The sequence below is a fragment of the Teleopsis dalmanni genome, chromosome X (genome assembly GCF_002237135.1).
Source record: "Teleopsis dalmanni isolate 2A chromosome X, ASM223713v2, whole genome shotgun sequence".
NCBI classification, from domain to species: Eukaryota; Metazoa; Arthropoda; class Insecta; order Diptera; family Diopsidae; genus Teleopsis; species Teleopsis dalmanni.
Window position 1 is genome coordinate 33,277,977 of NC_051848.1, and position 72,089 is coordinate 33,350,065.

Genomic DNA, 72,089 nt, shown 5'->3' on the forward strand with positions numbered 1-72,089 from the left:
TAAATGTTCTCATGCGTCGATATCCTTTTTAACTGAGTCATGTTGCAAGTCCATAGTTTTCCTTTTTCAGAAAGTTCTGTAAACAAAAAGAGACGTCCATTCCAAAAAGAAGAAATAGTTATACCGAAGGGTGCGAGGTATATTTAATCATTTGAATTCCTATAAGGAAAACATTCAGCAGTCAGCCGAGCACCTCAATGGAGTCATTAGTGCGCTTCGAAAAACTAGTAAAGCACATCGCTCTCCTCGCAGATAGGGCATCTTTCAATATAGCCATGTCGATCGTTTAATTTTATTTCAACTTCTCGTAATAATATTTCAATTTGACTAGTTTATGTGTGGCATGAATGCTGGGACTTTTTACTGATTTGAAAATCATAATTTAGAATGTTTAGTGATATATTTAGTAAGTCTGCATAGGTGTGACCAATTTCTATATAGTTGAATAGGTCTTAATTATTATTCACTGTATGGTATTGAGTTTTTTCAGGATACTAGTAAGATGCGTCGATGATTGTGATTGTTAAAACCTTGCAGCCATTCAGCGCTATTGGGGATTATATTTCACCTTCACATCCTATATAATATTGGGATTAAGACTTTCTAAATGGTTCTAATTTATCTTTATACTTTAATAAAAATTCTATAGATTAACTTGACTTTTTTTGAGACTGTTTTGACTTACTGCCTGAGTTTTCTTATTCAGAATTAAGTGAGTGCGTGCTATTTTACCACTTTTGCTGGGGATTCATACACGAGCTGCGACATTTATGTGTTATATATGTTTATAGGTTGGAACAACAATATTTATGATTATAGTAAGCCATTGACAATTGCAAAGTATCATAGAATATAAGTGTGGATTCGCTATATCGACACCACTGACAGTTTAAGTGCCACCTTCTTTGTCTCGTATATAATATGGGATCTATGTAGTTTCTTTTCCGGTCTTTCTTCTTTGTTTATTTAACTCATCTTTTATCTTAATTTTAATTTAATTTATTTTTACCCTATTTTATCTACATTTCTATAACTATTATTTAGAATTTTATTTTGATTTTGTTTGGATTTTTCATTTAGATTGATTATACTAATTAGAATACGTAATTTTTATATAAAAACACTCTGATGAATTTGGGTAGTCCCCAACGAAACGCGTAAGTGATAACTAATAGAGGATAGAACACTAATCTACAGAATCCTTCCTTCAAATATCTATTGATATTTTAGTTATTTCCATAACTAATTGCTTCCCCTATACCACTATTACTTATTTATTGATTACGTATTCTCTATTTTTAGTTATTTATCTATTTACGTATTTATCTAGGATTTCTAATCAATTTATTCATTTACTTATTAATTTAATATTTTTGATTGATAATTATGTATTAACTATTCTATTATAATCGAATCACTAACTTTAATTATGCCATCAATATAGAAGATAGAATAGGGTTAAGTATAGCTTTAAATTCGATTTTAATCGATTGTTTTGTTAGACATATTGTGCATACACCGGTGATTAGGCATCACTATGTCCGGTGTATTGCTATCTAGCGATATACTGTAGGCATGGCTTTGTAACCAATATTTGGTTATAAAGGCATGACAGTGACAAATCTCCAGCCGGAAATTGAGAGCCTGTAGGTTTGAGCACAAAAATGAATTCAAGAATTTACTTTTGAAACCACAAAATAGGTAAATATAAAAAAATCTATTGTAACTTTATCATTTTAGGCTTACTTTCAGTACATAATTTATTGGTTAATCTCAGGCAATATATATAGCACTCGAGATTAATTTATAACACTTAGATATTATATCAGAGTAATATTATCACTCTGAAATCATCAGCTGTTTTATGTCGTTTGACAATTCAAATGTATTTGGCATTTTAAATATTTTAGATATTGTATTTTTTACTTAAATTAAAATTTAAAATTAAATTAAGATATATAACAAAATAAGGTAAAAGTGAATAATTTAGTAAAATAAGCGGCACTGACTTATCAGCATATGTATAGGTGTCGAATAATGTTGGAATAACCTTAAATATGTTCGATTGTGCCACATAACTCGAGCAAAAAATGAAGGATCGAGAGTAAATCTATATATGTTCAGTAACGTTCATTAAAACTTGACAAAGATAAAGCAATTTCGTTTGTTAATTCTTTGTTTTTGAAAGAGCTTCAAATAAGAGCTTAGTCTTAATTGTGGCAAGTCTATTAACCAGGCTAATCACGCCATAGAATTAGAATAAAATTAAATACTCGTATCAACAATAGCTTTGCGAATACGAAACTAACAAATATTCAAAGTAACAAAGGTTAATGAATAGATGAGTCACCCCAAACATTTTGCCAAAGCAATAAAGTGCAACGTAAGAGCACTATATATTTAATTCATTGTGATTTTGTTATATAAGTACTGATGGGTCTATGTTATTGGTTGATTTAGTTTAATATAAATACTGTTTATTATTTTAAGAGTTCGCTACATCTTTTGGGAACTGAAACAAAGATTTCTTATTGATATATACTGTTAATAATTGCTTTGATATTTGTATATCTGGATATACTATATTAAGAACTTCTTCTTCATAATGTTTTTAGTCAAATTTTTTAATTATATTCAAAAATATATTCTTGTCTAGTATAAACATAATAAAATTATTTGTTTTTCTCATTTGATATATATACACTCTGGACCTGAATATCGCGTCACATTTATCTGAAATAGAAAATAGTTATCTAGATAACAACACAAATTCAATAAGTAAAAGGCATAAAGGAAGAAGTAATTTAAATTAAATGTCAACTTCCTACATTGGTTCTTTACACTTGCCATACAAGTACCATAAGTATAATTACGAATTTTGGTAAAAAATGTATCATAAACCTTATTTAATGATACTAACATATTAGAGATCTGTAAAATGAATGCTTTCGTTAACGAGTATCCTTCTTGATCATGTTGCATTGCTAGTGCCTACTATTCACTTTTTATTTAAACAAGCACTTATATCCACCTATCTTATCCCATCTATTAACTACACGGGATATGTTGCCGGCTTAAAAGAGCTATCACTATACTATATAACAAGTTTTATTGTATAAATATTCAAATATGTATATCAAACCATTATAATATTAAATTAATGATTTTTAAATAAATGTTAAACAGTTTCAATTCATAATTTATTTTCATGCATTTTATTGTTTTTCTAAAATTTAATATTTTTAACATAAGATTTCTTTTAGATTTGTTCACTATTTTCTGTTTCATTTGTTATTATAAATAAATTTGTTTTAAATAATACATGTATATATTTAGAGTTAACTCTTTTGAATTGTTGCATGTCTATAATAAATTATGCGTAACTTTTATCAACTAACCAAGTAATTTTTTCCTTTATTTTTTGTCTTGTGCTTGGAATTAATATATATGTATATATACTGTATGTATATATAAATTGAAGAATTTCAACGTTATATTCTGCTACAACTAATACAATATATATGAGTATATAACAAAATTACATTCTTTTCCCCCAAACTAGTTTTCAATAAAGTATTGTAAAAAGGATAAAATAGTGCAGCGAAAACAAAGTGCGCCAATAAATAAAAAAATTATATAAATAATTAAACACAATATAAGAACTCTTATATATATAAAGTTAAACCAAAAAAATATATATAACTTTATAAATATGAAAGTAAATAAAAAAAATATATATATAACTTTATAAACATGAAAGTAAACAAAAAAAAAATATATATATATATATAACTTTATAAATATTAAATTAAATAAAAATATATATATAAACTCATACAACCAAGATATATTTTATAAATACAAAGTCTTTGTTTTAATTTAAGTACATGTTTCATTAATTTTGGCAAGGAACAATTTTTGTTTTTTTTTAAAACAATTTAAGTTGAACAAGTGCATTAAAATAATTAATGTGTAATTTCAAATTTAATTTAAATTTGTATAGGAAATTAAAAGCCATACAATTTGATACAAATTTCATAGCATAAAAATAAAATAAATTAAATTATGTTAATTATCAATTTCATATGAGTTTTTTAGCACAATAATAAATTTTAATAAAGTTCAGCTAACTAAATTTTTAAAATAAACCTAACTAATCATCCAAATAAATAAATGTATAATTTAATAAATATTAATAAAATTAAATATATAATATTGCATCATGAAATAATTTAATACATTAAAGGCAGTAATAGAACCACAAAAGCAAATTGAAATAAAATTCATAATTTTTTTTTTTACAAAATAAAACTATCAATCAGCCAAAAACATTAAAACAATGTATGAAGTATAAATTAAAAAAAAAGAAAATCACAACTTCAATTTGCTCTAAACACTTTTAAATGTATTTAGACAAATTTAATAAAGACCTAATCCATAGGCGCTTTTAACACTTAAGAAAATTTCAGGCAAATATGATAAATAGACTTAGATTTTTTGAACTTGAACGCCCCCATAATCGCTAACAAGTACCCTCAGATGTATAGTTTAAATTATTTGAATCACAATTTGCACAGGCAGAAGACTAGTGGTATAAAGGCACCAATAGCTATAAAAATAGGCAGCATCAGGGATGTATCATCCATACTATATGGATCTGGGTGCCGTGGACCGCTAGTTTTTCGCACTTTCCAAAGTTCGTTTAACATTTCTTCATCATCATCCAGATCTCCTTCAGTCGGTACCGGTGGTGCAGTTTCTTGATTTTTCCGCTCTGCACCAGCTTCCGATAATCTGCCACTATCAGCTGATATACGATCATTAAATGCAGCCATCTCACCATCAATTGGTTGTGCCTCTTCAATAACTGGTGTCAATCGTGGTATATGATCTACATCTCCTTTCAGCAAGACGAAAGCATTGATTTTGGGATTATCATAGTTACTCTTGATAAAATCTAAACGCACAATATTGTTGCGTACATCGGACACTTCGTCCTTATAGTAAAGATGACTGCCTTTAATTGTGAAATAAGCATACTCCTCATGTGCAGTTCCACGACCAACTTGATGAAATATATCCAGTTCGTTAACAACAGTATGCCGCTTATTTAGCACAACATCGAATATCTTGCAAAATCAAAAATAAATCAGCTTCAGAGATAATTATACAAATATATTTTAACACACACTAACCTTCATATTTGGTTCATTAAAATAAACTTCACAAAATTTCATTATCAGCGCGTAATCGCCATCACCATCTAAAGGCATTTCATAGCCAAATGTAGCTGTGTGATAACGTTCTGTGCGATAAAGTACCTCATCTTGCTCTGGCACACGTCCAATAATTAACAAATGATTGCCATAATCTGAACCAGTGCCTACTTTATCATGTAAGGGATCCGCCTCATAATGTATACCATTCTTATCTGTGTGCTCATAACCGCCAGCGTTCACCGCATACACCACCTTCAGTTGTTGCGCCCTTACGTTTGTGGGCAGCAACAGGGCCAACACTAATATACACAAACATATGTACACTTTGATTCTATTTATTAAAAGTCGAAGCCGTGTGTCCATTTTTCCATAAAAATTATTCGTTACCTTTTTTCTTTTAACTTTTGTAACTGTTTTTCACTTTCGAAAAAAAAGGGAGTAAAGTGATCTAGATTTCTTATATTAATTTATAGTTATTATATTTCACATACGAAAGCAACATGCAGTAGTATTATTAACTATCAGATTTGTGAACTTCACGTATGCGGCTTCTTTCAATAATAATGATATATATGTGAAAAAACGTGTACTTATTTTCCTACTATTTTACGTTGCACAAAATCAATTCGGCAAATGAACAGCTGTTCGGCGCTGAGCTGTAAAACATATTAATGCTGCCAGTTCGTATTTTCGAAATAGTGATGCCAGCAAATGTTGTGTCATACAAAGAAAAACAAAGTGTACGAAATTTTATATTCCTCAACTATACAAGTAAGCAGATAATACCTTTCAATACAACGTAAAAAATGTATTTTTTTTTACATTTACTGCACATTTCATATTGATCTTAATACATTCGCACTGTCTCATTTAGGAACGTTCACATTATAATGAACTCATTTACGCAGCTTATAGAACTTTTATATGAAATAAATAAACTTCACGTTATAATAGGTGCTTTTGGCAGCTTTTAAGTGTGGTAAATAGCAACAAATTTCTGTCCTATAGTTGCGCAAAAGAAATGACTACTTTCTCTGTCTAAGCACCCAGATGTGTTAGCAAGTATAGAAAAAAATATTACCAACGTGAACGATCATTAGAAATTTCAATGAATATGGCAGATTGTAAACAAAAATTCAAATAAAATTAAAAATATGCAAAATTTTGGAAAATAAATATTTTAAATATGTATATACAATAGTTTTTAGAATTTTATGAACAAAGTGTAATTGAAAAGTGGTTTAAAACTTTTTACTTATTATTTTTACTTATTGCTTTAAAATTATTATTTATTTAAATTTTAAATTTAAGCTGTATTATTTATTTTTATACAAAATGTAATTTGTAATTTGACAGATTCCAACTGTGATGCCAAAAACTCGCTTAACGCCTATAATAAATTACTTGTTTTTTGTCATACTTAAAAGCTGCTGAAAGCACCGAATATATCACACAACATAAAAATTATATACATAATTGATATATTTAATGATTTATACACATTTTATATATCAATTACATATTCGATTAATAAAAACAAAGATTATATTAAATACTTAAACTTTCCAGTATGTTTATATATAGCTGAACTGTTTGTTCACATTTTACATATAAAACATAAGACATATATTTCCAATTTTGGTAATTTCTCTTGTGGAAAACTTATTTTTTAAAGTTGGATTCGATATTTTTCGCCTCAAATGAGCTGATTTATTGATAATGAGCTCATTTATATGAAAACTATTTATATGGTAATGAGAATTCATTAGCGGCGTTAATGAGTAAAACCGCCTATATGAGACAGTGTGATTTTGCTATTACTATGATAACTCTAACTCATACTGCACCTTTTGGGGGTGTAGTACGAAGATTTTTTATTACTTATTAATCATTTGTTTGTATTTAAATAATAGGTCTGTTCCACGAACTACTCGTAGTACTTTGAGTAGCACTGTGTATACACAACTGCGGTTCACCAGCAAATTTTCGAGTAAATGAGAGCATCTGAGAGAGCGTAACATTCCTGTCAAGCAACCACAGTGGTGATGGATAGTCTGGTGGGTAATATAAACTTTACCTCAGTCTAAAGGCCACCGAATATACAACCCTACCAAGGACAGCTTGAAGCGCAATTTAATAACAATTCGCTGACTGCTCTAGCCGGTGACTTGAATGCGCCTCACAGAAACTGGGGCGACAGTGGCACAAATAGTGCAGGCAGGGTGATTGCCCAATTTGCCATTGACCACTTACTGCAGCTACACATGTCTCACGAATTAACACACTATAGTAGAGGAGTTCGCCACATTATAGACCTTTTATGCATACCTTGTTTTATAAACATCATGTAAATAATATACATATTTTATCAATTAAAATATGATAAATACATTCATAAGTTGCCTCAAATTTTAATTAATTAACTGAAAATTAATTTTTGCAAATATTATTAGTTTTGCTTGCTTTTGTTAATAAAGTTGTTATATGAAATTTTTCATCAAATAATGATGAAAAATTTCTAACTGTCAAAATTGGCAGTTGGCAGCACTTTTTTGCCAACGAATTGGCGCTGCATTTTCATAAAGCCCGGGCAGTTAGTTTTATGAAAAATTTATAAATGTAATAAGATTTTAATTTTTATTTAAAAAAAAAAAAATTTAAGAAAAAAAGCAGCTAATAAACTCTTGTAGTTATAACTTATTTATATGGAAAACTCTACAAACTTCTGAGTTTGTAGGTAGATTAACAAAACTTAATTTATTACTATATATTAATATTTTTATTTACTTATTATTTTCTTATAAAGAAATGTATGACAAAACAACATTAAATAATAAGTCTATTTCAAAATTTTTTATTATTATAATAGTGGTTACAATCAAAATACTCAAGCGTGGAACGTTACAGCGTACGACTTGAACAATGGATCGCTGTCAATTATAGCGCAAATCTTGTTTGGGTCAGAAGTTAGTAATTGTACAATATGTAAATGTTTTGAATAAAAATGTTTTTATACTTTTTTCAAAAGTCCTATTAAATATGCAAAGCACCTCAATGGTAACAGCGATGAGGTAAAATACATATCTAGATTTTTTAAAATTTAAATTTTTTTAATAATTTAAATTTTTTAAGATTAATGTATGCAAGTGGGTGGAAAGACTTGAGAAAGATTGGAAACGCAGTCTATCTACCAAGCTAAGCACTACTGCATGAAGACAATAATGTAGGCGCAGTGCCGGTGTGTGACCACAAAACAAGATGAAGTGGAAATTATCTACAACGCAACAGCTTATTGGATGCATTAAGAGTGGTGAAATCAAGAAAAAGGAATGCGAATACCAGGAACGCTACTCTTTATTATACTGGGAGAAGTGTAACTCATCAGCTTAACATAAAGCTGATGTGGAACTCTTAGCATAAACACGTCTATGCGTGTACAAAATGCAGCTTTACTCCCCATGACGTCGCCCATCTGTTCTCCTGTCCTATAACACACACAAACTTTCGTCCAATTGACCTTTGGATCCACCCCATTGAAGTGACCGGGTTTCACCGTCTGGACCCGAGTTAATGTTCAATTAAATTTCATTTACGCAATCTACATCTTATACTCATTCCCTCCTACACCACCCCCAACCACTACCCATAAACTTCCCCACCCATGTAATCATCTTATATATTATCTTTCATGTTATCTGCTTACAGGTCCCAGCGGGTTACAACTACATGGTCACTTTATCGCATAAATTATTATTATTAATCTTTAAACAATTATTAATCTATTTCATAAAAACGCAGTCAATTGCATCATACCAAACACAAATTTCATATAAAACTTAACTTTAAACAAATATACAGCACACCCATTTTTGGACCTTCCTCAAATTTTAAAAAGAGCAAGCATTTCACTTTTTAAAAAATTCAAATCAGCAACAAACAAAAATTGTCTATTTTTAGCCAAACAACTTTGCCCTTTGATTAACAAGGCAACAACTAGAGCAATATTTTAGTGTTAATCTTTATGTACTATATATGCAGGTATATAAACGTTGATATTATATATACAATTATATAAGATGTTTTAACAATTCTCTCTTATCTATGACATAAAGAATAGTTAACACGAAATACATTGTTTTTTTTAAAGAAGTCAACATTTATTTTCTATAACTTTAGATTTATGCATAATTAAATCAATTAATTCATAGATTCCTTCTTGTTTGAACAATTTTAAAATTAATAAATAAATTACATCTATAAACAACTGTGCATACAATTAATTATTTAATGCAGCTACGTATTTGTTTTAGTTTTTTACAAACTAAATGAATTACTGTAAATTTTTTTAAACAATATATATTACCAGGAAACAACTATAAATTTAAGCTTCTTTTAACCAACGGCAGTATTTAACTATTAATTTATAATTTTAATATTTGTTCAATGATGTGTTTTTTGGTTTTTTTTTGTATTTTCTATTGCCCTCGGTTAGGTCAATCAATCGCAATGTGTTTATGATCTGGAGTTGATGATGTGTACGAATTCAGGCTTCAATGAAGCGCCACCAACCAAGAAACCATCGATATCGGGCTGTTGTGCAAGTTCTCTGCAATTTGCAGCAGTAACTGAACCACCGTATTGGATACGTAACTCATCAGCTACTTCCTGGGATACATTCTCAACCAACCATTGGCGTAGAAAAGCGTGAACTTCTTGAGCCTAAAATATTGATACATAAAAACGGAGCTTTTTTTATGTATATCTACATTTTGCATTTAAGCAATAAAACTTACCTGTGCTGGGCTGGCAGTTTTACCAGTGCCAATAGCCCAGACTGGTTCATAGGCGACAACAACATTTGTCCAGTCCTTGATGTGTCTGGCCAAGAAGCACATTTGACGTGCAACGACTTCATTGGTTTTACCAGATTCACGCTCTTCGAGTGTTTCTCCAATGCAAGCAGCTACCTTAAGACCCTCAGCTAAAGCGTGAGCGCATTTTTCACCAATCAAATCATCACATTCTTTGAAGATTTGACGACGCTCTGAATGTCCCAAAATGACCCATTCAGCGCCAACGTCTTTTAGCATAGCCGGTGAGATTTCACCAGTATAAGCACCTTTGGGAACTTTGTAAGCATTTTGTCCAGCAATAGCAATTTTTTCTGGGAATAAATCACGTGCATACATTAAATATGGTGCTGGGCAGCCAATATAAACCTCAGTGTTGGGATCCAATTGCTCTTTGCTTAAGGTCTTGCAGATTTCAGCAATAACTGCACGATCGCCATTCATTTTCCAGTTACCACCAACACAGAATTTACGCACCATCTTGATATTTGCTGTATTGCACTTCGATTGGGTTGAGTAATAAACAACAGCCTACAAAACAATAATTAATAAATCCCTAAATTTCAGTTGAAGAAAACAAATTATCGTACCTCTTGCCTTGCTGGTGTACGATTGATTAACCTTAAATTGACCTTCGAAAGAACAGAAACTGTCACTTCTCTTAGAAAAACTGTTGCCATATACAAAAATTAGTGTTGCAAAATGCAAACACTTCTCGCTCCAATATATGATATAAAAATAAATCAATATAAACCAAACAAAAAAATTTCAGTTTTAAATAAGTTATATAATTGTCAAGTGTTGCTTTTTTTCTTTCATATTTTTTTTTTATAAAATAAATTAGAAATCAGTTTATTATTTTTATTTAATATATATTTTTAAACGGGCAAATTTTGTCAATTGTTTAAATAATTCGCATTTTTGTATTAATTTATTTCAATATTGTCACCAAAATTTGAAAATTTATAAAATTGTTTTATTAACAATAGTTAGTTTTAATGGGTTCAAGCTTTATATTGTGGTTTTCACTGCTTTCCACACATTGAAAAAAATAAAAAAATATGCTTTAAATAAATTTGTGTGCTTGCAGATATTTAAACACCATATTTTTCCAATGCAGCTGAATCAATTTTTATTAATCAAATTTAGACTTGATCGTTTCCATTGGCATAAGTTGATTTATGCATGTGAAAGAGATTTTATGTGTCGTTTTAGGAGGGCTTTTGTTTGCTTTCATTTCAATTGTTAGCAGATAATATTTAGTTTTATATTGTTAGCAGTAATTAATTAATTAAATTTAATTTTTAATTGAATTAAATTAATTAATAAAAAACAAACATTTAAAAAAAATTCTTTTGTTTAAAAAGAAAAGAAAGAAAAAAAGATGAACTTTTGTTTATTTGATTTATAGATTTAGTCTTACGCAAGGCTAAAAGTTTTTTATGGTGTTTCCAAGGTTGATCAGGTCTTTCGATTATCAGCTAAGATTTTGTTTGTGTTTTTCGTTTAAAAAGTTTTTTTATTTAAAATAAAATACATAAAAATAAAAATTATTAATTAATTAATTTATTGAATTTTGTAGAATAAGAACAAATATTTGTTACTTCACTTTTAATACGCTGCAAAGGTATAATATACGTATATATTTTTTATATCTTTAAATTCTTATATTTATTTTACATTAATTTATTCATCTATTTATTTTTTTATTTATATATATTTAAGCTATAATTTCAAAATTAATTAATTGTTTTTTGACACTGCTGTTGTTAATGTTGCTAGCTGGCCTATAGTAGCTTAAATGTATGCAAAACAACACTGCTTTCTCTATCTAAGCAAGTAGTTGTGTAATTTATTTTGATTTTCATTTTTATAATAATTATTTATTTATGCAAAATGTAATATGCAAGATTTGCTATTTGCCAAAACATAATATTTGACAAATTGCAATAGCCATGGCAATGTCTTGCTTAGCGCCTATAGGTCAGCATGCCGTTTTTTGCCATATTTCCGAGCCACCTAAACACCTAATAATAAATGAACATATATCGTGGCAGTTTTGCATCAAATTCGTAGCGATTAGCAGCTGCTATTGATTTCACTATGAAAGAAATAAAACAAAACAGCTTTTTAACACGAATTATAAATAATAAAACTTTTTTTGAAAGACTTTTGTGCCAGAATAGCTAAAATCTTACAATCGGTTTTACGGTTGATCTTTAAAATATCTTATGCAAAACTTTTAACGATCTTTACCAGAATTGCCTTGTTTTTCTTATCAAAATTGGAAGCACGAACGCTTTTTGTATAGTTAATCAACTTCATTAGCGACTTAAATCAATGAAACTGCTTTAATGAACGCAAAGGGAACATACTGTAATACGGCGTTTACATTATGAGATTAAAAGTAGCTCAAAGCAATGATCGAAATTAAAGTACTAATCTTGTACTTTACTTCCCAATAAAAAAGTTAATCTCCTTTTGGTTGAGATTAATTTTTAATTTCCTTAGAGATGGTGATTATTTTTCTGTGCAACTCTGCAAATGTATCGTAGATTTTTTTACGATCTTATATAAATTAGGTGAGATATGTTAAAATTTATTCAAAACAAACTTGAAAGTTTAGAAAAGTTTGTACAAAATTGTAATAAAATCCTTTATTTGCAGAAATTTATCAAACATGAAACAAAACACAACAAGAGAAACTTCAAAATTAATCTCCAATGTGTAATGTAGTTTAAAAATGCAGATTAACGTAATCTCGTTCTTTTAATCTCACAATGTAAACTGACTACAATCTGTTAAAGTTTATTTACGTTTTACAGCACTGAAAAAATTGTGATATATGAAAGAAATTTTTAAAAAACTTATGGGCGGTTCATAAACATAAATAAAAGCGTAACGTAATTAATTTCCAAATAAATTTTTATATAAACGATTCTCTAAAAAGTACATTATAATATATGCATGAAGATTTTATCTATTATTCAATTTTTTTTTTCTTGAAATGCGACAATGTCCACACAATTTTTAATCTTCTCATATTAAGGTGGGTGGTGTCACTTGTTTTTGCACTAATAAGCTTTCAAACATGTGTGGCATTTATATTCCGCTCTAATAATATATCTTGATTCTGTGAAATGAAAATAATAATATTGCAAATATGATAATTATATTATTTATTGAAAGTATTTATATTATAAATATGATATTTGTTTATATTTATCTGTTTTAAATGAACACTTTTCCTTTTACTACTTTTTATTATATTTTACTAGTAATGTTTTACTGTTGGGTTGGTCATGATTGAAGGTCAAAAAGGTTAAACAGATAATCATTGTCTTTCAAGAACTCCAAATTATTCTTAACTTCTTTACTATTTTCTTTCCCTTGAATACAATTACAGTATCAAAAATTATAAACATTTAATTTAATATTAATGAAATATTTACTTGTTTCGATTAAGCATGTTGACATCAGCTATATATTCTAAAAAAATGCATTGAAAAAAGTTATGATATTATTCAATAAATTATTAAAACAATAATATAAATATTTTGTTTGTTAAATTTATCATTATTTGATTTATTAAGAAAAATATCTTTTTTCTTCATATCATTGAACTTGTTGAAAGGCATTGATTGACAAAATGTTAGTTACACTGTCCGTCTGTCCCGCTTAAAGCTGGTAACAATCATAAATCATAGCAGAAGTGCTAGTCTGATATATAAACTATAATATATGTATATTTATGATTTCTGCTAATTTACTTTATTATGGTTGGGTGTCAATTATACCCAACCCCAAATTATATTCATTGAAATATTCAAAATTAGATTATTTTTCAATAGTTTTATAAAATAATTAAAGTTATCCAAAAACAAATTTTTTTAACTGGTTTAATTTGGCATGCAGTAAATACGAATTATATTCTTTCTTCTAAATTAGTTTTTTCATAAATAATGCAAATTTCGCTGCAAACCTGAATTTGGGACCCGTGTATATAGCATTTTATACACTGGTTCTCAAATCATTATAAATAGAATATAACATGCATATAACATTTACAACGAACATAATTATAAATAAAATTCTTAATGGTATATCGTCCTTTCATTTTCATAATGAGCTCTTTCATAATTCATGAAATGGATTTAAAATCTCGTTAGAATTTATGTGACCAGTAAAAACTTAACATTTTCATTTTTCGATGTAAGCAAAACTTTCACCCACATCTGTAATAATCATATTTTTACAATAATATGATTAATTAATTCAATTATTCTCAGCTGGTTTATAATTTCGTTCTAATATAAACACAGCAAGTGAATTTGTTTAAAACTTTCACAGCCAATTAACAAAACTTCAGAAAAATGTGCGAACCTAGAAGTCAAATACGGCTTTGGGTCAGTTGGTTAAGATGCGCTGAGTCTGAGCTTCAAATTTGGCAGGACACCAGTTTAATCCTTGATACTTGTAATCTCAAAAAAAAATTATTTGTAAGTAACTAAATATAAGAGATAATTCAAAGACCACTGATAATGGGTATTTGGCAATACTCGAAATAACTGTATGGTCAGCCAAAAATTCAATTAACTAAAATAATATAAAATGAATTTTGGTTGTTGTAGTTCACTAGTGTTCGAAAAAAAACCTCTTTTTAATAATATAACCAAATAATTGTTTAGTTTAAAAAAATAGTTGATATCACAAACGTATGAATAAAATCGTTAGTGTAAACACCAAAATATTGATGCCAGTGCAAATTTTTGATTCAAATCGTTCAAATATATATATAGCGCTAATAAATGGCAACATTCTAAAACTTAAAAAAAAAAACAACAGAGATTTCAGTAATTTTATTTAGAAGTGCAAAAATATAATTTTATGCAGAAGTGTTTAAAGATCCGGTTTTAGTATTACCAGCATCTGAATGGGATTACAATGATGCTTCTAATATACAGGTCGCCACTACCTGAAATGTGCCTTAATAGTATATTACGAGGATCATTGTAAGCTCGTTCAGATGTTGGTAATACTAAAACTGGATCTTTAAACACTGCCAATTAAACAGTGAGCAATGTATGAAACTGCTCAATATAATCTAATCTCGCAATTTAGTAACTTACTGTTATTGTACAGAAAAAAAAAGTGTTAAGCTCTATAGTTTTGATGTAAAAAGTCTTAATGGAAAAATATTATTTAACCTAGATTTGAATAATTTCTATCGCTTAGGGCCTTTGTCCCATTGCACTGGCCCTTTACGCCGCTACTGTGCAGGCATTTTTGAAATATATAAATGTTTATATTAATATATAAATCTTTCTTTTACGATCTTATTATTGGTTTTTTTTGTGTTTTTCACCACACAAAGTTTCTAATAACACGTATCTTAAAACAAATTTTAGTTGTATTTCTTTATTAAGCCAATATAACGAACATAATTAAGTTTTTCAATATGATATATTATAGTAATGTACTGACCGACAACTGAGAAAGCCTGGTATATATTATATATACATACATATCACCTGGATACTCAAAGCAAGAAGTAGCATGATACAGCTAAATGGAAACAGATTTGATATATATACGAGTAGATCTGCGCTCTGTAGTATGTGTAATTTAGATGAGACTGAAGATATTGTGCATTTTCTTGGTCGTTGTCCTATTCTACAAGAGTTCCGATTGGCTTTCTTTGGTAAAGCTATTCTATCTTATGAAGGCATTATAAATGTTTTAAACGGTTCGGAGGTAGAATGGGTAAGAGTAGCAGAATATGTAAAAAATTGTATAACATATCGGTATTATTTAATATCACAATATAATAATTAATATATAGTTTGTGGCTCTTCTATCATTTATAATGTGTTTATACTAGTTTATTGTTATACTCACTATTTCACAACTACTTTTAATACTACTATTACAATATAAGTCGACGGACGACATCGTGTCACAGTCGCTATTTTAATTATATTTATTTTTATATTTATTTATATATTAATTTAAGAAACATCATATTGTAAAAATGAAATTTAAAATGAAAATAAATATACATACATACATACATACATATTCTTACAATAATTTATATTAAATATTTAAATTACAAAATTTTGGTCTTGGTAAATAAACTTGACAAATGAAACCTTGGAGATTTAAGTATTTTGCATAGATGTAATTATTGTAGAGATATGGTGTTTAAAATAAATACAGACAGTTTCTTACCCATAAAAAACGTAAAACAACCATATATGTAAATTCACGTCATAATCGGTGAAGTAGTGTTAACGCATATCTACATATATAATAGAATATATATTACATATACACATAATATACAAAATATCTTTAAATATGGTATTTTACTGTAGGTAAATGTAAATATTCCGCTAAATAAAAACTTTTTGTCACAATGCATTTTGTCTTTTTCACCACGCAGTTTAAAATTTCAATGCGAACAAAATAAAAAATGTCTCTATGGTGAATATGTATTAGGAACGTGCTCAAAATTTTCAATCAATTTGTTGCACGAAAAAATTTAATATAATTCTTAAAGATGAAAGTTATAACTTAAGTTAAATATATATATAAGTTATCCACCATGATTTTTGACAAACTGTTGGAACATTTGTTAGATCGTATTTCTGAAAGAAACATTTTATTTCAAATAGACTAATAGTTATGATAAATATTACATGCAAAAGTTTATTATATTTCAATTATGATTTTGTAAAATATTATTAATAAAGATAATATTTGTAATTAGTTACAATTTCATGTGCTGCCAGTGGCCTAAATTGACAATTTTTGATGAAAATTTGTATCACACCATTGAAATACATATTCACCACAATTGCCATTTAACACATTAATCTGCGTTCATTGCAGCCAGCCAAGATAATTGAACGTATAAGCTAAATATATGGCAGAATGTTGTGTTTTCGTAAATATATATTTATGCAATAATTTTAGATAATTTATGTTTAATTATTTTTAAAATAAAATACAATATTACAATATTTTTTATTGCACATTTATTTATTTATTATAAACTTTTTTTGTTTTGATATTATAATTAAATATACAATACTTTCACTTTGTATTAACAATTAATTTAGATCTCAATATATACATATATAATAATTTCATTTTATTGCTTTTTTACATTATAATTTTTTATATACCTCATGTTAGTTTTAAATTAAAATTTGTTTATTACATTGAATAACGATAAAAAATATTAAAGTACTTAAAATCTCATTTGCTCTTCTCTCTCTCCTCTGATTACTCGAATAAAGCTTGAAAATTTCCTCCAATTATTTCTAAAAGGTGGTTTTAGTGGGTTTTAATCACATACTGTGACTTCCGATGGTTTCCACCTACTGCGAAAAAAAAAATCAGCTGATTGCTTGCGAGCATAACTAATGGAACCTTTAAACTCTTCACAATTTTTCCATATTATGCTGACTAAATAGTACCTAATATATTATAGGTAATTATAATTAAAATATATTAATATGATATGATCACAACTTATATAATACATTAATAAATTAATACAGTGATAACGCAATATACATATTATATCTCCTACTCTGATTAGATGTAGTTTATTTATACTTTGGTGAAATTCACCATTTCATCGCACATGTGTTGACATTATTCAGTGGCAACTGTTTATCCAACGTTGCAGTAAGTCTCAATATTATTAATGCAACTATTAATACGAAGGCATCGCAATATAATATTATATATCTTACTATTAATATTTTTTGCTACAATTTTATGTCCTGAAAATTATATGCACATTATGATATTTTTGAGAAATTCACCACGCCATTGGACATGTGTTGACGTTCTGTCAATGGCAACTACAAAATATTTAGTTTATACACAAACCATTTTGACGTTTCCAAGTCACACGTGCGAATGATAATAAAGAAATGACATTTAGGCAAGTTAAACGCGGTGCGTTGCAGGCTTTAAATTATTCCTGCGGTTATATATGATTTTGTTAATCTAAGACAATTTTGTTCCTAAAAATTGATGCAAAGAAATTAAAAAAAAAGCACTTCAAAAGTGCTTATGTAAAAAAGGTGTTACGAAGTATTGTTAATTTAAAAAAAAACAAAAGACTAAGAAGCTCTGTCTGCTATTTGAGAAGGTCAACAGCACGAGCACATTTTATAGTTTGCTAAGTTAACATTATAATCTAGTAGTATGGAGAAGGACTACCTAAAGTTTCGAAGACTAGCTGGCTGCAATGAGCTCTCGCACCCACCACTATATTCTCCAAATGGAGAGTAAGTAGAATTACACATCAAATTCTTTTCATCTATTTATTTACTCTTGTTTTTGCAGTGCACTTTTCACCTTAAGCCACAATCTCGTACAGGTGTTCTCTTCAACGACAGGGCAGTTATTGCGTCAACTTGAAGGTGCAAATGATAAATTAATATCTATGGAAATTGGCTTAAAACAGAATGATATGCTTGTTGCTTGCTCAGAGTCGGGCGAGTTATTGCGTTGGGAGTGGCAAAGTGGCGACCTTATGAAGCGATTAGAAATTAAATTGCCTAACATAAAAGTGTTGACATGTAACCAGTTAAATTTTTATGGCAATGCGGACACGGCCTCACTATTTATTACATATAAAAGTGATACAACACAATTTGTGCAGTGGATGCTAATAGACACAAATAAAGGAAATCAACGTCGTGTACGCTGTTCACTTGTGCTAAAGTAATTTGTTATAATAAGTAAATTAAGTGAAAAATTTTGTAATTACAATATCATTACATTTTTATATTAGAAAACAAACCCCTCTTGTTAGTGTGGATACCGAAAATCACAATTACATAGCTTTGGTGCAAGGATTTTATGTATATTTTATTGACTACAAAACATGGCAATGGAGCAGGTGAGTAGTTGGAATGAGCAATGAAATGTTATATTAAATATTACGATTCTAGATTAAAAAATGCTCACGAAGTACCGGTAACTGTTGTACGTGTGCATCCCAAAGAACACATGATCGCAACAGGTGATAACCTAGGCAAAATATTTTTATGGCGTGAGTTTATGAATCAGCAAACCGTGAAAACAGTATGTGTTAAACAAAATAACAACAACAAAGAAAAAATCGCTAACTCTTAATTTTTTTATTAGTCACTTTACCATTGGCATCATACAAGTGTCACAAGCATTGCATTTTCAGCATCTGGTACGAGTTTTTATAGCAGTGGTTTGGAATCTGTGCTGGTCAAGTGGAACATAGCGAAACCAGATATTCGTCAGTTTATACCTCGGATAGGTGCATACATAAGACATATTGTTGTTTGTAGCAACAATAGTCAAGTGGCAGTATGTACAGCTGACAACGCAGTGCGTATTATGGGCGCCGATGAAAAGTTAATATGTACACTCCACGATTTTACCTACATACCAGATGACAAAACGGGTAAGGATAGGTTCCCAGTAGGCTTGCGCTTAAATCCACGTTCAAATACACTCGCTCTCAATGGACGCATTGGACATTTGCAGTTCTATTCAGTGTACACAAAAAGTTTGCTATACAATGTAAGCTACTCAGTTTGTTGCATATGTCCTTTAATACATTAATGCTTTTTTCACTTACAGTTGGATGTAGTTATGCAAAATCAGTTATCTACGGAGGCTAATAAAATACTGTACAATATAAGTGTGGAGCAGGCGGCTTTCAATATTGATTGGATGGTGACGGGAGAAGTGTTTAATGATAATGAACACTTTCCCGAGTTGCGTTTAAAATTTTGGCGTTTTAAGGATGAAATACAGAAGTATATCTTTCTTTAAAATTTATAAGCCAATGCATTCCTTACTAATATTTAAACCTATTTCAGTTACTCACTTAACACTGTTATTGAATTAGCACATGATGTTGGATTGTCAGCGATAGAATTCTCAAGTGATTATAGCGTAGATAATCTGCTTTGTGCCACAGCAGGCAAAGATCATAAAGTTAAACTTTGGGCACTTGGCACATCGGATGATATACATAAAACGGACAAATACTGGTATAACTTAGCACAATTTAGTTACAAAGATTTGCCAATAGCATCCTTATCATTTTCACAAGATGGTTCACTGCTTGCTGCTGGCTTTGGTGATACGCTTTGTATATATAATATGGCTACATTAAAGCTAAAAGTAGCGCTAAGTGGCACTGTAGGCGCAGATGGAGCTATACACAAAGCACAAATAGTTGTACCGAAGGTAAAGACTACATTTGATGATGAAATGTACGAAAAGCGCGCAAAAGTCATGCAATTTTTTGTGAATCTTCTGGAAGATAATGAGAAAAGTGCATTAAATAATTTACAAGAATTGCTTAATACATCTGATACAAGCTCTACAGTGCAGCAGCAACCAGTAACATCTTTGTCAGCTGTTTCTCAGGAAGATAAAAAAGAGCTGTTTCGTGAAATATTGGACATACAAGAATTAAATTTTTATCAAAAGGTTTTGCTATTTCAAAAACTGGGCATCACCTGTAAGCCACGTGAAGGAATGGAAACAAGATTAGCTAGCTATCTACGGAAAACAGTGTGTAATGAATTTATCAATGTGAAAATAAAGGATTTGCATAAAAAAGTGGCACAACTTAGCAGACGAGAACGGTTTAGAGCGAAATATCGTCTGCATTTGTACACAAGACGGAAACGAAATTATGATGAGGAAATAGCTCAGAATCTGGTTCCTATACTTAGTGTGCTCAATATTCAGGATATTACCAAATCATCTAAGGAGAGTAAAAACACGTCTCGTCAAGAAGACATAACTCAACAACAAAAAGAGAGAAAAGAAGCATATGATCGGACGACGCATAGAATACTGCCAATACCACAGGTACCTGCAGTTATTAAAAAAGTCCAATTCGCAACTAATCAGTTTGCACATATGGTAAGTTAAAGAATTTATTAAAGTAATAGTTATTTGTTTTTCTTATTTTTTGGTATGACACTATTGAAGATTATTTTAAGATGATTTAGGGTGCGGTGTTTACTTGCCGTGTAAGTTGTTTAAGCATATCAAGTTGGATTTTGTTTCGCAAAATCAGTTCAAACAATTTGTAGATAAAAAATATCTAATTTCTAATTTTCAAGATAACTCAAGTTTGAGTTCCCGGGTATTCTAATATAGTATTCTAATGAGCGGGTAGATGAGCTTGCTAGATTGGGTGCCTCTTCTACGGATACCGCTATTTCAATCCCTGCCCCTGGCAGTTACAGTCGGAGGTTGATTTAATACCATTTCTTACGACAGACTAATAGTGAGTGGTCCTTTACTGCCTCAACAGTCTGGTCAAGGGATACTTGGCCAATTTATTCCAAATGCAGAACATCTGATTTGATATACAGAAACAAATCAGAGGTATCTAGGTTAATATTTACCTTTGCAGGGCATTGGACCATAGGACGGTATGGAGCTAGACTCGGCATACCCTGTGGTATCTCCTGCAACGCATGTCAACCAATTTTCGAAGAAAGGGCACTAGAATACCTGTTGTGTCTATCTCCAGGTCTGGCCAGAACTATGCTTAGGTTTTTGGAGGCCACCTTCTTTAACACACTCAGCGATATCGTCAGTATAAGAATTTTCGAGATATCGCCAGACTCTTGCCTTTATAAATGCTTCTGGCTGGATTTAGTTCGATCTTCTTCTACCCTCTTTTACGACGAATTGTATATTCAAAATTTTTCAGCTAATTGAGGAGGATTCGTTCCTTCCTCCACTTATATATATATATATATATATATATCCACAATGGATTATTTTATTACCAAATTTTTCACATTAAACCATATTTTCGAACATGGCTAATTTGACAGCCTTCCTTTCCTTCCCTATCATAAGCCACATCTCTTAGCAACCTGTTGCTGGTTTTCGGCCTTTGCAGTAGTTCTCTTTAGACGCGTACGCAGCGTCTCATCCACAATGGATTATTTTGTTACCAAGTTTTTTACACTATTTCTATTCCACAAAAATCTGAAGCTTGTATACTTGTATACAATTCATAACAGAGGTCTTAAGTAAGATATTAAGTAAGATATTTTTAAAAAAATCAGATAGTGTTACTTTTTGCTATGATCAAACAAAATCAAATCTTGTATTTTATTTCTTTTATTTTTCATGATTTTTAGATACTCGCCTGCACAGAGAATCGTGTGTTGATCTGGAATTTACTTACACTACGCATTGAAAGTGTTATGAATCTGTCCATGAAACACTTTTCATTCGATCCTCTTAATAGTTTAGTAGCTGTAATTAATATACATAATGAATGTAAGTGTAGCTAAATTTATATTATAAAAAGCTATATGCATAATAATAAATATAAAATATTGTTTTTCTCTATTTTAGTGTTTGTGTTTCAACCTCATGTGACGTGGCCCTTGTATCATCGTGCTAGTATGCCTGAAATGCACGGTACCGTTTGGTTACCACGTCGTTACGTTATACCAAGTTCATTAAACATTAACTGGCAGTCTCAGTCTATATTATTCTTTTTAACTGAAAAGCAGGTTGGTAATGTTATTATTATATTATTCCTATTTAATTTATTAATTTTGTATTTCGTGTACATTAGGAAATTATTTATCTAAGCGCTGATGAAGATTTAGATGCAGGTGCACCAAAACCTGTTATATTTGAGAAAACATCAACACCTTTGGGCGTGCAATATACAACTTTTGGAACATATGCCACTAAGCAAATTATTAATAAAAAACCTGTTAGACAACGCATTGGACCTCTTGTGCAAAGCAATGCTGGAAAGGAAGCTATAAAAGCGGTAAGTTGATTATATTGTGTATTTAAATTTGTACTGTATATATAATTATATATAATTTATAATATTTAGTGTTTCAAGGAAACATTAAACTTTTAGTTCGATTTACTTTTTTTAATGCAAAGCCCAGTTGCTCGGTCCGTGTTCTGTATCAAATATAAAAAAAAGTCGTAGGTGCTTGGACAATACCGGCAAATAACGCTAATATGATATAGCTAATATATGTGCGGCCCGTGTCTAATAATACGTCTCGGACCAATTTGAGTCATTTCTGAACTTGTTTGTTCAGAAATCTCAGGTTTGATATCAGAACCATTCATATTTCCTTACGCTTTAAGATTTCAAAGCATTGTTTTTGTGAGAATTTCAAACATCTTATGATGTCTACAGCTGCCTATAGCTCTTTTCGAGTTTGTGACTGAATACAAACATAAAGATATATAAGTTTTAAGAGAACCTCCATAGAGGCTGTTAGACATGTCATTATAAACCGTGTCTTTCAACCATCCTTACAAATAATAAAAATTTAAAGAGATTAGTTGAAATTTAACTAGTCAAGTTTGGGCGTCGGAGATAAAAGATTTTGGAATGTAGACTCGACTTATCTCTCAATACTTTCAATAATTTTTCTTTATATGAATTTACTTTATACAAACCATTGGCTTCTAAATAAATAATTATTTTATTTATTAAGTATTGATAATTTATTTATTTTAAACTTTCTCAGTGCTGTTGTTTTATGTATATGTATATATGGATATTTGTATATTTGTATAATCATATAAAAACAATTGAAAAAAATGTTATACACATATATGAATTTAGTGAACTTTAAACAGAAATTATTTTCCTAATAATAATTTTAACTCAAAATTATGGAAGTACAATTGCATTACCAAATTTTTTTTCTAAATTATTAAAAAGAATAAATTATTAAATTAAAAATAAAAATTAAATTAAATTTAAGGTTAATAAAATATTTTGCATATTACAAATACAAATTAAATGAAATTTTAAACAAATAATATAAAAAAAAATAATGCATTTTAATAAATGTATAATAAAATACAATATATTATATTGTATTATTATATATTATTACATATAATATATCGTAATATATTACATTATGTTATTATTATATTCTCTAATATATTATATTAAATAGATTAATATAAAAAAAGCGTATATGTGTTTAAAATAGCAAAAAAATTTTTACAGCACTAAATGTTGTTAAAATTATTTATTTATTTTATTGGATTTTTATTTTCTTCTATAAGGCATTTAATAAAAAATTTGACTAATATATATACATATGTTAATATTTTGTTAATTAAAAAATAAATTAACCTATTCAAAAATATAGAAATAAAATTTAATTACTTAAATAATAACTTATAAAAAAATGAGTGAAAAACCCTAAAGGTCTACGTCCCGGAGCTACTCGTCAATTTCGACGATCAAGTGCCGTTTAACTCCCTTCAAGGGGATTTCATGAGCAGGGTTACAATAATAACAACATATAAAAATATAATGCAAATACAAATCTAATTAAAAGAACTATAAAAAAGTCCTTACCTTTAAAGAACATTCAAAAATTAAATTTAATAAAAAATTAAATTAATTTATTTGTATTTGTAATAAATATAAATTCATACAAAATAAAATATAATTTTTAATAAATCAATAAATTTATTAAAAAATGAACTCATTATAATATATATGTACCTATATATTAAAAATATATAATATTTATTTAAAATATAAAGTTGACAAAAACGACATAACATACATAATATTCTTATTATATTATATATGAGAACGTAAAAAAATAATAAGTAACTTAATTTTATTTAAATATTTATTATTTTCAAATTAATATAAAATTGAGTATCAAATGTAAATTTTTAAAAAATTTGAAATTTTTTTTTTTACTGCTTTGGATGCATTCTTTTGTATATAGAGTATAAAGAAATATAGCTTAACTTAACTCAAAACAATATATAAAATATATAAAAAAAATTTAAGTCCCATCAGTTATCCAATTTGTTTAAATATTGATTAAGAAATATTTTCTTTATTTTATAAAATAATTATAAGCCTTAAATATTTGCAACTCGACTTAGCCGATTTTCTTCTGCATTAGTTTAATTTCCTTTTAGATCTTGAAGGAATTATTCTGTTCTCATTGTTCTTGTATATACATTCTCATTGCTGTCTTATTTATGTATGATATCCATTTTCACATCACCCATACGAGGGGCTGTTGGAACATGTACATGTCGACAACGTCTCATCATTAGAAGATCATGTTTGAAGTAGCGCAGACAATGCCATTGTGGAATTTTGGGCATTAAAAGTTGTTGCTAAAAATAGAATAATAAAAAAAAAATTTAATTTTATTAATATAAAAAACGTTATTTACATCAGATATTTTTTATTTTATTTATTATAGATAAGTTTTCAATATATATATTTCTAATATTTTCTAGTATTTCAATATACATTGTAGTGTTTTCTTTAACTTCTTTAAAAAAAAATAATTATGTATATATATATATATATATATTATTTTTTATATATATTATTTTATATATATGTTATTTTATATATATTATCCCTCCTATTATCTGAACTTGACAAATTTGTCAAGTATTGACAATTAATCAAGATTTTATATCATGCCTTATTTTTTAGCATTTTATTATGCTTATAAATAATTCAATACTATTGTTATATTCTTACAATATTTTAATAAATAATTATAAATATACACAAAATTATAATATATTATTATATTACTAGTATATTATTCTGATATAACTTACTTAACTTATTTTATTGTTATTCTTTTATTTTATCTTTATATTATATTTAATTTTTGTATATAAATTTAATATTTTAAATTTATGTGATTTAATAACTTATAATATATATATAATTATATATATTTCTATATTTTTTACTATTGTTTTTATTTTTTATTTATCGCTTTATTATTTTGGTATTGATGCTATTTTCTTTAAACATGAAGTTTGTATTTAAATTATTTATTATAATATATTACTTATTATATTTTTTATAATATAATATTATTATATATATAACATAATATTATTATATTATTATTTATTTTATTAATTATATATTTTAATTTATTAATTTTAATTATTAATTTATTTTAATTTAATTATTTAATTATATACTTTATTTTACATAATTGTTATAATTATAATTATTATTTTTGTTGATATTTTATATTTAATTTACTTAATTTGGTTATAATTTTAAATAATTCAACTTTATTTTGTAGAATAAAATTTGATTATAATAAAAAAAGCATAATATAGTAAATTTCAATGAGTTGGTTTGAAAATAATTTAGACAAATAATAATTTTCTAAATAAGTTGTAATTTTTATTAATAATTTTTTTGTTATAAGAATTAATAATAATTAAAATTTAAATAATATTACTAAAAATCACTAATTGTCATTGTTGGTTCTTTAAAAATTATTATATTTAAATTGAATGAGTTTTGAGTTTTGTTTTTATTTTATTTTATTTTTTATTTTATTTTATTATTTTATTTTTGTATTTTATTTTTTATTTTATTATTTTATATTCATTATATTTTTTTATTTTTGTTAATTTTATTTTATTTTTTTATTTTCATTATATTTTTTTTATTTTTGTTAATTTTATTTTATTTTAATTTTAATTTTATTATTTTTATATTATTTTTTTTTTATTTTTTTTTTTACTTTTTTTATTTTTTATTTTTGTTTATTTTATTTTACTTTTTTATATATTTTTTATTTTTATTATGTTTTATTTGTTTTTATTTTTGTATTTTTTATATAAATTATTTCAATTTTTAATATTTTTATTTTGTTTTGGTTCTGGTGTTATTATTTTTTTTTTTTTAATACTAGTTTTATTTTTAATTTGCTTAATTAGTATGTTATTATTTGCGGTTTTTGTTTACTTCATATTAATTATTAATTATATTTAACTTACTTTACTTTTTGTTTTCTTTGAGTTAAAGTTTTTCCATTTTATCTATGGTAAATATTTATATATTAAGTATATATAGTAACATAATGCTTTATATATATATTTTTTTAAAATTTAATTTATTTTTCATAATTAATAATTTATTTTTCATTTAAATAATGTGTAACTTGAGAACTACAGATTATTTAAGACAATAACTATTAAGCTGTCTGTCTGTAGTAACATAATGCTATATTAAAGTTAATAAAAAAAATATTGAAGTTTTACTTCTGATAACATGTCATTACTCATATACTATTTTTTTTTTGGGTCTTACATCTCCAACATCTATATGAGATGCTTGTAAGAATTAATGAAGATATATCTTTTACTAAATTTTCTTGTTAATATTTGTAAGTTAATATTATACACAATTCTCTACAAGTTATGGATTAATTTACTTTAACAATAATTTCTTTTAACCCTTAAGAGAATATATTCTGCTGTGCAACCCTAGAAATGAAAGCAGCTAAACGTTAACGTGACGTGACATATATCATTTAAAGCTTCATTGGCTGATTCCCTCGTAAAATTCGATTTGAAAAAAATAAATTAAATCTGCGTAATTTACCATGCGTGCGCCTAATTTTGAACACTCTGGACTCAATTACTACTGACAAAATAACCCAGTGGGGATTTCTATTTAAATAATTAAATTTTCTTTTGTATTCGCAACTTGACCTGAACTCTCGACTCGAAGTCTACACACTTAAAGATACTTTTTTGTCAATCAATTGTGGTTTCTTTTCTGTCTTCACTTAGTAACTAAGCCACTTCGCCTCTGCCGGTTCCGTTCACTAGTGAGCTAATTTCTGTCCGCACATGTGATTCTTTATATTTATTTTTGTCAACAATTGAAATATTATTATTATTTTTTCTTCTTCAAGGGTCACCTAAAAGTCTGACTTTCCCGTTTTGTTGTTATTTTTAGTGCAATTCAATAGCATTTAAAATTGTATCTTCTATTGTTGGTGCTCAACGTGCAAGTGAAAACTTAATAATGCTAATTTTTTCTAAATTAAAAAAATAAATCAAATAGATTGATGAAGAGATTCCAAGCCCTGATAAGCAGGTCAGGAAAGTCTTTATACTAGACAAAGTTGTTTATGCCTGGTTGAAAAGGTTTTGTTTTTAATTCATTTTCAAAATTTATTATTAATTAATGTTTTTGTTTTTGGTTTTTTATTATTATTTTCTTATGTATTTTATTTTTTTATTTTGCATTATTTTTGTTTGTTAATTTTGAAACAATTAAATTTTCTCAGTTGATAGGAAGGAGTGAGAAACCCTGCTTTATGAGCTATTAATTTTATTATTTATTTCCTTATTACAATATTTAAGTAGATAAGGTAAAATGTGTGGGAAAATAAGATGCAATATTATAATAATAATTTATAATATATTTATAATATATAATAATTTAAGTAAAAAAGAAAAGTTAAAATTTTTTGTTAATAAAACTTTAGAAATGTTAGATTCAAGTAATTATGCGAACATCTTAAGTTAGTCCAAAATAAGCTTTTGGGGTAGTAACTTTGTATATGTATATATATGTACATTATTATACATATATAATATTAAAATATTATAGTTTAATATATTAAGCAATTGTTTATTCTATATAGAAAAATCAAAAAATAATTAATATAATATTAATTATAAATTTTAGATAGCAGTACTTTAGTACTTTATCATAATAAAAGTACTATCTCAGAAAAGGCTATAGAGCAATTAAGGGCATAATAATGACTTTTATATACATATATTATATACTATTCTGTATATTATATACTATTATTTATATTATTTATTTATATTAATTATTTATTTATATTAATTATTTATTTGTATTAATCATTTATTTATATTAATTATTTATTTATATTAATTATTTATTTATATTAATTATTTATTTATATTAATTATTTACTCATATTAATTATTTATTTTTATTTATTATTTATTTATATTAAATAATTTATTTATATTATCTATTTGTTTATATTAATTATTTATTTATATTAATTATTTGTTTATATTAATTATTTATTTATATTAATTATTTATTTATATTAATTTTTTATTTTTATTAATTTTTTATTTATATTAATTATTTATTTATATTAATTATTTATTTATGTTAATTATTTATTAATATTAATTATTTATGTATATTAATATTTTATTCATATTATTTATTTATTTATATTAACTATTTATTTATACTACTTATTTATTTATATTAATTATTTACTTATATTAATTATTTATTTATATTTATTATTTATTTATATTAAATAATTTATTTATATTAACTATTTATTTATATTAATTATTTATTTATATGAACTATTGGTTTATACTAATTATTTATTTATATCAATAATTTATTTATACTAGGTATTTATTTATATTAATTATTTACTCATATTAATTATTTATTTATATTTATTATTTATTTATATTAAATAATTTATTTATATTTAATAATTTATTTATATTAACTATTTATTTATGTTAATTATTTATTTATGTTAATTATTTATTTATATTACTTATTTATTTATATGAACTATTGGTTTATACTAATTATTTATTTATATCAATAATTTATTTATATTAATTATTTATTTATATTAATTATTTATTTATATTAATAACTTATTTATATTAGGTATTTATTTATATTAATTATTTATTTATATAATATAAATTATTTATTAATATTAATTATTTGTTTATATTTATTTATGTATTTCTTTTAGCTTTTTATTTATATTAATTAGTTATTATATATATTATATATAAAAATATTATATATTTTTTGGTTTTCCTACAAGATTGTAGTTGGCTACAACATATCCTGTAAAATGCAACTTAAATTTTATGAAAGGTTCGTATTGTTCTTAAACCTATGACTTTCATAGGTTAAGTTATGTTTACGAGTGGATCTGCGGCAGATTCTACGTATACCGCTTATAGGTTTGTTGCGTTACTTTATGGTTCTTATTTAAAGATGTTCTCCCACATCTAACACAATTACTTAGAAGACCGAATTGCATCCCTTAGGTCACTGTAATAATCTAAACTATATATTTATTACTTATTTGTCCCTATATTCTACATTTATAAAGAAACATGTGAAAAAGTCATTACTATTAATTTATAGAGTTATTATTTTTTGTTTAGTGTTCATAATGTTATTTATTTAAAAACTAACATAATTTAATTTGGTGGTAAATGTAAACTATAGTTGACTTTTATTCAAGGTCTTTTTGAGTATAGATAGAAGAAACTCTCTTATTTAATTAAACTTTTATTAATAAAAGAAATTATTGACTATTGATTTATTAAAAAATAATATTTTTAAGAGATTGCATATCTGTTTTTCAAGAAACGAGAACATGATAACATATGGAAGATGAAATTGAAAGTTAAGATAGATGCGATTGCTTGTCAGAGTTTTTTTCAAAGATTTGTTTGTTAATCTAGTTGTGATTTTAACCACTGTTAAATAAATATATACATTTTCTAATAAATTAAACACATCTCTAACTAATCAGATTAATCAAATCTAACCTATGGCGTTACTTTATGTCGATTGATGCACTAATGGAAAATGAGTGTAAGTAAGGTTTGACTATAAAGACCTATTCTCACGTCCTTATTACTTTAGGGAGTGGAAGGCAAGAGAAACTGAGTTTATTGAACTCATTGCTTCTATTGCTTAGTTTAACTTAATTTCAAGAAAAAAATATTAAAGGTATTCTGCACCAATGCAAGATCAGTGTAAGTCAGGTTTGACTATAAAGACCTATTCTCACGGCCTTGTTATTTTAGGGGCTGGAAGGCAAGAGAAACTGAGTTTATTGAACTCATTGCTTCTATTGCTTACTTTAACTTCATTTTAAGGAAAAAATATTAAAGGTATTATGTGCTTACCTCATTCACTTTTGGCACTGGTCCACATTGGCCGAGTTGCAGCACAGTTGAGAGCATCAAAATGACGGTGAAGCAAATATAAAAAACTTTTGGCAACATTTCTTGGACGTTTGGAAAGGAACTCCCAAGTGTTCGTTTTTTTCTTATTTTTACTGTTTTGCACGGTCTACTTCTGTTTTGTTTTTTTTTTCAATCTGAAACAGATTTGTTTAGGTTTTTATTGAGTTCAGAACGTATGAAAAGGACTTTGCTTATGGGGGAAAGGATTTTTGTTTTTACTTTCAAAGCCTATAAAGCAATCCTTTTATTTTTTGTGTGTTTATATATGAATACAGCAGTAATCCTTATAAATCCTTTTTGTTATTATTTCTGTTTTAGCAAATTTTTTTTTTTTTCACTCTATTTAACAATATTTAATTTATTTTTTGCTCTCGCTTTCGGTTTATTATTTTTTAAATATTTACAAATAATTTTTTTAATCAATTTTGGCACAATTTGGTTTGTTGTTCCTGCGAGTACGAAATCCAATTTGGAATTGTCGAATTTATTCTGGCGCGCACTCGATTTTATACGTGAAACGCGGCACACTCGCACATTCGCGCGCTTAGCATCGCTTCTCGTGCATGTTTGGGCGAAAAATTCTGCTTAAATTCTGTTCAGCGCAGTTCGTTTTCCACATTGAAGGGAACGCGAACTCGTGTGTCGCGTCGCGTTGGGGATAAGTCGTTCCGTTTCGCTGTTATATCAGTTTTTTTTTCATTCATATTTTTTTTTACTATATAGTAAGTAGTTTTTCTCCTTAAGTGCCGCCGTTACACGTTACACTTAAAAGAAAAAACCATTCCTAATAATTGTTAAAGGAAGTCAGCCAGCCAGCCTGCTCAGGTTGACTGGATCCACTGGAGTGGGTCAACACGTGTCCTACATTTTTATTTTTATGGATATAAGATATTTCAGGAAATAAATTGGTTTTTTTTTGTTATTAGTTTAGGGTTGCGTGAGTTTCTTAATTTCAGAAAAGGTCACTATAGATCTATAAAATGTGTCAATAGTCTTTTGGGCAATTGTATTAGATGTGTTAGTTGACATCTTTAAGTAAGAACCATAAAGTAACGCAACAAACCCATAAGCGGTTTACGTAGAATCTGCCACAGATCCGCTCGTAAACCTATAAACCTTAAACTATAAAAGTCAAAACATTTAAGAACCCTACGAACGTTTAATAAAGTTTAAGTTGCTTTTTACCGGAAATGTTGTAGTCAATTAAAATCTTGTTGAAAGCAAAAAATATATAATATATTTAATAAATAATTAATATTTTTAATTTTTATACCCTGTTAAAATATGTGTAATGCCATGAAAAAATTTTTGAAAACGACATTAATCATATATTATTGTATAATTATCGTTAAAAAATCAATTTAACGATGACGATCTGATTGTCTGGCTTTTGTCTGTCCATTTATCTATTTGGATACCGATAATTTAGACTTTCTGTTTTTAATATAACGAAATTATGTAAAGGTCTTATAAATCTAAATTACTGATAATTTAGTCTCTCAGTTTTTAAGATAATCTAATGAAACTTTGCATTAAGTCTTATTATTAATCTAAATAGATTAAGTAAGCAAATATCCAGTCACATTCTCTGTGACTGTCCAGCCTTGATCTAGGCCAGAAGGAGATTGAGAACTACTCTTTCCTTCTTACATTAGGAGGTCCTCAACGACCGACATTCTGGCTCTCATTCGGAAGGCGGAATGTTTTCTGTTCGGTTAGGGTCTGTTGCAGCACAAAAGATAAACCAATGTTCGCAGTGCTTTGCTACGTTAAGAGTTGCTATTCCATTGATTCCTATTCCTAAGTAAGCAAATAAACGATAATTTAATTCCTTAGTTTTTGAAAAGATCATGTTAGTAAAAAAAAGAAACTAGTTGATTATTGTTGATAAAATTAGTAAATTTTTTTTTTTTTGGACTTTTTAACTAGTATCGTGAATTCGCCCAACAGCCGGTATTGCAACCAGAAGAGTTACAATAGAACCCAAGTTCATTTTTATTTATACAAAGCTCTTACAAGAAAGTTGTTATCCAGAGCTATTAAAAGAAAGTTAGTACATCATAAATTCTTAAAATAATATTTCATTTATAAGTGTTTATTTGGCAAATTTAAATAAATTCAATTCACTTAAATTTTCTTCACGGGGTATCTTGTAGTACTGGATCGGCGTAGGGCTGATAATGGCTTGGCTTTAAGTAGACGAATGTTTGTTTTCAAAGTGATTAAAACTTGAGAATCGTTCGCGTTAAAGTGATCCTCGTGTAATCCCACGAATACAAAGCGCATGATCTTAATGGCCAATTTATATCATCATAATTTGAGGTTAGACTTTGAAGAAATTTCTCATACAACAAAGCCAAAAAAATGTTGTGTTGTGTGGCTTATAGCATCGTCCTAATGAAACCACATATTTTTCGCAACCATATGTAATTGTATTATTTAAATCTGATGATTTTTGGTACACCTACAGATTAAATACCACACAATACAAAGATTTTCTATTCGATTAACTATGTATAAAGAAATATATTGGATAGTTAGACTTTCCCTTCAAACAAATATTTGTACTTTAAACATAATCCAGTGGTTAGGAACCTTATATGACTCTGTATAATAGATGAACAAACTTATTCTGGTATTGATTCTGCTGGTTCCTAATACATTTTACCATTTAAAATTAAAAATAATGGGTATATGTCATATATTCATTTGTGTGAATGAATTAATTTTCAATTTTATGTAAAGCAAAAACATTTTATTCCTTTCCCTCAAACGTAGTAAAATGACTATTCTTCCTTTTTAGGGCCTAGCCTACCTAGTAGTTCAGTTCCTTATTCTTGGTTAATTTCAAAATTGATTTTGGTGTGAATTCACAAATAATAATATTCTTCTACAATTGTTAAGAATTTTTTTCAGTGTACTTTTTGTATTTCATATAAACAATGCAATATACAATACAAATGTGGCATCTTCTCGTAAAATATTCTTTTTATTTTTTACGTTGTTATTTTCCTGTTGGAATTTTCTAGGCTCTTCTCTTCTCTGTATATCCCACACAGTCTACATACCCACTCTGCAAACGCATACCTAGATATATACGAGATATGTAAGAGTCCATTTTTATCCTACTAAGTTCTTTGTGTGTAATTTGTTTTTGTTTTAAGTAAGTATAAAACCTCTTTCAATTCTAACTTTTAATTCTTTTAATGTGATTAGAAGAGTTAAGTGCGCGATGCAGCATAAAAATACTCAAGTGGACATTTATGTCAGTAAATAACGCAGAGTCAATTAGGAAACACAAGTAGTAATCAATTTTTCCAAGTACTTCCAATAGAAGTAAGTTAATAAATAGAGCAAGTAAAGATATTCAATGCAATCTACTTTGCTTTTAATTTCTTTAAATGAGCTCTTTAACATGGCTCATTGATTAATTATTTATTTTTGATTACTTTTTAGTAATCATAATAAAAATTTTATTTAATTTTCTTTGTGTGAGAGCACATCAACGAGGCCACCACTAAATTAGGTTTTAATAAAACGGAACTTTTTATTATAAATTTCTTTTGATTTTAATTTTGTCTTAAAATGAGTGAAATTGAAGAGTTCATAAAATATTAAGTAATAATAGTAATGATATCACATATCTAATAAGTTTGAACTAAGAAACAAAAACTTCTACGAGCAAAACTGTTCAAATTTAAAACAAAATAAAAATTAATATTAATTCAGTAAACATATATAGCTGTGGTTTATGCGTTTCTTTTAAGAACAGCACCAGCAATCACACAATAAATTGACAAAGCTTGAAATTTGAATAACACAAAGTGAGTGTTTGTTGGCTTTGAGTGCCAAAACGTAAGTCAACGATTCAAATCTCATTCCTGACAATTGCACACCAAAAACTATATCTATAAATTATAGATGTCTCCAAAGACCAAAGAAAAAGGATAATGGATATTTGATAGTATCCGAAACAGCTATATGATCAGTTCAAGCAATTAACTGATTAAAAATTAATTTTTGAGATTAATTTGAGATTAATTTGATTTTGAGAAAATTTGTAATTATAGACATTTAGGACATTTATTAATAAAAAAATCAAACAAAATTTTTAATATATTTTAATAAAAACATACCAAATAATATGTCTTTACAAATGATTTATATTAAATAAATAATTAATAGTTTTTATATATGTTTTTTAATTCAGATGCAGTTCACTTTTTGTTAAATAATTTAATGTTTGTTTAATATTTTTTAATATATTCTATATTTCGACTCTCTTTGAGAGTCATCACCAGAATCACGATCTAACATTAATTAATATTAATAAAACTGACGTAGGTCATCCTCTTTATTCTATTGTCTATATTGCACTGTCTATATTGCATTGTCTATATCTTAAGCATTTTATACAAAAATATATATATATAAAATTTTATAATTCTATATATAATACATTATTCCTTTTAATAATTCTATTCTAAATATTTTTAAATGAATGAATAATATTTATGAAAAATATTATTTTAAATTTATTAAAAATGTGTTTCAATTCAAAAGAAATTAAGTTTCGTAAAAAAAATTAATATATGAAAAAACTATTAATAAATAAAAAATAAATTTTTTTAAATAAAAAAGAATTGGTCAATAAATAGAAAAAAATTATTAACAAAATTATTAATAAATAAAAAAAAAATGAAATGATTAATAATTAAAAAAGAAATGAAAGATAGAAAGAAAAGAAAGAAAAATAAATACATAATGAAAGAAAATAAATAGAAAAAAGTTATTAATAAATAAAATAAATATAATTAATTTATTTTTAAAAAATTAAAATAAAAATAATTAATTCAAGAAAGTTATAATAAAAATAATTATTAGTTAAAAAAAAGTATATATATATATAAAAAAATATATATATATAAATTTTAAAACAAAAATTTAATAAATTTAAAACAAAAATTTAATAAATTTAAAAAAAAAATTTATTAAATTTAAAAAAAAATTTAATAAATTTAAAAAAAAAAATTTAATAAATTTAAAAAAATAATTTTCTTCTATGGTATATATAGCTAATTCTGCATTTTGTTCAACATCCTCCGATATATTGTCCTATTGTATTGTCTTTAATTGAATCAGAATATATATTTTTATTTAATATTTAATTTTTTATTTATTATTTCATTTTTATTTCATCACTGGAAACGTGGTCATTTTATTTGCCTACTTGATTCTGTCTATCTTCATTAAATACCTGACTTAGATGGTGTGTTTGATAGCAGTTCTCTCAACTTAAGTGATAATAGAAAAATTCAATAACTTATAAAATTGAATTACTTAGAATTAACTTTTATAAAACCAGTAAAAATATTTATTTTTCGTATTAAGTCAAATGTCCCAGAAGTCAGTTATATTTCAGGCGCCACATAACTTTCTAATTATTTTTGAATTAAAGTAATTTCACTTTTCCTAATAAAGTGCCGTAAAAGAGCATAAAGATGCTAGCCAAGCACTATTTTTCATCTAAACATTCATATTGTATAAATATATTTTTTTTTTTTGGGATTAAATTATGTACTTTATTTTAATATAAAATTTCAATTAATTGTAAATTAATATGTGTATGTGTTATGTATAGTTTTTTATTGGATACATTCAAAAGCATCTTGCATCTTATATTGAATTTAATTTGCATTTACTAGAAAACCAATTATTTTGTTTCAAAAACTACTTCGATGTGACATATTGACACACTTCTTACTTTTGAATGTAACGAGTACTTAATAATGTTATTTTTACGCATTAAGTCATCAGCTCTTTTTTTGGATAATTTATTTATTGGTCACTAGTTCAAAACATTGCACTATAGAAAATGTCGTAGTCATAATTATCTCAATTTGCATAAAAGGTCTATTAACAGTTGCATTCAATATTTTTGTACAAGATTATTATTTTCACTATCTCCATCAGCATCAGCATCAGCACCAGTAGCATCATCCGAGAACACTTGCCCGGAATACGTCATATCGAGTTTAGTGCTTGTCGCTGCTTCCATTAGATTTTCTCTTAATTACTTTAATTTTCTTGGGAACTCATAGAACTATATCGTCTGCTAATATTGTGTCTTTATCTACTTCATTCGTAAACACGCCATGTATTTTTGTCATAATATTTTTCTGGAATAAATTTAGTTCTGTGAATCACAAGTTCGTTCAGGTTTAGCTCGGTTTGAACAGGTTCAAACATCTGACAGAGCTACTGATTATTGTTTTTATAAATATTTTCTTCACAGTTGGCAGCTGCCTTAGTTTCTCATGATTCATTATCTGCATGCTTTCATTGAAATTATTAATATAATTTTTTTTCTACTCTTGGTACTGTTGCTATTCCAACATTTTTAAACGGGGCATGAAAAGATTTCCTTAATTTTTATAAATACAACAAATACAAAGTATCTGTCAGATACTTGCATCTCAGCAATTGACTGTTGGTTCGTGTTTGTTTTGAGTTCAGTTTTTGCTTTTTTTTTATTTAAATGTAATTAAAATGAATTGTTGACAAATTTTTATGGAAATGTTTTTATTTTTCAATTAGAAATGCTCTTGAAATTTAATACACAAATATTTTGGACTTGTTTGGGAAATTTTTTTTCTCTGAAGTGAGAGTGCTGACAGTAATTAAAATACTACAAATAAAAATATATTTTTGCACGTGCAGTGATAAGGCGCTGCAATTCATATTTATTACATATTTATTAGATTTTTATCATTATTTATTAGTATTGTTTACAATTAATTCGTAGTATTTTCACTTGTGTTTATTTATAAAATTTCCGCATAATTGTTGTAAAAATAGAAAACACCTCGGAAGTAATTAAGTAATCAATAATTCTATTAAACGTTTCGAAACTAATTGTTGGGCATTCCTCATGTTGCTTCCATTTTTAAAAATGCAGCACTATATATTATATTACCCAATGAATTATACCCTTCAAATGCATAGCATGACTTAAGAAGCCCAAGATTCAACTATGCCCATCTCTTTCTTTATGCCTATCAAACAAGACAAGATAAACATTTTGGAAATAGGCCTTAATTATTTGTTAATATGACCAATGTTGTGTTTATATCTAATAGGTACAGGAATAGAGTCCATAGTTTTTTGACGTTATTACCTGTCATCAAGCCTTCATACCACAATGCAACTATAAATGCTGCCATTGGAATTCCAAAAATATCCGCCGGTACCAGTTGAAGCTATATGTTTGGATATAGTTTTCTCTTTGGGGAGAGCGAGGTATAGGGACAATTTCATAAATTAATTAACTTCCTTAATAAGGTATAGGGGTATATTTTTGTTTTTTTTCGGAAAAGGTTTTTTATTTCTCAACATAGTCTTCTTTTAACTAGCACTGAAATAAAAGATTTTCTTAAGAAACCTCGCTTAAGAGCGATGTACAGGGACAGTTTGATAATTTAATAACTTCCTTAATAAAATATTTGTTTTTTTTTGTAAAAAGTTATTTATTTTTCAATATAGTCTTCTTTTAAGTAACATAGCACTCTTCTAATTTTTCTTTTTTATCAAATTAAAGATTTTCTCAAGATCAGCAAAATAGGCGTATGTTTAACTGGTAACCTCTTTACTTGACCGAATTATCTCATCGTCAAATTATTTCTTTAGGTTCAGAAACAGAAAATAGTCACAAGGTCTTGATCTGAAAAATATGTTAGATGGAATAGTAGTTCGTTGCAATTATTTTTGCTTCAAATCGATGTCGTGTCTTTCCAATGGATCTGAATAATATTCGCCGGTAATTGTGTTTTTAAGGTAATCGATGTAAATCCTAAAAAACTGTCACCATGAACTTCTTGACTGACAGACCCAGGTTTGGCTTGTTTGGTGCACGTTCAATCGGAGAAGTCTACGACTTTCACTTTGGACGCCACATAAATTTCCAATTAATTTTCAATTAATTATTTTACTTTTCTTAATAAAATGCCGTAACCGAGCATTAAGATGCAAGCCAAGCACTATTTCTTATCTAAATATTCAGATTTCATATATGTGTTCTTTTTTTTTTGGTTTAAAATATGTACTTTATTTTAATATATAATTTCCACTAATTGCAAATTAATATGTGTTTGTGTTATGTACAATTTTTATTGTAAATAGTCAAAAACATTTTACATTGAATTTTAATTATAAATATTCTCCTTAATTATTATTCATACTTTCAGTAATTTTTTCACTTTATCATAGCAATAACTCTGGAGAAATTATTGAACAATGCCAAGTGTTCTCATAAATTATTCAAAATCCTTTGGGAACAAAGTCATTTTGTAATGTTGGGGTTATGCGATAATTTATATAAAATAACTTAATTAACCAAAACGAAACCGAAGAAAATAAATAAATAAAAGTATAAATATTTCCATTCATTAAACGCTATATTTAATTAAAGAAGTTGCCCAATAAAGAAAAGTTAAGTAGAGTTAAAAAGTTGCTTCCTCTCACCTTGAGAAAATGTACGCTTTATTTTTCGGTTCCATAATACATACTTTCCCAATCTTTTTAGTCTTTTTTTTTGTCATTATTAAATATTAATTTTAATTTTTAATCTCATTTTTATTCACGCTAACTTTTTGTTTTAATTTTATGTCTTACTGTATATGGTATTTTGAGGTTCAAGTTCAATGTAATCTCCCGTCTGAGTAAGTTCGAATTCTCTTCAATCTCGAAATAAATCTCAGTCTGCACTCAAGGAAATAAATAGCTTGGGATTATACTAATGAATTTGAATTATTTATTTTTTTTTTAAATTTACTAGTCACATTTATTTTGAATCACTGATGGTCTAATTTAATATCTCTTCCTTATCTAAATGGATGACGTTTCCATATTTCGTATTAATGGGGAAATGGGGTTTTAGTCAACGATGCTTTCTATGTACATCTTTTACTCAGTTTGCTTTAGAAATTTCATTTGAAAAAAGCAATTATAAATTTTTATAATCATTTGTTAAATAATATCTTGCATGAAAGTCTTAGATATAGTATGTATAGTTAAATGTACTTCATCTAGAATTAATAAAAATTATCAAAATGACATGAGAAGTTGGATATGTTAATATAAATTATTTACAACAAATTCCCAAAGTGATTATGTATAACGAACTATATATTGATCGTAATATACAAACATTAAGTCTCCCTATAACTTTTTAAGAAGTTCCTAAAGCTTTAAGCTCAGTGAAAGCCAAATACCATACGTTCATAAAAGGCTTTTGTGGAAAACTGGACGCTGGAGAATATCTTATTTAACCTGCAAACTTGATAAGGTGGGAAAATTGTTACAGGGTGTTAATAGCATTGGAATTAGGTAGGCAAAGGAAACCGAATATGATTATTATTCCACGAGAATGACTCGGGCCTCTACATTGCATTCAGACCAAAAGACTGAAAGAAGAAAATATATTTTAAATAACAGTTTTTCTAAACAGAATATTAGGACTTTTTTTAAATTTTGAATGGAAGAATTTGACAACTATAGAATTTACTTTCTCAATATAGATGTGAACCATTGGCCAAGTTCTTTCACGATTAAAACAAGTTATAAATTCCTTTCATAGAAGCTTCAAGTTAACTGTATCATTTGTTCCTAGTCGTACGGATATAACAGAGAACTAATATGCTGATAAACTAGCAAGACTGGTTTATTCCCTGTTAGAATTGTTCTTGTCAGATTTTGCTCCTATTTCTGTCAGCCACAAATAAGGACTAAGTTATGATCATTTTTTGCGACATGTAAATATAATTTGGTTAAATCTCAGTTGAAAAGTAATATGTTCTACATACTTTAAACTCTAAACTGTTTATTTGATACGAATAATTATAGCATAATTGTCTAAAATAATACCGGTTGGGAATACTTAACCATAGGATGACATTGACTCAGGTAGTATCTTTTATAGATGGTTTAATAGATCTGTAAAGTTGTTCGAGAAAAATACATTATAACATTTGTAATGCCACTGTTCAGGTTTATTCAGATCTAGATCTAAGCATAAGAGTATGCTTTTCTTTTTTATCACTATCATAGAATTCTGTCGTGTATATCAATGCGTAAAAATAATTATAAAAATCAGATGTTGCAACATTGGATACAGTTATTAATACTTTTGTAAATGATACCGTAGTCATTGCTATATGGTATATACGAAACCAAAATCGGTATCTATCATTTTAAAAGCTAGTCTATGTAGAATTTTAGTGTAACTCAGAAATTGCAAAATAAAATTTAATAAAATCAACAGAGATTACTTTCCTTCTTTCCAAGAGAAATAAAACTTTCCATCTATTTATTGAAAATAATGACTTGATACCTCCTTCAACAAAAGCCAATTAGCTGCATATTAACATAACGAGATTAACATGACGATAGTATATAACTTAAAAAACATAAAATATTGGGAATATAATGAAATAATATATGAAGTCAAATACTGTAAGGGTTTATAAGGCGGCATGCAAAACTTTCCATTGAAATAAATGTCTATAAAATGGCACTGAAAATGATATGTAGTAATAGTATTGAACTTTTTGGGGAACTGTGGTAAATTCATATATGGAAACCTTATAACCTTTCAAGTCGAAACTTCTCAAAATATGTGCTGATATACTATGGTAGTGTGTTACTAAAATACATTTAAATCGATAACTAAAAATTTACATAGCAAGAGATGTACAGTAGAACTCTGCTAGTTCGAATCTCCGATAAATCGGATCCTCTCATAATCTGGATAAAGATAGAAAATGAAAAATGTGTCTAATGTGACTTGTTGTCTGGATCTAATATTGCTTCGCTAATCTAGATAATAAGTTATAAAGATATCTAGTCAATAGTCTATCCGAAATATCTTTAATAATTTGGATTGATCCTAATATTTATATAACCGGACTAGTGGAGTTCGACTGTCATAAGTAATAGGTCACAAACCTAGAAAGCAGGTTTTAAAAAACCAAGAAAACTGAAAATTAATTTTACAATAAATTTTTAAAACAAATGAAAAACATTTTGAATGTCAATGAAAATAACTTTTCTTAATAAAGTAAATTCTATAGATATTAATTAAGATAATTAGTTAAGATAATTATATGTCAGACGTCTCATTTAATAATTTACGCTAAATACTATACTATATTGTGTTTGTGGGCATTTTTTAAATTATTTTAAAAGACATATATATTTTGATTAATACAAATTTAAGTGAATAAAATTTAAATATGAAAAAACTATTTGCTATTAAAAAAAAAAAAATATTAATTGTTATTTTAATTTCCTTTGCAGTTTGTGAGTATGTCCACCCACACAATGCCGCCAATGCATCTACTTGCTGCTGATCTGCTGCAGGCAATGTTAAGCCGATTTAGTGAGACCCCAGTGCAGAGCAAAGAAAGAAAAATTGCAGCACAACTCCGGAATGGTGGTCAGCGTGGAGGGGATGAAAATGGTGATGATGATGGAGACGATGACGATGATGATGTAGATAATAATGATGCAATGATTGGAAGTAGACGTATCAATGGTGGCATAGTAGGCACACAGAATGGTCTTGTTGAAGTCGATGATACAGTAAATTTAACGAGTGCAAAGACCGTAAATCAAGGAGAAAGTAAAGCATTAGCGTTAAGGAAACATCTTTTGCTCAGAAATGAAGAAATCAGTAAAGAAAAAAATATATTAAAGCTAAAATCTATGGACGAAATAAGTTTAAACAAAGAATTGTTACACATTGCGGAACAGGAAATTGAGTTCTAAAATAAATTTAATATAATTACTAGTTAGAAGTAAAGAAAAAAATTAGTTATTTAAGTTTAAATATAGTTGTAATTATGGAAAAAGTTAGTAGACTTATCGGCAAATTATGAAGATACCTATAAAAATTTACTATCCATTTTCAATTTACAAAAATATCTAATAATTGCTATTATTAGTTACAGCTTTCACTAGTTAGTTTAGATTTTTATTTATGCAAAATTTTAATTAAACTAACAAAAAAAAAATATTCAATAAATGCAAATATACTACAATATTTGTTTTACATAGCACTAAATGTTTTAATTGTATATATCAAGGTATGAATATATATTTTCCATTGAATAACTAAAAAATATATATTATATATAATTGATATATATAATAATATACCTAAGATTGCATACTAAATATATTTTCTTGCTTTTATATTGAAATTGTAAAATTTTAACTGATCAAAAGTACTTTTACGATATATAACGTCTGAGTCAGAGAAAGTCATAACCATAAACTATATGTTTTTATAATCGTCTTATATTAGTTTAATTTGCAACTAAATTAAAACTATGAACTTAAAAAAATTGTAAATGTGTGTGTTTAATTGTTAATACATATATATATATGTATATATATATGTTTTTTAGCGAACTAATGCATATACATATATACTATGTAGTGAAAACTGAATATGTTTTGAAAATTTTTACATGTTCTTTTTGTAAAGAAATTAATCTTAATCATCTTAAAGAAATTAATCTTAATCATCTTAAAGAAATTAATCATTTTAATTATCAAGTTAAATAATTTTTAGAGTTTCTATTCTACATTTTGGTTCCATGATGAGAATGAGTCTAAACTTTTGTCTATGCATATTACTTATAGAAGTATTTTGTACTGATTTATAAATAAATTTATAAAATAATTAAGTTATTTATAAATAACAACTCACAAAAATAAATCTATTAATCGATACACATAATCAAAAACTATAGCCAGAAATTAGTAAATCAGTTGGATGTTCAAACCAGTATAAAATTTACTAGTAAAAAAACAACTTTTCGATTTTTAATGTGTCTTATCAAAGACTACTTGACTACTTGTCCAATATATGTCCAACACCAACCATAAAACCGAGAACTACTGCAAAGAAAATATAGCTTTTTTTAATTGAAGTTTATTTTACTAATAATTTCCATCATAATGTATTTGTAAAGCTTAACTTTTGTTAATTGCTCTCTGAGTACATATATATATTAGTTCCTCTAGATCCTATGAGAAGTAAATGGCCACCAAAATGAGTACATTTGCACTTCTCTAATTTATAAGGCCTATTTTACATGTGAATGAGCTTTAAACTCTTATACTCTCTTTACCTTGAAATGTGTTTGTTCTTAAATTTATAGTATACCATATATCTAAATAACGATAAGTTGTAGATTATTAGATCTATTTTGATAGATTTTTTCTTTGGCGTTAGACGTATATTTATAAGTTTTTTGTGCTGATACCGTCCAATGTTTGATAAACTTTTGTGAGAGAACTTTTCAATAATAATTTTCTAAAAGAAAGCAATTTATTCTGTTGCATTGCTTCAATACTAAAGATTTTTTTTGTTAACTTTATTTCAATTTTGAAAACCAGAAGAAAAGTAAATTTTCACTAATAGCATTTATAGATTACTGCTTCATTTAACCAGTAATTAAATAGATTTACATTAGAGAGGTTTCGAAAAGTAGTGAGATATTTCTCATATCTAATTATTCGTAAATAATATATAATTTTTAAGATTCCAAGTACCAAGGGTTGAAGTCGTGCCCTGCCAAATTTGAAGCTCAGAGTCAGTGTTCATTAGCCAACTGACCCAAAGCCGTATTAAACTTATGTGTTGGAACTTTGAGTTTTATTAATTTGCTGTGAAAGTTTATTAGAAAGAAATCATAAACCAGCTGTAGAATTAAATAAATAATTATTTTTATATTTTCTAATTGTTAAATTTCAATACTATGCTTTTGTATTGATTTTGTATTAAAATATTTTTATAAATGAAAATGATTATGAAATACAAGTTTTACTTAATACCTATTAATTGTAGTTTTATCACTGAATAATATAATAATCATTCACTCGCTAGTTATCGACGGACGAATAAAATGACGTGTGAACCAAATCAATCCCCCATCTCTTAGTAAAACTAGAAAAAACTTATGCATTCACCTGGTATATATAGTATATATGATGTCTAAGAACCTGCTTTTTAATGATAACTAACACTGTCAATTAATCGTATTTAGGCCTTGTGTGTGAGTTCAAGTAAATTGAGGTAAAGTAAATTGAAATTTTCGAGCGATTTTTTGCAAAGCATTTATTTAAATATTTATTTATTTATTTATTGCAATTATTTATTATTTTTGGTTAAAAGTTTTCAAATTTATTTATTTATTTACATCTTAAAAATTTTTCACAATGGTAAGACTTTATTTTAATTTAAAATTAATTTTTATCTTACCCTACTTCAAATTCTGGTAAATACCAACATTTGCTATCATACCGACATAATTTACTATTTCTCTTAATTTACCATCAATTTACTCGAACTCGCACACAGCCTTAATGGTAATTTATTGTTATCGTCTCTCTAGGTTATTACCCACCTAGTTGATATATGTGAGAGAAAGCTTTTATTGTGCCAGAAAGTGTCTTTTAAAGATTATAAATACATTTAAGCTTACTTTGTACATCTCTATATTATTTAATTACCTCTGCAATAGTATGAAGAAAAATACAAATTCTATAATTTCTGTAAAATAATAAAATTATTAATGGAACTTACAGAGGTACCAGAATTTCTAAAGGTCTATATATGAACAATTACACCAATAAATTGAGTTGTATAGTCAGTCGAGGAGTTTACTGGATTAAAAATAAAATATTTGAATTTAAAAATTTTCTCACTATAACTTCCTGTTTTTTTCGAGGCGAGGCTAAAAAACTCCCCTTTCCTGGATGAAGTACATGACCCGTAACCACCACTAGGTATTGCTTCAGGTCATGCACATCCTGATTGTAAGATTTAATCTTACGACGCTGCTGTTGTACCTGCGTCCAGATGCCTATTTTTTGCGCGGAGTACTGCCTCCATGTGCCTCGCCACCACGGACCAGTTGCTCTCACTAAGGTTTGGTAATTATAAGTGTAAACATAATGTTTGGGAGCCTTGAAGCATTATTATGCATAAAATAAACCGTTATGTGAAAATATATACTTCTTTATACAATTAGGTACATAACACATAATTTACATACATTAACATTGCATATAATTATATATTTAATATACTTAATAAGAATTTTTCAAATTTTATACATAATTATATTATGTATATTGTAAGTATATATTATAAATTAGATTTTATTATTTTATAAATAATTATACATATTTTATAAGCAATAACATACAATATTTATTAAATATATAATTATAAACATGTAATGTAATGGATGATACATTAGTATAAAATATATAACAAAATAATAATATATGTGTAATTATACATAAACATTATATATATAAAGTATATATAAAAAAAAGAAATATTATTTAAAAAATTTTATTTTTTTGAAGTGTGATTATATATATTTTTTATTTTGTTTAAAATAATATTATTTTATCAGTACTTAAATTATTTATATATATAATTATAAATTTCATATATGTTATACCTTATTATTCAATATATAATAAGATATATATAAAATCAAATTTTATTTAATTTTATGTGTGTGTGATTATATATTTTATATTATATTTATTTTTGCATATTTATTTTATTATATATTTTATTTATTTTTGTAGATAATATATATGTTTAATTATAGTGTTAATAATATATTTTATATATAATTATATACATTGTATTACTTTATACATGAAAATAAATATTTCTCTGTATAAAATAATTTAAGATCTTTCTCATATTAAAGCGATATAAATATAGAGGGTGATAACTCCATGCAATAAACAGAAGAAATGTTGTCTCGAATATTGCCAAATATCCATCATCAGTAATCTTTGGAAAAATCTCTTGTTTTGAACTATTATCTGTTATAAAAAAAAATAAATTAATGAACAAAAACTTATAAAAATTGACTAAATAATGACAACTGATGAGTTGCAATTCGACAAACAATTTTTGTAGTGTCATTCATTCTGAACAATTTCTACACTAGTATTACCTATATGTCGATTAACATTTAAAGACCATTTAAGCAGATCTGTTTTTTTTGAGTTTCTTTTGGAAAGGCTGAGTAGCTCTTTAAACCAGATATCGGTGTATTCAGTTGTCATTAAACATATTTTGAATTCTATAAATATAAAAACATAAAAAGTTTACAACTTTAAAGCCTATCTATAGACCTAAGCTATATTGATATGTAGCATATAATTTACAAAGATTTGATGTCATATAGTTCGTGGTCGTATTTTATATATTTCGCATATAGAATAAATTTATTAATGTATATACATATATGCATTATTGTACATATTCCAGTTTATAATAATAATACTTGAAAATTATTTATGATTATTATAATGATTGAAAACTTTCGGTATTAAAAACTTATTATAAAGAATTGTATATTAAGAAGGTTTGAAATTATTTCTCACATCTCTCAACATGGAAGCAGTAAAAGATAGATTTTAAATTAAATTATACATTCAGTTGTTGCACCTCCGACATTTTATAACTCTAAGCAGTGTTAACAAATGTCTTAAGAATACAAAATATATGCATGTTCCATATACCTTACAGATGTATGTATAGGTCTACCTGGTAATCAAAGCAATAATTTGAACCATATGTACATTATATATCTTTTGTGTATATTATTGTTGTTATTAATATATTATATTAATTTTTATAATATTATAAAATATATTCATTTTAATATATAACATAATGCGATAGAGATACATCATGTAATATCGTAAATTCTAAATTGGGGAAAATCGACTCTTTTAAACTTGCTTGTTAAATAATTTTTTGTCAATCTGATTCATTATATATATTTAATGTCAGTTATAGATACGATGTAGAAAAAAAAAACGATATTATTTAAACTATTCAACTTAAAATTTAATGACTTTAAACTTTTATTTTTATAAACTATAAAATATATTTTTGTACAAATAATAAACAAAAACAAAAAATGTGTTTTTAAGCTATAATAATAAAAGAAATCTTTATATGTAAAATAATATTAAAAAACATTGTGATTTATTAATAATCAAATTTTGTGGAAATTGCTAAATGTATATTTCTTAATGCAGTTAATGTTAAATTTAATGTATTAAAAATGAGTTTTGTGAAATAATAAAGAAAATGATATATGCAAACAATAAATGTCAATATTAAAATAGTTGCCGCTTTCTAGGTATAAGTCCAGCGTGAGCAAGGACATTGTAGATCTCAATGCGAGGAATTTTTTCAGCTTGTCTATCAAAAACCTAACATAAATAAAATAAGTATTATTATAAATATTTTAAATATTCTTAGTGCAACTAGTAATTTGTTGAATCACTTACAGGTTCCTCGCCTGGTCCAAACCAACTTGATTTTGCCAAAGCTTCTCTGACGCGTGGTGTTTTATAAAATGCATTCTTCAGCTCATAGGGCAATGTCTGCTCATAGGCATCATTCTCAATGACAGCAATATGCTGTAGGCTGTTTCGATTTTGTGGGCGTGCTAATGTGAAAGTAATTGAAATGATCAGAAGACCGCATACTAGGAATAATTTTGAAGACCTGAAATAAAAATAACCAATTATTTTTTTATAATCGATATTTTTTTTATTAAAATTTTTATTTATTATTATTAAAGAATAAAGAAGAATTTAGGTGAATTTTTTCAATTAAAATCAGTGGTAACTGATAAATAATACTTTCACAAGCGACCGAATGGGTCTAAGCCAGCCGTCTACGCAGACGTCTACGCTACGCAGAGAAAGACTTGTTTCTTTTGTTTTTGCTAGAACTGTGGAGTGCATACATTTTTCAAGTGGTTAGGGTCAATAGTTCGAGATACTCTAAAATATTGATTTGGTTTATGGTTTTTAGAATATAATGATTTAGCTCGCCGGTTGGTTTAATTAGACTAAAAATGCGGGTATTCCAGCTGAAAACCGATTCGTTTCAGAAATAGTTTACAGCCGCAGGTTTCATGAGATTATATAAGTTATTTATTACATAATATGTCTTTGTAAGAGCAAGGTTTTAATTAAAAAATTGTTTTAAAATTTTTTTAAACTGGAATTCTTTAATTAATTGAATTTCAACGCGATTCAGTATATTAGGTTTATAATTTCATATTTACGAATGCATCGAAAATTGAAAAGGAATTAGATCCAGATATATTATTCAAGAGCCTAAAACAAATACTTAGCACTTCAAGCATAATTGTTAGTAATATTGAATCGATGGAACTAATTTCTGAATTCAAATGAAAAGGAAAATCGCCGTGATTCTAAGTAACGATAAAGCTGCTCTTTAAGTCCAGATCAACTTTATTATGTTATGAAAAGTAATCCATGCATGTTAATTATGACGTTATTTCATTATTTGCATAAGTAAGTAGTTGGGTTCCTTTTCTCCAAATACAGTCGGTATTTCACAGTTCCTGTAAAATAGTTCTGACTCTTTGAAAATGTTCACAGCTAAATATTGCCGGACATATATATAATCTCAAATATTACATTTAGGAAAATGATATATATAATCTTTTCTTTCCAATTTATTGTTTTAATGACCGAAATAATTAATAATAATATTAATAATTTTGTTTTTGAAACGACTTAATTGGTCAATTATATACTTTTTCAAGAAATTAGTTTTTAAAATTTTTTATTTGCACTAACATTTCCATTTTATTCTATAGTCGTCTTCAGGGTATGGAAGATGTGCCCTGGTGATAACGAAAAAATGAAAAAATATTATAGATTTTTTTCTAAAATAACTGAACGAATATCTATAAATGATATTATATATATATATATATATACTATATTTGTATCTTAATTAATACAATATATATAATATATATATATATATATATATATATATATATATATGTATATATAAACAGATCCAAATCAAGATACATATTTTTGCATACATTAATAATACAATAAAAATTAGTATAAAAAAAGAAAAAGTGGAACTAAAAGAAATATTTCGCTATAATAAAATATAACGCTGAAGCTGTAACCAAGAGACTAAGACCACCCTAGAAGTTTAATTATGAAGACATTTTTTATTAAAAAATAACCGAAAATTTGTATCTTCAACAACTAGCGGTGAACTACTGACTTTAAGGGCAAGGGCTAAATGTCTGCCAAAGCATGAGAAAGATGTACCATAAAAATTATATTTATTAGTAACTGATTCACTTTTACTTATTTCAATTTGCACATTTCCTGATAACTGATTTCTACGTTTCAACTCATTTTATTGATCAACATTGACCTCTGCGATTGACCAGGAATGCGTGAAGCGTTACTAATTAAACGAACGTCTTTGCGACTCGTGATTTGTGACTTCATAATATTTGTATTTACCGTTTTTTTGTGGAACAACTTCATAGATACTCTTAACTTTTAAATGAGTAGTGCAAGACACGTACGGTTTCATTATCACAGATTGCGTTAAGTGCGATGAGGTGTCGGCGCTACTTAAAATTGGTAATGGCAAATGCGTTGGTTGAAATTTTTGGCCTTCTTCTGGCAGTTGTATTGCAGTTGTTGGTATTGGAACTACTATTGGATAACTGTCTATAATAGTTTGACCATATACGACTCATATGGCATAAGTGAAAGTCAATGCAACGGAGTTGTACGAAATTAAATACGCACTTTTTTCATAAATTGTGATTTTATGAGTGCGAGCATTCGCATTTGGCACTGCTGACTTGAATTAGTTCACCTGTAAGACAGGCTAGAGCAGGTCTAACTGCTGAAATTACAGGAAATATTTTGTAAAACCTTTTAGTTATATAATTTTAGTTTTCAGATTACATATAATTGTTTTTAATATACATAGCAGCATGCATATTATAGTTTTTTTTTTAGTTTGAGTTATCACAGTGACTTCCTTGTAACTTTATGGGAAATCCGAAACTAAATGACGGTTTTGTCATTTGTTCGCGGCATAACTAAAGAAATATTTGTTATAGTTCAATTAATTTTTTTTTAATTAAATTTTTTAAATTATTATAAACTGAAGTATAAAAATTGTAGGGAATGGAGAAGTTGACGTACCTTTAAAGTACATATCTTTCGCTGTAGTCAAGGTAAGGCAGGCTTAGTATTGAATAGTAAGAGGTTATTAGGTGAGAAGTGCAATCTTTACTTCAGTTGCGTTTTACTAAATTTAATGCAGCTTTTAAATTTAAAGTCTGCTAATTGCTAATGCAATTTTCAAAAAGTATCAAAATAAATTAAATTAAATAGATTGTTAATATAGTAAAAATATCAGAAAAGCTTATATCTTTAACATATATTAACTTAACGGGGATTTTAAGCTAATACTAACTTATTTAACAATTCACTTATATGTTTATTATATAATTACAACGATCACTGTGTACTTCTTGAAACCTAAATGAACCGGTCTTTTTGCAAAATGGGTTGCTTTTTGCAAATCGTCACCCTACAATACTGTAAAACTAAGAGAGTAACACTTAATAAATCTTTAAACTACACCATTTGCATATTGGATATTATTATAGACATCTTTTAAGGATATGCTGTAGAGACTCATCAAAATTATGCATACTTTTATAGAATCCGTACTATCTAAAAACCAATTTTTTATATACACAAGCCAATTTCTGCTGTATATACATCAATAAAACCTTTTACACTTTTCAAATATAAAGAATTATTAATTTTATGATTCTAGAAGTATACATAAATGCAATACACTTGTAACTAAGATTGCTCAATTGTTTACTCCAATATATTGTTTTTACATTGCCATTAAATATGACATATAACATTATTCTAATATCTCTCGCAAGACCTTTTAAGATAATTTTCAATGATTTGTCGTCGCAAAACTTTGGTAATACTTTGGCCATAATTTAATGTATGATGGAATCGTAAAGAGTTGGATGCTTTGATCGTTTGCTGAGTCCCATAAAATAATTCAGTCTCAGATCGCATGATCCAGGTGCTCAATTCACGTGACCAGTACTAGATATTACATGTTAGGAACATTTTCTAAGCAACGAAGTCGAAATAGGATTTATGGCTTCTCCCACTGTCGTATTGAAGTCATATATCTTCTATATTCATATCTACAATTTATTAAGTATGGAAATATAGCTCGTAGTAGTTTAATTGATTTTTTTTTTGTTTTTAAATCTTTTTTTGAATAAATTTAAATTTTGTTGTGGAATTTCTTACCGTCTCTTGATTTTTTATATGTTTTCTTTGTAGGTAATGCAAAATCTTGATTTTAATGTACATAGATAAATAGTAGTAACATATAGATTTTATAGATAGAATCATATAGTTAGATATTATTGAAGCAAACATTCTAATAATACTCTGCTAAGAAGCTCGTTGTGCTTCACATTTATAGTAATTGCGGTTAGAACGTCATATTTTTTGTAAAGGGTAAAAGATAACATTCTTGTTAGCCATAGTTTCCAAACAATTTCAGTATATAGTCAACTCAGTGCCCAAAATAATCGCAGTTGTTGGCACTTCTGATCGGGTGTCGCAATTGAAATTCAATTATTACTAATTATATTCTAAAACAGTGCAAAATGATGTCTGATGGATTTAAGTCATCTTCGACAAGATGTGTGTCTTAAAGGGAGAATATTTTCACCTCAATTTTGAAAACCATTCAGACACATTGATCAATGGAAGCATATGCATCGCTAAGTAAATTTAAGTATGGGTCTCCCATTAGCTTAGGCCTGGATCTGTATTAGTTTGGGCAATAACACTACAGGTGTTACGTTGTATTTCAATTTATAAGAGTTTTGGCAGGACCAGTGTCTCGTAAGATTCGTTTTTGTTATAACATTTATTATGCTCTGTAGCTCATTGTATAGAAATCTAAATAGCCTTTATATTAAATGGGGGCTATTCTTACTAAATTTAACCTTATAGCCGCTAAATTTTTAAGGCACATTTTATTTTTTTTGTTGCAGTAAATTTAGAAGGACCTTTCATATGATTTTTTTTCCAGCGTTATATTATTAAATAATTAATAATTGTGTTTCGTTAAATTGAACGGTCATTACATTGAACGGTTCTTGAACTGAACATTCGTTAAATTAAATTCTTGTCAAATTGAGTACTTCTTGAATTATGTATTTATTTCATAAGACGTCTACTGATTTCTTCATTTCAGTAAAGTTTTCTTTGCTACAGTATTAGAAAGAAGTAACCAATGAATGCGCTTCTCCTCTTTGTGCTTTTACGAAATTATTCTTTTTTATCCTTTTTTGTTGTCCTTTTGCATTTGCGCAAAGAACATAACATCCTTTAAAACACCGCTTTCTGTCATATATGTATATACATACCATACATACATACATACTTACGTACATACATATATTCACTGACAGGTTCAACATTTTTCAGTTGCTTCATTGGGCCACGATTGATGTGTTAGTGCAAATGACAACAGCTTTGCAAAAGGCCAAAGCATTAATTGGAAAAAGCTTGCAGTGCTTAAGACAACATCAAAACAAAAAAGTACCGAAAATATTTCAATTACCAAAAACAAAATAAAAACAGTATCAAGGTCATCAAAATCTCATATGTAAACACGGCTAAGCAGCTAAACAAAAAAAAAAAAAATCAACCAAAACATAAAACATAAATAATAACAAGTGAACAAGCAGACAGACAAAATCACAATCAACAAGCAAGGGAACAATAACAATTCACTGGATTATTAACATTACATAAAGCAACAAAAAGTTAACAGCAACAACAACAACACAAATACAAAAGAGTAAACGCACCATTAAGTTTACTGGCTCATTGTAACAGTAAAATTAAAAATAAATCCCAACTAATAGGAGGGCAGTGCGGTAACAATAACGAAAACGCAAGCAGAGCGCATAAAAAACAGATAATTATACATATGAATAATATACTATAATCACTTCCAATTATGTATGTATGTATGCATGCATTTGATCAATTTTGTTGTTTTTTTTCTTTTTAATTTGCATAAACGCTTTGTGCTTTGAGCACTACAAGTCACAATTACAACAACATTTGGCAAAAATGGATTTTGCCGATAGACAAGGCGCTTAAGTGCTTCTATATTTAAACTAATATTTTTATTTCTCTTTATTTCTTATTAGACTTTTTGATATGATTTTTTTTTTGATATAACAACTTGCAGTCTCATTGTTGTTGTTATCATGATTATTAATGTTATTGAATTTGCTTCTTGGAAATAAAACTTAAATTATTTCCATTATTGACAAGCAGCACAAAAGCGAACCATTGTATTGAAAGGTGACCGACCGTGTTCGGCAGTGACATTATGTGGAGCACGAAGCTCCAAGCACTTGCAGATCATCCTCTGGTACTCTACAATAAGAAATTGAGACACTTTAGAAGATAAAACTGTTGTATCTTATTATAGTATCTTCTCCTTCTAGTATCTTCTCCTTCTAGGATATTATAATACTATATTGTTCATCGCGCATTCAGTTATCGTTTTTCCAACCAAAGACAACAGATTTTATAGTTTTTTGATTTAATTACTTGCCATTAAGATTCGGTGTTCTTAACACACGTATAATCCTTATAGTGGAATTTCCACAAGTACCAATTCAAGCTACATGTTTGGATATAGTTACCTCCATGAAAGGGAGCGAGGCCCATTTAATACCTCCGCTGTTCTTTCGAGCACAGCATCTGGTGAAAAAACTCAACATTGAATGAAAGTAATAAATACAGTCTATCTTTTCATTAACTTTGGGTTAACTTTGAGCCACCACGATACTCCCTTTAAAGGGGCCAACGTTAGTTGAACAGTTCAGCCGAAGCTGTGTGTCCTAAAACACGTGTTATTAAATGTAAAGATGATTTTTACCGTAGCCACCAAGATTCTTCCAATAAAGAGGCTAACGTTAATTCATCAGGACAGCCAAAGCTATGATGGACCCTGACACGTGCCAAACATAAAACACCAACTTTAAGCCCTCCAGGTGAAACTCACTCACTACCATTTATACTTCAAACAGAATCACGTGATCTCTACTACACATTAATGGTCTCTTACGATGGACATGCCTTATATCGGTAATATTCTTACCCGTTTTTCACGTGGTTAAATATTTAAGGCAGCAATAGATCCACCCCAATCGATTTAAATGTTAGTACACTTTGCCATCTCTTACAATCTTTGTTATTTCAAAATTTCTAATCGTGTTGCTGCAAGAGATAAGTAATTTAGAAATTCATTGGACATTATTTTCATTAGTCTGGGTTTTATATTCTGCTCCTCAAGCATGAATATATTCGTTCAGCCGGCAGCCTATAGAATTTTTAACACTTTTCGAAACTTATTTTATTAAATATTTTAATAGTTATTGATTCGACAGCAACACCAACTTTTCGGTACACCAATATATGTTCCAATCACAGATTTATAGATTCTCTGATCGTACTTTTGTGAATTTCACGTCGGTAGATTTCCGCATGACAGTACGAAGTACTATTAAAGTTTGTGGTTGTTATGAGAGAGTATAAAAATTGTTCAAAACTTCGGAAACTATCTAACCAATTTTATTGTTATCAAAATATAAAAATTAAATTTTTAGGTATGTTTGCATACTTAGGTTTTGCTTAGATACTTGGAAATCACTTGATCAATTCAAATTAATTTTTTATGTGTTATTATAAAATAGGAGAGTTAGTTTTAGAATTAGTTTGGAGCGATCATTTGCTGTGGAGTAGCACAAAAAGACGGTTTTTGATCTATAGTTATTGTTGGATCGTGGAATCATGGTGTTTGAAAGATATGTGTGCACAAAAATATGTGTCTATCAAAAGTTTTAAATTAAATTATTCGGTAAGCGTTTAATCTACAATAATACAACGTTACTCACTTGGTAGTCTTCACCAAAGAACACATGGATTTATGTTAACTATGCACTTCTGCAAACTTTTGTCTAAGAATATTATTCGGTCAAATGCGACAAGTTATGAAAATCTACTAATATTAACAGGCAGAAACCTCATTTAAATAGTTAGAAAATATATAGCAAGTGACAATGGATTCGGTATATTCTTTGAAAACAGATAAAAAAAAAATATGACACTGTAATGACTCTTGAAGAAGAAAGTCCCGAAGCACTATTGAAGAGGACAGTGCTGAATGAATCCAAAGGTCATTGCAGAAATTAAGGACACTTTGTCCGAGATAGCTGAAAAGATCTTTGATTCTAGTCTATACTCTGCATAAGACTGCAAACATTATTATTATTTATCTTCATGAAAATATCTCAAACAGTAATTATAATATTATAGATAAGTACAGATATTAATATTATGTATTCAAGTTCAGGAAATAATTGATTAAGTATTACAAATGTATAACCTCAGTATGATTCCTCAAATACTTGAGAAACATTATATCACTTTGTAAACATATATATCTCTATGTACGTACATATGCATATATACAGATAGTTGGGTATTTATATATATATATTATTATTCATTGATATTTTATATTTATGTTAATAAATTAAATTTTAATTTCATATGCCAATAGTGTTGGTGTTACTAATGCAATTAAAATTTTAGGCATTTTGGATTGCCAAAATTAGCTTCAATGCTTTGCAATTGTTTCAATTTGTATTACTAACTGATAATTATTGTTAAAATTGTTGATTTCAAAATAATAATAACAGTAACTGAATTTTAATTAAGTTTTTATATATAGTTTGTGATGAACGAATACTAAACGTGATCCGAATCCAGTAATTTACACTATCAACTTGTGAGGTAGGTTAAGGCTTCGACTTAATGTAGTCGTAAAGATAGTAAGTAGGGCAAAATTATTAATATTGAATGCAATTCGTGGAATAAAATAAAATGTTTCTTTTTTTATTACCATATTCGATTTCGAATGTCAACGATTATTCAAAATATAAAAAATATTAATATTAACATATCTATATATAATATCTTTAATATCTAATCTATATGTATAATCAAATTTTATAAAACCTAAACGTATATATTTTAATAAATGAGAATATATTCTTTATCTATCTTGAGATCCCTTATATTGCCAATGTCAGTGCAATGCTTAATGTTTTGTTGGTACTTCTTCCCGATCTCAGTTTTTCATCAATTTTTTTTTTAACTCACATATCGTCGGCTTATAGTTGTAAAGGTAATAAAGTCCAATTCACAGAATCAGTTTATTTAATAGAAAATATGCTTTTAAAAAAGGATTTATTAAAATTAGAAAAATTATGGATTTATTGCATTCGGAGAAACAAATTATATTTTAAAATTTTTAAAGGTCTCCGACCTTTACAGTCGCGGATTTTTGATTTCTAAGAATATGACCTAGGTATGCCTTCGATCGAAGTCGGCTTAGTAATTACCGAATTGTAACGTTGTTGGCCCACGATATTTTAAGAATTTTTCTATAGATTCATATTTCGAAAGTTTACAGTCTACTTATATCAGAAATGGTTTACGTCCAAAATACTCGGAAAAGATAAATATTCGACAAATGTAATATCTTACAAAACAAATTTTTAACTGAGTGCAAGGAATCTATAAATGTAAAAATCTACACTTAAATTAATAAATAAATAATATTTAATAAATAGTAAATAAAAAATAAATAAATCTTAAATAGTTTTAAAATATATCCTTTTTTATTTTAAGTTCTTCTATAAACTTTCTGATTTATTTTGTATCCAACAGGTAGGATATTTAAATTTGCATACTTTTTCCATCTTTTAACCTCTAAGTGATAAGCTTGAATTGATTTATAATTGTTTATTCTAACCATACCTGTTTAACTACAATAAAGGCTCTCAATATATTGCAGCTCTTCTGCATCTGTGAAAGAAACTGTACATCTGAGCACATTTAGATGAGATACTGACGCTTAGTAGGTTTTCAAAAGTTTCAATACTGTTCTTGAATCAAAAATAGTACACTCAGTGGCTTGATAATTTTTTTTTAATATAGTTGTTATTGACGAGTTTCTTGAATTGGATGAGATACTGTCATATAGTAGATTTTCACGAGTTTCAATTCCATTCTTGAGTTGGAAATAGGACACTACAATGATACTCTCTTGTAAAATCTTCATTTTAAATGAGTTGATTTTTTAAGCTAACAATTTATATATAGTATATTTATTGGATTGTAATTTCTTTGAAAAAAAAATTCTAGCCCATCCTCTGATCGATCTTTCGAATTTCAGGCGTATTTTTGTTCATTAATTTCAAAACAAAAAAAAATTGTTTGGCTATATTATGAAATCTTTTTAATTCTAAATTTTTAAATTAATATTCTTTTGGGGGTCCCTAATTTTCAATTTTTTTAAAAAACTCAGTAAACCAAGGTGTATCAGAAACCTGGTTTTCTTACTTTTACTTTCGTATTGACTCTACTATCAAATTTTGAATAGAATTGACTCATAAAATAAACGTTAAATTAGCTGAAAACTGCCTACCAGAACAGAGAGAAAGAATACAAGCACAAAGAGAAAGAATTGGAAAAAAAAACACTTGAATTACATAACCTCAATCAAGGAACAGGTTGAAATAGCTTGGACGAAAGAAAAAACAAAAACAAAAACAAGAAATAAAAATATTCAAGTCGGTTTGCATAACTGAACCGGCAGGAATGAAGTAGCAGCGCCTGGCGTGGCGTACAGGTTGGCACTTGCGGTTGCAACCGCAAAAACAAGCACAAAACAAACAATGAAAATGCAGAAGTTCGTGAGCTCGCAATCGAAAGTAAAAGTAAATTTGTGCGTAACTGCGTCACTAAAAAAAAAAATAAATAAAAAAAATAAATAAATAAAAGCATGAAAAATAAACAGAAACCTTGTTTTTTTTTCGATTACACGCACCGGTGACGCCGGTTCAAATTCCACCGGATAAAGTTTTGTGGTTTCTGGTGCATTAATAGAGTCACAAGGTGTTCAAGTGGGGTCTGTTTTACTTTTCAAAAAAAAAAAAAAAATAATAATAGTTTTGATTTCATTTAAACGTTGTAACCTTAAAGATTAAGTAAGGCAAAATTATTTTTAATGTCAAATTTCTTAATATCATTAAATGAAGATAGACAAATGAATGTGTGTATGCCAACTGAAAATGAAAGTAAGAACAAGAAAGCAAATTAAAAAATCGACTTAGATTTAAAATGGTATAAGACCATATCCTAACAATTTAGATTTATAGTTTTTTTAAACAAAAAATCTTTTTTATATTAATTTTATCAATTGAATTTTTGGCTGGCCATACAGCTGTTTCGATTATTGCCAAATACCCATCACCTATAGTCTTGAAAATAATTTTTTTGAGACTGCAAGTAACAGGAATCGAACTCGTGCCCTGCCAAATTTGAAGCTCAGAGTCAGTGCTCCGTAACAAACTAACCCAGAGCCGTACTTGACTTTTTTCAGGAGTTTTGTTAATTTGGTGTGAAAGTTTTATTAACAAATTCACTTGCTGTGTTTATATTAGAAACCAGCTGTAGAATAATTGAATTCTTGAAGTAAAGAACAGCAAAGATCTTTAAGTTAGTTTCAGAACAAACTATAGAAAAATGTTGTGTCAGTAGAAAATTATAAAATTAAGCAAGAGATATTAGAAGTTTATAGTAATGATTTTCGTACTTAAGTCACCAGAATTATTTATAAATGCAAGGTTTTCGACTTCACCTAGAGAAATTCATATGTTAATACTTCTAACTCCAATAATAAAGTATGTTCTATCATTATTATTAAAATCTTTTTAATCTGGCTAATGCAAATAAATGATCAAATCAATTATCCAGGTTAAGATACAATACATATTGGATTTTGGTAATGTTAAAATAAAAGATATAGAGCAAATTTACAACTAGGAGCTAACATAAGTCTATGTACAAAACATATCAACAAAATAATCAATAGGAATGTGTGTAATGACAATATCAATTTGTGTATATACACCTCCATGATGTCAGGTTTTCCCATCTTTTATTAAATTGCTCAGCACAATCAGTATACAATAAATGTTTGCTCTGGTGTTTCAAGTGATTACTTGAAGCACCTCGTCTTGTCAGAGCGTCTGCGTTGCCCTTGCCGCAAATATATCTATGATCGGGAACCCAGAGTAGAGAAATGTTAAACTACGTCGGCAACTCATTTAGAGATGTGTTGGAGTCAAAAATCGTTAAGAATGAAAATTGGACTGAAATCAAGAACGTTTGCCTTTCAGTGACTGAAAATATTCCTATGATTTAATTTAATTTAGAGAATTTAGAGATGTATAACAGTTAAAAGCCGTTCTGAATGTAAATTAATAATATGTATATATTTTTTTTATATACCTTATCCACTTATAGACAAATCGTAGAGTAGAGTAATGTTAAGCTGTGTCGTCATCTAATTTAGAGATGTAGAGATGTTGTTTTGTCATCTATGTAATATAATATTAATTAATAGTATGCGTATATTTCTTTTATATAGTGTATTCACTTTTAGACTTTTAGCTTCACTAATAGCGATGACTTTGATCTCAAAAACTGTCAAATGTTCTGAAAGCTTATAATAAATAGATTTATTTATTTTTTCCGAGAAAACTCCACTAAAAATGGTGACTATCAGTGAAAATGGTTGGACTTTCTCCTAATGAGGGAAATGGTCTCATTAGGATCAGTTAGGATCGACTGCGAGTGTTTGTAGATGGAAACTCGATATTAACATGACATTAAGTAAGTTGTGGAAAAGTAATTTTATATGCTAGTGCATGCCCTACTATAGCATATATATACTATATTTATTGTTAGGCTTACAGATAACATTTTTATACACATTATTAATGTGAAAACTAGGAAAAATAATTAAAAAATATATTTAATTTTAATTATATATGGTTTTTGTTACCATCTTGCCAGAAAAGCTTTAATAAAATTATATGTATGAAGTTGTCGTTAAGTTTCTGGTTTGGTTGGAGATATTTTCAAAAAAAAAAAAAGAACTGGTTGAACTATTTTCAATGGCTTCAATTTATGACAGCGAATACATTTACAACATTTTTCCACATTTTTTTTTTTTTCAACAAATCTTGTGATTTATTTGGTAATAAAAAGTTGGTAATCGAGAGTCGCTACCGCAAAATTATGCACTAAAAATATTTAAACAATTATTCAAATGTGACAAAATTAATTTAAAACGATTCGTTAGTATTCCCTGTTGTTGTGGTTGTTGTTGTTGTTGGTGTTGCCTTGCGGAAATAATATTTAATAGAAAAAGTAAATAGTAACAAAATGTTTTTTATTTTTTTTTTCTTTTAAAAATTTACTTGTCTTTGATGGCTTGAAAGTTGGCGGGAAAATCGCATAATGTGTTTGTTTTTGTTTTTGTTTTTCGTTTTTGTTAATGTCTACAGTTTGCCTGTCTATCTATCTATCTGTCTATCCGTCAGTTGGTTGGCTTATTAACTCGTCAAACTATTTATGTACATGTTTGCTAATTTGTTGGTTGACTCTATGGCAAGCCACTCGCAACATTTCCAAATTAATTATTTTACATATTCGCTTTTGTTAACATTTTAATGTCTTATTGCATAAGGCAATGCAATGCATTAACAGCGGTAGACATTATTAATTCCACCGCAGAGTCACGTTCTTTACTTTTAATTTCTATACAAAAATTTAATTTGCAAGGTTTATTTTTTTTTATTTTTGTATTTTCACAAACATTTTTTCACTTCTAAAAATTTTTTTTTAATATCATAAATTTTTTTTTGTTTTTTCAAACATAAACAAAGCAAGGACACAATAAGCATACACAGTAACTAAAGCGTTAACATTAAAGTTCAAAACATTTTGTTTTTGTTTTGACTTTTTTCGTGAAAATTTTTAATGCACATGTTAACTCTTGTCTGTCCGTCCAACAACATTAACAACAATAACAACATCAGTTGGTCAGTTGGTCAATGTTTGTTAATATTTAAAGTGCAATTTGCAATTGACTGGCGATAGTCGTTGGTTGTTGTTGGTATGGCTTTCGGCGTTGTGAGTGCCAGCATAATGTGGATATATTATGTTATAACATATTATGCATGTAACATGCATTTTATTCAAACAAATTGTTTAAAGTTTGTTTTTTTTTTTTAATTAAACTTACTTTCAAATAATGTATTTTCAAAGAAAAAAGAGATTCAGCCAATAATAAATTAAAAATTAAATAAAACTGTCAATAAAACAAAATTTAGTTATCCATAAAATTGTACACTTCATTTACGCAAATAAATGTAAGCAAATATTTACTTTTATTTTTTTTTGTCAATTTTTTACAACAAGCATGCAAATTTTTTCTCGCTGCTAGTGGTCCATGCCACACATAAATAAAATTGAGGATAAAAATTAGTTGTTATAACAGTTTTCACACAGTTTAGTGCATTTAGTGGATTGAAATTTCACTCATGATAGTTTTCATGGTATTGAAAAGTTGGTGATATCAATACCATCTGTCAATATTTTACTTCTGTTATGTTCTTTGGAACATTTGGGACATGTGACTGCTTTTATAACAGTTTTCACACTGTTTAGTGCATTTAGTGGATTGAAATTTCATTCATGATAATTTTCATGGTATTGAAAAGTTGGTGATATCAATACCATCTGTCAATATTTTACTTCTGTTATGTTCTTTGGGATCTATTATAATTATTGTTAAGAGATTTGGCACTGCGATCGTCAGGTCTATTGTGCCTCCTTCTAGGTTTAGAGTAAGTCTCTAAGCTCTGTTGCATCAATAAAAAGTAGTACGGAACCTACTTTACAGAATTTTATTGCATTTTCCCTAAGAACATACATTCTGAGGAGTCTATTCCGTATGTACATTAGCGCAGGGCATTCTAATAGCACATATGTGGCAGACTGCTCATTCTCTTCGCAGAATCTACAGCTTTCATCCATATGTATACCCAGTCTTGTAAGGTGATAATTTAGTTTACGATGCCCTATTAGGATTTTTGTGATGATTTTGATAGATTCATACAATTCTGGTATCTCTTAATGTTATAGGTACCCAGTACTCAATATGGGAGTTAAGTTGTCTGAGTAATAGTTTTCTAAGAATGGCAACTAGTTTGGAAATAAATTGTAAAAATTGTTTATTGGCGATTGCTAGAATTAAGAGCAAGAAAAAACGGTTATATAAAATTAGACACGACTATTTAATTGTTTTTCGGGATTCAACGATTGCCAATACAATCGTTAGTGAAAGTAAAAAGTTTGCACATATATTGACAAGTTAGTACCGCTTAACAAAATGGAAGGAAATAAATACTTTTTTGGAATAAATAAATGATGAATTTAACATAAATATATTATAATGTTATTTATATATAAAATGACCCGTTATGATACCACAGGTTTAGCGTTTTTCGTACTCAGAAAAAAGATCAGCATACGAATAATGTTGAAAGGCATGACTTAACCATTCAACTGAAACCGAACCAACCTGACAAGTCATTAAACTTTGTCAAGTCTCTTATTTTGCAGGATAACAATTCTAACAGGTCGGTAAGAAAAGTGGCTCAAAGATTTTAAATCTTCTTCTAGCTAATGATAAACACTGACACATCAAATGAAGAATAGTTTTCTCTTTATCCACAGAGTCACAACACTGACAAAAGTCATTATAGGGAAGGCCCAATCTCCGAGTTATTGTCTTCCGAGTTCACATCAGCTCGGATATTAAGCAATTTACGAATTAGTTGAAATAATTGGAACGTTTCTTATCCAGTTAGTGCCAAATTAATCTTGAAATTTGATGTTTCGAAATATTAAGGATGTAGTTATACCAGAAATTTGTTAGTAACTTTGTTGTCCGATATTTATATTGGGGATTTTAAGACCTGGGACCCATTTTGCTGCGTAATAAATCGCCATTAATTTTGCCTTAAAGACACTGCTTTGGCTGGATAGTCGAAACGTAATTTTAAGACAAATCTAACTGAAAAATATGTCATTGCTGACTCTTTCAGCGATTTTCGACTCGTTAGTGTATATGTCTACTGTGTTGACAGAGACTATATATAGAATCCAAGTTTTCTTACTAGATATAACAAAGTCGAACCCCCGATCAAGATCTGGTCTAGAGCAAATGTAATCAATTGAGACAAAGATTGGCAAATCCTGATTAAGTATGACAAAGCAGAATATTTAAATTTAGATCAAGTGAATTTTTGAACTGTTTCGGAGACTGTCAAATCGGATCAAAGGATTGCTGTTAGATGTGTTAATAAGCTTTCAATCTGTTTAGCAGGCGTTATTTTAAATTCCGCATTTTTCGATTCCATAATCAACCGGTATTTCGTTTTATTGCATATAAATTTTACAACACTAACATAATAGTGTAGTGTCAAGAGTATATTGGATATCTTCAATTTGTGCTAGTAATTCTGAACTAATTGTGGTGGTCATTAGTTATGATAAAGTACACATGAAGCAAAACATAAAAATATTAACAACACAAGTTCAATCTAATCACTGACTATTTCAATATAAGATGTTGCCGTCGAGGCCCCTTAAATTCAATTGATTCAAACGTATCTAACGTATTATGAACAAATGAAGGAAAACATTGGTGACCATAAGATAGAACGGATCAGTTGATGCTTAGTATTTTAAATGGTTTTCATGTAATCTAATAAAATGCTTATATTTTTTATATTAAATATAATGATATTTCATAAAGAGGTTTCGAATAGCAGAACAACAACAAAAATTTTTATTTATTTTTGTTTAATTGAATTTTTGATTGACGATATAGCTGTTTCGAGTATTCCTCGAAAATATAAAAGAATACTTATATTTTTTATAATAAATATAATGGTATTTTATAAAGAGGTTTCGAATAATAGTAAATTATTGTTATTGACATGTTCAAAAATATAAATTAAAGAACTTAGTCTAAACACAAAAGATGTCTAACTATTTCTATCACGTGCTATAGCTTTTAGTTAGTAGTGAATTGCAACAATAAAAATATTTATTAAATTTTAATTAATTGGCAAAATACTCATCATCAGTGGTCTTGGAATTATTTCTTATATTTTATTATTTGTAAATAGTATTTTGGGACTTTGTTATAGTCTCAAGAGTTGAACTTGTACCCTGTCAAATTTGAAGCTCAGAGTCAGTGTTCATTAGCCAACTGGTTAAAAAAATAATTTTTAATCTAAAATTATTTTATTGAATAATAGAAAAATATTAAAAGTAAAGTAATTCTATGAACACAATTTCTATAATGTAAATTAACTAGTTTGGTAAGTGATATCAAACAGTTTCTTAAATGTAGTTTTATATATTAGAGTTAGAGTTTATTAGAATTCATTATTTAGTTTATAAAACATGGCGAAGACTGTAGAACAGTTTAAATAATGGTTTTACATTATTTAAATTGGTTAATTGAATAATAAATATTTAGCCAAACCAATTTCATTTACATAATAGTTTTAATTTTATAACTAAGCTTCAGGTAAATAATTGCTTTCTGTTGTAGGTTTTCCGCATTCCCAGAATTATTAAAGGTTATGTGAATCGATCCTATAGTACCAGTTTTTAACAAATAGTGCATAAAATTGAACAAACTTAATAGTTTTTGTTTTTTGTAAATGAATAACGTAAGGAAGACAAATTTTTATCGCTCTTACAAGTTAATTTTCCGCTTAATTTAGTTAAGGTAAGATTTAGTTGAACTTACCTATTTCTTAACGATATAGCCCCCACAGGATCATTTCTATTGCAAGCAATTTTTAAGCTACATTATGACCCATTCAATTAGTTGCAGATAAGCTCGAAGATACCAAAACATTTGGAAATTTAAAAAAACAAAATAGTTGTTATATAGGTTTTAATATACTAAATATGTAAGAGACTTTCCAAAACAATTGATTTGAATGAGAAAAAATATTTGATGGCAGTAGATATATCTATTAAAACCTTTATAGAGCAATAGTAAATGTTGTAGGAAAATGTATTTACGATAAAATTAAGTGTCTTAAGATACATAATTAAGATGAATAATATAATTAAAATTCATTTCAGTAACAGTAACTTAGTGAAAGGGGTTAAGTGAATAGATTCGTAAAATAGATTTTTAGAAATGGGTGTAAGTACCTCTCAGGGAATGTGGAATGAGTTTATTTACTTCCTTCAATGTTAAAGCAATGAAATACAAGTAATGGTTATAGGTATAATATATGAAATATCCTGACATTTGAAATCTTATATATTTTTATTCAATAATGTTTTTAAATGGCAGATTCAAAACAGTCACCTACATTTTGCCTGCTGATCTTGTGGATATACAGGACGTTATATTTCACAAACTTATTAAATATTGAATCAGATATATTTCAATCCAGTGTAGTTTTCAATTCAGATGCGATATAATATAATTAAAGAATCGGTTGAACTTTGTATATTCGTTTATATCATCTCAATATTATTAAAGCCTTGTGTCTGAAAATTGTTTGTTTAAATTTAATAATATATTCAAAATCAATCAGTTTTGATTATCATTATTAGTAATTTCTTAAACTTCTACTTCATACAATAGAATGATTTAATTTAAAAACAAAATGATCAGAAACCATCAAGTGAAAATGCTTTGCAGGGGATGAATACCTGGGATTAGTCTCACCTGCAAAATTCTAACGAAATTCAAGACTCCCCTTTTTATTGGTTTTTAAGATTTTGGCATTGTGAGTAAATTTATCTTTGAAAATTAACAACGATTTCTAAAATCTTCAGCTTTGCTTTTTTGGTTCTAGTTTTGGATTTTACAAAGGCAGAATAGAAATCGGTACAGCCCATGTAATTGCTAGACTATAGAGCTGTTGTGCCTGTTAAATTACGACAGAGTAATTTTTGTCTACCTCTGTGCCTGGTTGTCATAGACTTTGAGTTGTATATGCTGCTCTGTTTTTCGGTCCCATTCTTACTATATGAGCAGCCCATTGTAGCTTTTGCGACTTAATGTATCTCACTATATATACGTTTCTTAGTAGTTCTTCAATCTCATTATTTGTTCGGTTTTGAAAAGTTTTTGCATCAATTTGGTTTGACCCGTAGATTTGGCGAACTATTTTTCTTTCCAAAATTTTTAAAGCTTCTCCACTATTTTATTTACTTAAAAATAATGATAAAAAAATTCGATCATTAATAGTGTTTTGGTATAAGTATACATATTTGTATTCAAAAATATGGTAAGCTGCACTTGCAAGAGTAAATCAAGGTTATAAAATAGTGTATACTTTTTTCAAAAAGACGTCTATTATAAAACTTAATATTTGTATAACACAATCCATAGAATTCTTGTAAAAAAAAGACCCACATAGTAGTGAAGAATTGTTGATCATTCTAAGATCTAACATATCCGATTGCAAAATATGCATGAAACACAATTATACTAGAAAGAAGACCCAACTGAATTACTTCGAATTACTAGACTGTATCAAGCATACGCAGAACTAATAGGCGATTGAATACCTTAATTACTAGAGAATTATATAATGAAAAAATGCAATATTCAAAGTACAAAAAAAAAATATAATGAGGTGGTTTATGATAGCTATTGTATTGTAAGTAAAACAATACCTTAGAAAAAATTTCGATTAGGATTTGATAAAAACAAGAAATTCAAAAATTGTTGGTTTCCTGTAAACTCAAAAGAAAATAATTATTTTTAATTAAAAATAAAATGTGATCGCACATGGTTAATATTGGATGCACTTAGCAGATACTTTAAAATTTTTAAATGTTTAAGATTAATAAAAATTCAAAAAAACCAAACACAAAAAAAAAACAATAATAATTGCACAATAATCAGATACATTTAACATAATCAGATATTACATAGATAAAAAATATCTGCAATTGTTTTATAACAATCATTTCACTTTAAAAACATCTCAACAATTTTAAACAATATCGTTAAATGTATAATCAGTTTTATCTGTAATTAATATCTGCATTTGCAGAGTAACGATAAGTATTAATCCGATATATCAGATTGCAAAATGCGGCATACACATCCGAGAAAATATTCACCATTCATATACATATGTATAGAAAGATACAAGATACAAGATACAAGATACTTCCACACTAAATTTATTTTAATTTATTAAATAACAATAAGATGGTTTTTTTTGTTTTTTAAACTCACATATTTAATTATTTTAATTTGCAACCGACTTAGTTTAAAATTTGACAAATTATTTTTACTAATTTTTTTGACTTTTTCTTTTGATTTAAAGCGCTTGGCGTAGTTTAATTGGTCGCGTCCAATTGCCAACTGACGAATTTTTAAATCAAACCTGTGAAGTAAAGCGCAGATCATCCAACGAAACCCGCGTTGGCATGTCCAGTTTTTGTTCGAGTTGGACAATTTGTATGAAAGATGTAAGCTGCGAAGAAGCTTCAAAACAAGAGTGAAGCCACTCAAAAATCAGACGATCGAAGCAATAGCAGCAGCAGTGAAAGAGTAAGGTGAAGCGTGAAGACTTGTCTGCACATTTACAGAAGTTGGGCAGAAAAAAAAAAAAAAAAAAAATTAAACGTTAAGTACACCTCGAATTTTGAGTTTTCCGTATTATATGAGTTTTGGACGCTTAAGAAAACTGTCATCGTTGCTGAAATACATTATAATTAAACCCTTCACTTAGTTATGTATAGAGGGTATATTACATATTCCAAGTGAAATAAATGTTGGAAATCCGTACCTCATACACACAAATGAGCCTATGATTGACTATCATATTGAAATAAAATAACTTAACCATCATAACCATAAAACTGCATTATTAAAAGTAAATGCAATATTTCGTTAATATTCCAGAGATGAAGAAATACAAATTTAGCATTGAAGTTCCTAGTAAGCAACCTTAAAAATTTATTTGAATAATTTTAATGTAACATAGTCAAGGATGCTTAAGGAGAGATTTAAAACTTTAAAATGAACAAAAATGCAATGAACCAAATGTTTGGAACAAGTTTTGGAACAAGTTTTGGAACAAATTAAAGACATTATTTGAAATTGCTTAGGTATTACCAGATCTCATGATGCATTTAATGAATTAATTAATTAAAATTTTTTATAACAAATTTAGCTTATGGACAAGTACAATACCATTTAAAAAAACATATTTTATGGATGTTGAGATAATATGCAGTATTTTAGCTTTGTGACTCTTTTGTGATACATTAATTTACTTAAGTATTCGATTTTTTATTTGAAATATTGAACACAACGTTATAATTCTTATTTGGTTTGAATATTTCTGTCATTAAATGTATTGATTTACATATTTCTAACTATGATATTTTAATATAATTTTGAGAGCTAGATACTTTGTTTGACTGTACTAAATCCGTGTTTTAGTTCATATTTTATTGTATGCAGTTTTTTGATATATGAGAACAATGCTATAAGCTAAAGAGATAATTAAAATTAGATATTGGAGCTGACAATTAAAAAAATTACGCCGATGCATTATTTCTTTTAATTTTTAAACAAATATTTATGTTAACTTTTGCGGAAAAGGTTTACCCCTTATCAGTTCTGTGTGCATCTGTTCTAATTTTTAGATAACTTTAATGCCAAGTTAAAAAACTGTGCAAGATCGGAAGAAGAAGATCCTTAGAAAAATAGATTGTTATCGTTTAAAATAATCATAGAAAGATAAAGATTTAAAATTTCAGATCAAGCAGCGATGAACAAGGGAGAATTTCATATCAAATGTATAAGAAAGTTATGATCATTATGTTAGAAAAGGAAGACATCAGGAACAAACCTTACTATAAAATTTGGTAATCGCTCTATTACTTTTTTGTTTGATTTGTAAATAATCGAAAATATAATCACGGTTTCCACTTGAAAATTTTTTTCTGTACCAAAATTTAAAAAGGTTTAAAAAGGTACCATTTCTGTAAAAAAAGGTCCAAAATTGGACCTTTTTGTTTTCTCGTTCTGTGTTTTTCATAGTGTTATAAATGAACAAAATATAAAATAGTGCAAAGTTGCATTTATAAAAAAAATTAATTGGAAATATCCACAATAAAGTTGGGTCGTCAAAAATGTACCATTTTTTGAACGTAAGTACCAAACGAAAAAAAAAAGAAAAAGTACCAATTTTGGTACTAAAGTACCATAAGTGGCAACCGTGAATATAATAAATAATATATATATTAAGAGAAAAATACATCAAAATTTATCAAAAATTTTAAAAAATTTTGATAATTATAATTTTTCCACCCATATTTCAATCAATTATACACTTAAGATAAAATATTTTTATTTAAATATTTGTATATTGTAAATTAAATATTTTTAAAATATAATAAAAGCTTTAACAAAAATTAGTAAGTATTACTAGCACAAAATTTAAGGCCCAGTGAAAATAAAATTTATTTTTATTTAATATAATAATTATTATGCCTATATAATAATTATATAGTCAAAGATGTGCGTATATCATATAAATATATAAAATATAATTAATTAAAAATTAAAAATTAATTATTTGAAATGAAAACTTTTATATTTTTACGAAGTATATAGTTAATTAATTTAATTAAAATTATTTAAGTTTATATTAAATTACCATCAAATTATTATATATGAAATAAATATGTATTAATACGAATTTAAATTTTTAATTTTTAATTGAAATAATTTTTTAATACATTGATGTTAATTTTTTTTGTATGTTTCTGAATTGAAATTCTATATAATTATAGTTTTTTTTTTTTTTTTTTTTTTTTGGAATGGAAGGAGGAGTGGAATGCCTACGCACTGACCACCTTCCGGTGGTGAGTGCCCGACTCGCACGGGCTAAACCACTCCCCCTCATTCCTAGAGACCTTGTTCTATCCCGGGACTACGTTAGTATTACTTCGAGGTAGGGTCCCTATTAGTCATTTAAGACTTCCATCGGTGTGCCCTGCTTCCAGGCTCCGCTACTGTTGCAGATAATTAATCTTGCCCTACAGTATATAATTATAGTTGCCTATAAGGGAAATATTAATTTTTTCCTTTTTGTATTAAATAAAATATTGTATTTTTTAAAATATCTTTTTATTAATTTTATAATATTTAAAAAGTAATCTCAAGTATTTATAAATTTATATAATTTGATTTTAAAACAAAATTATCGACGAAATCTTCGAGCATATCAGTTAAACGCTCACGATATATTTGATCTGTCCGAAAAGCCTCTAAGCATAACTCAACGCGTTTGCGTTCAAAGAAATCACTGAATCCGTCTGTTGTTCCGGTCAAGTGCTGTGTCAATTTCGGTGGTAAAATTGTTAGATGTGAGAAAAGGCAGCTTTCAATCAAGCCGTATATGCGATATTCTGCTACTTGTTTCTCATAATCTGATCTCGGGATATAGTCTTTAATATCCAAACCGGCACGCAGAAGAAACTCAGTCATTAGATGATAATAATGATTGAGAAGTTCTGTGAAGTATTTTTCACGAAAATCTCGACTACTCGGTATGGTCAACAAAGTTATGACGTCTATTAACGGCGGTGCATAACGTGCCAGTTGAAAGTCAACAAAGCGACAATCTATCGGTATATTGCCATATTTGCCATACTTAAACATACAATTGTTTGCCCAAAGATCACCATGTGAAAATACATTCTGGTACTTTTCAGACGTCTTTGATAAGGTGAATATAACCTCCATTCTTTCAGTAAAATTTACTAAAATGAAATCCAACTGTTTCTGATATTTTGGTAGCAATTTAATAATTTCTTTAAAAACTTTATTTGCCTGATGGAAATTCTGTGAGCGCACATGATTTTCTGCAATATGCAATGGATAGGAATTTTCAACCACAGCATTTGGATAAATTGCATTCAATTTTGTGCCAGACATTTTCACTTCATGCACTATAGAAGCTGCATGCATTGTCGCTAAACATCGAAGTGCGCAACTCAAGTGTTCATGGTCCAATAAACCACTACGCTCCGCTCCCATTTTGTAGCCCTGCCC

At 27.4% G+C, this 72,089-nt stretch overlaps 6 protein-coding genes across 6 annotated transcripts in view; 1 reads left to right on the forward strand and 5 right to left on the reverse strand.

Annotated features, from left to right (window-relative positions):
- Nucleotides 1-4,223: 4,223 nt before the first annotated feature.
- On the reverse strand, nt 4,224-5,624 carry LOC119662006 (malectin-A). The gene is made up of 2 exons (XM_038071544.1): nt 5,196-5,624; nt 4,224-5,129 (listed from the first exon to the last, which is right to left on the reverse strand). The coding sequence occupies exons 1-2, from the start codon at nt 5,580-5,582 to the stop codon at nt 4,563-4,565; spliced, it is 954 nt and encodes a 317-aa protein (XP_037927472.1). The 5' UTR covers nt 5,583-5,624; the 3' UTR covers nt 4,224-4,562.
- Nucleotides 5,625-9,654: 4,030 nt separating this feature from the next.
- On the reverse strand, nt 9,655-10,809 carry LOC119662007 (triosephosphate isomerase). The gene is made up of 3 exons (XM_038071545.1): nt 10,660-10,809; nt 10,013-10,600; nt 9,655-9,938 (listed from the first exon to the last, which is right to left on the reverse strand). Exons 1-3 carry the CDS (start codon nt 10,747-10,749, stop codon nt 9,732-9,734), a joined length of 885 nt encoding a protein of 294 aa, XP_037927473.1. The 5' UTR covers nt 10,750-10,809; the 3' UTR covers nt 9,655-9,731.
- A 7,213-nt stretch (nt 10,810-18,022) lies between these two features.
- Nucleotides 18,023-42,895, forward strand: LOC119662008. The gene is made up of 11 exons (XM_038071546.1): nt 18,023-18,378; nt 18,437-18,817; nt 18,888-18,995; nt 19,048-19,180; nt 19,244-19,654; nt 19,715-19,893; nt 19,957-21,016; nt 22,258-22,399; nt 22,478-22,638; nt 22,704-22,907; nt 42,314-42,895. The coding sequence occupies exons 1-11, from the start codon at nt 18,296-18,298 to the stop codon at nt 42,782-42,784; spliced, it is 3,333 nt and encodes a 1,110-aa protein (XP_037927474.1). The 5' UTR covers nt 18,023-18,295; the 3' UTR covers nt 42,785-42,895.
- Nucleotides 24,847-31,330, reverse strand: LOC119662009. Its single transcript, XM_038071548.1, has 2 exons — nt 30,902-31,330; nt 24,847-25,270 (listed from the first exon to the last, which is right to left on the reverse strand). Exons 1-2 carry the CDS (start codon nt 30,998-31,000, stop codon nt 25,124-25,126), a joined length of 246 nt encoding a protein of 81 aa, XP_037927476.1. The 5' UTR covers nt 31,001-31,330; the 3' UTR covers nt 24,847-25,123.
- Nucleotides 42,896-48,146: 5,251 nt separating the features above from the next.
- LOC119688295 lies at nt 48,147-51,104 on the reverse strand. The gene is made up of 4 exons (XM_038102974.1): nt 51,092-51,104; nt 50,458-50,605; nt 48,365-48,584; nt 48,147-48,286 (listed from the first exon to the last, which is right to left on the reverse strand). The coding sequence occupies exons 1-4, from the start codon at nt 51,102-51,104 to the stop codon at nt 48,191-48,193; spliced, it is 477 nt and encodes a 158-aa protein (XP_037958902.1). The 3' UTR covers nt 48,147-48,190.
- A 20,093-nt stretch (nt 51,105-71,197) lies between these two features.
- The window catches only part of LOC119662011, a 1,519-nt gene continuing 627 nt past the window's right edge, over nt 71,198-72,089 (reverse strand). The window contains exon 1 of the mRNA XM_038071549.1: nt 71,198-72,089. This exon is cut by the window's right edge and continues 627 nt beyond it. Coding sequence (XP_037927477.1) covers nt 71,202-72,089 — 888 coding nt within the window. The 3' untranslated portion in view covers nt 71,198-71,201.

Bases quoted from the DNA above. Each gene is read 5' to 3' on its own strand.
- LOC119688295 (XM_038102974.1), bottom strand. The intron at 48,585-50,457 runs GTACGTGTCTTG...TTTTTATTTCAG, and splicing joins CAATCTGTGATAATGAAACC to GTCTTCAAAATTATTCCTAG. The intron at 48,287-48,364 runs GTAAGTGATTCA...TATTTATGTTAG, and splicing joins TTGGACCAGGCGAGGAACCT to GTTTTTGATAGACAAGCTGA.
- LOC119662008 (XM_038071546.1), top strand. From the start codon at position 18,296: ATGGAGAAGGACTACCTAAAGTTTCGAAGACTAGCTGGCTGCAATGAG. The intron at 22,639-22,703 runs GTTGGTAATGTT...CGTGTACATTAG, and splicing joins TCTTTTTAACTGAAAAGCAG to GAAATTATTTATCTAAGCGC. The intron at 22,908-42,313 runs GTAAGTTGATTA...TTTCCTTTGCAG, and splicing joins GAAAGGAAGCTATAAAAGCG to TTTGTGAGTATGTCCACCCA.
- LOC119662007 (XM_038071545.1), bottom strand. From the start codon at position 10,749: ATGGCAACAGTTTTTCTAAGAGAAGTGACAGTTTCTGTTCTTTCGAAG. The intron at 10,601-10,659 runs GTACGATAATTT...ATTGTTTTGTAG, and splicing joins GTACACCAGCAAGGCAAGAG to GCTGTTGTTTATTACTCAAC. The intron at 9,939-10,012 runs GTAAGTTTTATT...TCAATATTTTAG, and splicing joins AAACTGCCAGCCCAGCACAG to GCTCAAGAAGTTCACGCTTT.
- LOC119662009 (XM_038071548.1), bottom strand. From the start codon at position 31,000: ATGTTGCCAAAAGTTTTTTATATTTGCTTCACCGTCATTTTGATGCTC. The intron at 25,271-30,901 runs GTAAGCACATAA...TTCTATTTTTAG, and splicing joins CAGTGCCAAAAGTGAATGAG to CAACAACTTTTAATGCCCAA.
- LOC119662006 (XM_038071544.1), bottom strand. From the start codon at position 5,582: ATGGACACACGGCTTCGACTTTTAATAAATAGAATCAAAGTGTACATA. The intron at 5,130-5,195 runs GTTAGTGTGTGT...TGATTTTGCAAG, and splicing joins TTAATGAACCAAATATGAAG to ATATTCGATGTTGTGCTAAA.